The 72,089-nt window shown below is 40.3% G+C and overlaps 2 protein-coding genes, 1 long non-coding RNA gene and 1 other non-coding gene across 5 annotated transcripts; all 4 read right to left on the bottom strand.

Annotated features, from left to right (window-relative positions):
- Positions 1–10,981: 10,981 nt before the first annotated feature.
- On the bottom strand, positions 10,982–19,936 carry LOC131246571 (uncharacterized). Of its 2 annotated transcripts, XR_009171427.1 has the most exons (4): positions 19,797–19,936; positions 11,421–11,607; positions 11,220–11,297; positions 10,982–11,123 (listed from the first exon to the last, which is right to left on the bottom strand). It is a non-coding gene; the product is annotated as an uncharacterized LOC131246571 (long non-coding RNA). The 2 variants fall into 2 exon arrangements; XR_009171426.1 differs by lacking the exon at positions 19,797–19,936 and having other exon boundaries at positions 11,421–11,975.
- Positions 19,937–30,535: 10,599 nt separating this feature from the next.
- Positions 30,536–30,642, bottom strand: LOC131247670 (small nucleolar RNA R71). The gene has a single exon (XR_009171944.1). It is a non-coding gene; the product is annotated as a small nucleolar RNA R71 (small nucleolar RNA).
- Positions 30,643–39,352: 8,710 nt separating this feature from the next.
- On the bottom strand, positions 39,353–39,841 carry LOC131247138 (serine/arginine-rich splicing factor SC35-like). The gene has a single exon (XM_058247573.1). The coding sequence runs from the start codon at positions 39,839–39,841 to the stop codon at positions 39,353–39,355; it is 489 nt and encodes a 162-aa protein (XP_058103556.1).
- A 979-nt stretch (positions 39,842–40,820) lies between these two features.
- LOC131246567 (chalcone synthase 2-like) lies at positions 40,821–43,293 on the bottom strand. Its single transcript, XM_058246832.1, has 2 exons — positions 43,026–43,293; positions 40,821–41,922 (listed from the first exon to the last, which is right to left on the bottom strand). Exons 1-2 carry the CDS (start codon positions 43,207–43,209, stop codon positions 40,904–40,906), a joined length of 1,203 nt encoding a protein of 400 aa, XP_058102815.1. The 5' UTR covers positions 43,210–43,293; the 3' UTR covers positions 40,821–40,903.
- Between the last annotated feature and the right edge of the window lie 28,796 nt (positions 43,294–72,089).

Below are 72,089 nucleotides of genomic sequence, written 5' to 3' on the forward strand. Positions count from 1 at the left end.
AAGTCGAGGAAGAAGTTCAAGGGACTGAAAGACAAAGACGGGTGTTGGCATTGTGGTAAGAAGGGGCACATGAAACGTGATTGTAGGGCGCTTAAGAAACAAGAAGGAAGCTCTTAAGGCGGGAAGGATTCAGTGAATCTATCTGAGGAGAGTGACACAGAAGCGTTGATCTTGTCTCTTGATGTGAGGAATGAGTCTTGGGTCATAGACTCGGGTGCTTCGTTTCATACCTCTTTGTGTAAGAAAGTTCTACGTGATTATGTGTCAGGTGACTTTGGGATAGTCTACCTAGGTGATGATGAGCTTTGCAGTATTGTTGGAAAGGGAGATGTTCATATAAATTAGAAAGACGGAACGACTTTGAAATTGAAAGATGTCAGATATGTACCGAATTTGAAACGTAATTTGATCTCAGTGGGGCAGTTGGCCGATACCCGATATGTGACGACATTCAATAGTGATTTCTGAAAGATCACAAAAGGTACTTTGGTGATATCTCGAGGCAAGAAGAAAGGTACTTTGTATGTGATTTCAGGATTGTATAGTTCACTCGCAGTTGTATCAACTGGAGTGAATGGGCAGTTATGACATTAGAGGTTAGGACATATGAGTGAGATGAAAGTGCTATTGTCAAAAGGGAAGCTACCAGGGTTGAAGTCTATTAACTTGGAATTATATGAGGACTGCGTGTATGACAAGCAGAAGAGGGTAAGTTTTAAGAAGATAGGAAGCGCTCCAAAGACGCATCTATTAGAGCTTGTACATACTGATGTGTGGGGACCAGCACAGGTATTATATCTAGGTGGCTCACGTTTTTTTGTTTTCTTTATTGATGATGCTAGTAGAAAATTGTGGGTTTATTTCTTAAAGCATAAATATGATGTATTTGATATATTTAAGAAGTGAAAAGTAATGGTAGAAAATGAGACAAGTAAAACAGTAAAATGTATTAGATCAGATAATGAGGGAGAATACTGTGATAAGAGGTTTGAGGAGTATTGTGCAGCAAATGGAATTAAATATCAAAAAATAATTCCAGGGATACCTCAATAGAATGGTGTGGCTGAGCGCATTAACAGGACCATCCTTGAGCGTACCAGGAGCATGAGGTTACATGTAGGGTTACCTAAGACATTTTGGGCTGATGCTGTGAATACTGCCACATATCTTATCAATAGAAGTCCCTCAGCACTATTGGATGGTGGGCTACTAGAAGAAACGTGGACTAGGAAAGAAGTGAACCTTACACATCTAAGAGTGTTTGGTTGCACTTCATATGTTCATATTGATGCAGAGCACAGAAATAAGCTAGATGCGAACTCTAGGAGGTGCACGTTTATAGGTTACAGGCAGCATGTTTTGGTTACAGGTTTTGGGATACAGAAAACATAAAAATCATCAGAAGCAAAGACATAATCTTCAATGAAAAGGTGATGCATATAGACAATGAGCAGTGAAATAAGGCCGATGAGAAAGAATTCGTAGAGTTGAAAAAGTTACCGGACATGGGTGTTACAATGCCACAGGATGAACATGCACATGAGCATAGTGAGGCAGAGTCATAGACACCGGTGGTGAGGAGGTCTACTCGGGAGAGGAGACCCATGGTTTGATACTCACCCTCCTTATATTATCTACTGCTGACAGATAATGGTGAGCTAGAGTGTTTTGAAGAGACATTACAATCAGATATACAGGTTAAGTGGGAGCAGGCCATGGATGATGAGATGGACTCTCTTGAGTCTAATCGTACATGAGAGCTAGTCACTCTACGTAAGGGTAAGAAAGTTTTTCATAACAAGTCGGTTTACAGACTGAAGGAGGAGCATGATGTTTCGAAACGGTACAAGGTTAGACTATTTGTGAAAGGGTTCTAATAAAAGATAGGTATCGACTTCACTAAAATATTTTCACTAGCAGTGAAAATGTCTACGATTCGTATGGTCTTGAGTATAGTGGCTACAGAGTACTTGCATCTAGATGTTAAGACAACCTTTCTTCATGGGGACCTTGAAGAAGATATATATATATATATATATATATGCATCAACCGACATGATACGTGACACCAGGAAAGGAGAACAAGGTGTGTAAACTGAAGAAGAGTCTATATGGCCTGAAGCAGGCCTCGAGGCAATGGTACAAGAAGTTCGACAGTTTCATGTCAGGAAATGGTTTTAGGAGATGTCATACAAACCACTGTTTCTATTTGAAGAAGTTTGATATGTCATACATCATCCTTCTTCTATACGTTGAAAATATGCTTGTGGCCGGATCAAGCATGAAGGACATTTTAGATCTCAAAAGACAACTATCTAGAGAATTTGCCATGAAGGATTTAGAAGCTGCAAAAAAAACCCTAGGCATGAGGATAAAGCGTGACAGAGAAAACAAGAAACTATTTTTGTCATAGGTAGAGTACATAGCCAAGGTACTTGATCGATTCAGTATGAGAGGTACTAAGTCGGTTAACACTCCATTAGCCAATCACTTCAAGCTTTCTAAGGAGAAAGGTGCAAAGACGCAGGAGGAATGGGATTACATGGCTAAAGTCCCATACGCATCAGTTATTGAGAGTCTTATGTATGCTATGGTGAGCACAAGGCCAAACATTGCTCAAGCACTGGGAGTTGTTAGAAGGTTCATGAACAACCCTGGGAAGGAACATTGAGAAGCTGTGAAGTGGATCCTCAGATACCAGGTAGGTACTGTAGATGTAGGATCGGAAATCAAGCTACAAGACTACGTAGATTCAAATTTGGTAGGAGATATCGACAGCAGAAGAAGCACTACAGGTTATGTCTTTACTCTAGGTAGTGCTGCAGTTAGTTGGGTCTCTTAGTTACAGAAAATAGTATCTATCAGTACAATGGAAGCAGAATATATTGCAGTTATAGAAGCGTGTAAGGAGATGTTGTGGATGCAAGGTTTCATGGAAGAGTAAGGTAAGAAGCAAGCAGATTGCAAGCTGTACGGTGATAGTCAAAGTGCAATATGCATGGCTGTTCACACCCCAAGTATAGGGTTGTGATGTAGTAATAAACTCGGTAAGACCGAGGTCGAATTCACAAGGACTAAAACCTATACGTAATCTGAAAATAACCAGAACTAGAACTAGAATAAGATGAAATCTAAATTAACTGAATATGAGGGAATAAAGGTGAAATAGTAATCTAAAACTTAGAGAATTCAAAGGTAGGGAACTAGGGTGCCAAGGATCCACTTGTAGCAATTGGAAAGCTACCTTGCATTGATTCAAGGACACAACTAGAACCAGAGTCCTATCCTATTCAATTGGTAGGGAGAGATTTGTCAGATCTCTGAACTTCTCATGGATCTAATCATCAATAGATAAGAATGACAAAGATTTGGAAGTGATTCCGTCACCTAACCATGCCTAGGAGACTATGGCAAACAACAATAATTTAACCAATCTCACAGCCAATCATAAGAGAATTGTGAAAGTTAAGAAGGGTTCCATCACTTAACTATGCCCATGAGACGATGGCGAACAACAGGGCCTCCTAAGTTCACAATCTCATAATGAAAAGAACATACTCAAAGCTATTGCAGATCTACTGTAATTTGAGTCACAATAAACCATTAAAAACTAAAAGTATTCCTTAACAATCAAACTAGAATCGATAAGACTTCAATAATCATGAATCAAAGCAAAGCCACCACAATCACGCTACAAGCTTCACCTCTTAGCCCTAACTAAGAGGTTTAGCCGAGCATAGACATGACAAGGCTAAACATCTTAAACCAAAACATAAAACTAAAAGAAAAACAAATTCTAATCTATCTCTCTTTCTTTGTCGGCCTTCACGGCTGCCTGTCTAAAGATTTGGATCCCCGATCACTTCTCTCTCTCTCTCTCTCTCTCTTATATAGAAACCCAAAAGTGGGAGTGTCGTAAAGAGGTTACGCACTCCCTGTTGCAATAGGAGACAACTGATGTACTCTGATGCTCTCTGGGCCCATCCTTGAGTTCAGACAGGGGATCTACTCCATTCACCGGCTTCTCCTCGAAATTTCATTGGAGACAACTGGTTTTTTGTGTCTGTCCATGTGGCCCAGGGAAGACTTCATTCCACCATCCATCCTTCTTTTGATCACGATTAACATGTGCTCGTGCACATGGGAATAAAAGGACACCTAGGCTTGGACGATAGGGCCCTTGGGCTCCTACTGGTCGATCCGGATCTGACCTTTGCTGCATGATGGTGGCCCACAATGAATGTATGCAGCCTCTGTTTCGAAACAGAGTCGACGCACGTCGACTCTGTGAAGTGCGACAGCCCACTGACTGCTGTCAGATGGAAGATCCACACTGTCCATTGGATTCAGGACGAAAAACCTTTCGGTAAGGACAATTCCGGTTTGATTTCGGTGTGGCGCACAAGCCGTTTCAGTCCACCGTCCATCTTCCATTTGGATGGCTGGATTGTGATCCTCATTGTCTTCTATATTTCTGCCACCTAGGCGAGGGTAACACCCCCTCCCTGGACATCTTGGACGGTCCAGATTCATGATTTTGATGAGGGGTGGGCCCCACTGAACAAAACCGGCGGACGCTTGGAAACCTGTATTCGAGAGGGAGAAGAAGAACGGGTCAAACTTAGTTGACCGACTTCATCAGTTCGGTGCAATGTTAGTGTACATGTGCACTATGCACACTCGTCTCATATGGGGTCCACATGTGATATTTATGAGAAATCCTCTCCGTCCATCTGTCTCATCATCTCATTTGAGACGTTGAGTTCAAAATTGAAGTATATCCAGATATCAGGTGGGCCCCAATTCACTGTTTTATGGACTGATCTATCTGTTGGGATACTTCCACCAAGATCCAATGGCTGATTTTTGACATGTACAGTTAATTTATGGTCTCCAGTCCATGTATGAAGTTTCAAGTCGAACGGATGGTAAGAACCTTGTGATCTTGCATTCTTAACGTCTTTTAAGCCACTTGAGCTTCAATTTCTCGATTTTGTCGGATCTTTGGCTTGTAAATCTATTGATCTCAGTCCCCTGGGGTCCTTCCCTTGCCTTGGTGAATTCTGAGCATTAAATCTATGCTTTTAACATCCTGTTTCAGTCCAAGCTCGTAAATACAACTTGTAGCATAAACACGGTTAAATTGGGCCGTTAAACAGTACCATGTTCGTAAATCTAGAAAATAACTGGGGTCTGATATGCAATATTTGACCCTTAACATTAGTTAAGAATTCAGCCTTTCATTCTAAGACCAAGCATATTGACATCAGATATCACTTCATACGTTCGTTACTAGAAGATGGATCGATTGCCCTGGAAAATATTTATACAAGTGAGAATCCTGTGGATATGCTGACCAAGGCAGTTACACGAGAGAAGCTGAAGCTCTCTTCAGCTTTGATTGGTCTTCAGGCTTAAAGACGGGGAGGTGGTGCATTCCTGATATGGAAGACAAAGGTTTATGGTGATGTGTCTCTAAGTAGGAGATTGTTGAGATGTGGAGCCACATCTGGACAGGGATGCTCGACCAGTCGAGTGCCCTGCTCAACCAGTCGAGTGGCTCACTCGACTAGTCGAGGTCTGACTAGACTCAAAGTTCAGCGAGCATCAGTTTTTTGGTTTCGAGGTGCTCGACCAGTCGAGGCCTATGCTCGACCAGTCGAGGGTCCGCTCGACCAGTCAAGCAGATTGCTCGACCAATCGACGTTATACAGATTCATTTTGCGGATTTGATACGGACTGTGAAAATTTAAGTCGGTTTCGCAAAGGTGCGAAAGGAAAGTTGCCTAAAGTATAAATAAGGGTCCCTAGGGCTTTTCTAGGGTTATGGGAGATATTCTAAAGTGTGGGCAAAGGGTTTTCTCTATATATCTAAAGGAAAAAGGTTAGTATATTGCTTGTAATCTCGTTTTCTTCATAGTGGAAGTTTGCACCTGTAGTTTTTTTTACCCTTGTTTGGGATTTTTCCACAAATATTCTGTCTTATGGTTTGTTTGGAATGCTTTGATTCTTCTTCTAGATTATATTTCTTCTTGTTTATTGTTTATGGGTGAGACTTAAGATTGGATCTCGGTTCACTGCGTTGTTGGCATACTGCGCAATAGGATTTCTTGTTCTCAACTAGCTTCTACAAGCGTGCAGTAACTTGTGTACAATTGCACTAGCATGGTATATCTTGCCACTTTTACAAGTGTGCGAAAACTTGCAGATTGTATGCTCAAAGGTCATTTTTACTTGATTTATGCCAAAACAAATTGCAAGCATCGACAGAGAACATAAGAAACTGTTATGAATGAATTTAGCAAAGTTATAACAGAATTATTTGATACAGAGATTACCTTAATCCACTTCATTCATTTATTGCATATATTATTATTATTATTATTATTATTATTTTAAATCAGTGATAAATTTGTTGCATTTTGAATATGTTGTACCTAATAAAATAAAAAATAATAAAAGAAGTGTGATGAATATGTAATGTGAAGTGCTTATCATTTTGAATCTGCAATGTTAATATAAATCATCAAAATCAATTTATGTCCACCCATTAGGGACTTTATTTAGCTAAAATAATCAATCATGACTCAACAAAAGGCATATTATAAACAACTCTCAAGTTTAATCCAAAGAGCAATAACTATAGAGAATGAAAACTAAATACCCTAATAAATCACTAACATTAATGAATCACCCATCTATTGCAGCGAGCTCGTCCTTCTCCAAATATGACCATTGATCTTGACATCATCCACCATATGATCCTAGCCACATTTGTCGACACTTAACTCAAATTGTCTATGTCTCATTTGCCTCAGTACGATATTGTCAATACATAACGTTAGCTGGCCAGACTAGTGAGTGAACACAACATGGTTCATACATAGCATAATATAAGATAGCACAAACAAAATAGATACGTATGTATGCAGTATGTGCATGGATGTAGGGATGTCATGAGATGCATGTCAAGTGGGATAATCGTTGGCACTTGGCAATCAACATCCACTCCATGAGTAGGAGTAGGAGTAGGCTTCTACTATCGGTGGCATCTGGCAAGGAATCTGACAGGCATAACCATCATGATGGATCATGCATGTAATGCATGCTTCATGTCCATGCATGCATAGTCATATTTAGTCAACAAATACTCTCTCTCTCTCTCTCTAAAATGATCAACAATTTCTCAATATCAATGTTTGGCATGTTTGCATGTTCAATATAAAGCAGAAATCTTTCAGGACATGCATCACAAACCAAAGAGTAGAGTAACACAACAAAAATTATATAATAACCATATCAATAATAATAGTCACAACCATCCAATCATTTATCTTAATTATACAGATATGAGACATGTTGGGATTCACTCATATATTTCTATTAAGGTCAAAACTGTCAAATAGTAGGATGCTTGAGAATCTAGGCTCTGAATCCCTATTAATATGATTTAACACATTCCAAATTCAATTAACCAATATCATTCAGTTGGGCCCATCTTTGATCCAACTAGGATGGCCCACCATTAATCCTTTTAAAGTTTAAAAAGTCAAAACAAGGAATTGTTGATCGATACAGTCGATTAATCGAGACAGTTCGATGACCCTTAATTAATCTTCATATTGATTGACCATAGATCGATGAAATTTGAATTTAATTCCTTAAGTCTTTGGACATTTTTTGCCACCTTCGATTGATCAACCTCTTCTCATCGATCAATCAAGCTTGGTAGGATGTAAATCAGTTTACTCACTGGACACTTTTAGTCACTGTGTCGGTCGATCGAGACCACTCGAGGTCCTCCTCGACTGATCAATCGAAACGGGTTACTAATTGTGGTTTGAGGTCTTTGGACATAAATCGATCCCCTCGATTAATCGATTGAAGTCAATCAGGATTTGTTTTACTACACGATCCAATTTTTTGAAATTGAGGATTTCTCTCACTCTTTCTTAGCCTTTACGATTATAGTTGATCCTAGGGCTTGAGTTTAACCCATCCAATTATTTTTCTCATTATCAAACTCGGATCAACCAAAGAATTGCTTAGATCCGAACATTCAGAATCTACGGTTGTTAATTTAAAACCATTTTACAGAAAAATCCGGCATTATCTACATAACTTGTAGATCGCTCTGGGATATCCATTGGTCGGTATTACTTGAGGATTTGGGGCCTTAATACGATTTGGCCTTAAGATTCTTTGATTTAGTTTTCCTGGACTGAAATGACAGGACTTCTCACAGTTGATCTTCTGTGTTGTAGGAACTTGTGTAAAAACTACATTCTTTCGTCAAAACTTCCATATATATCAAAACAATCAATTATGTCACAACCAAAACACAGGGTAAAGACGACGGCTAAAAACCATCGGTATTGACCTTCTCTGACGGCTTTTAGCTGTTGGACGGATCGTCGGCAAAAGGTGCGTGGCATCCCTCGCCAAAGGATTTAGACCGTCGGTGTTTTCGAAGTCTTCAACGGTCAAAACTAAGACATGGTTCCGACGGCTCCATTCGCCAACGGTTTTTAGCCGTCGGCGTTTGTCATTAAATTAAAAAAAAATAATAATGAAAATGAACTTCCTAATCAATGCACACGTCCATAACTAGCTATACCCATTTCTCCAAAGCCCTAGACTAACCAACTAACCTATTTGAAAAGGCAAGTCTACACAAAAGAAACGGAAGACTAACTACATATACTACTGAAAGGTAGCATCCATATGTACCATGTTAACTCCCCAAGTATAGGGTTGTGATGTAGTAATAGACCAAGGTCGAATCCCAAGGGACTGATACTTGTACGTTATCTGAAACTAAGTAGAATGCGAACTAGATTAAGATGAAATCTAAATTAAATAGTTTTTGAGGAATAATAGTGAAATATTACTCTAAAACTTAAGGAATTCAGAAGAAGGAAATTAGGGATTCAGAGGCGGCTCCACTTGTAGAGATCAGGGAGATCTTATGCTTGCATCAAGAATCATGGAAATTAAACTGAACTTACTTGATCTATATTTCACGAGATGAAAGGTATATGAATTAGAATGGATTCCATCACCAAACCATGCCCAGGAGACAAAGCAAACAACAGAATTAAACTAATTACCAACCAATCAATCAATGTATGAAGGTTCAGAAGGGTATCGTCATCCAACCATGCCCAGGAGACGATGGTGAACAACAGGGCTTCCTGAAGTCATAAACATCAAAAGGAAGGAACATGCTCAAAGCTATCGTAGACCCATTGTAATTTTAGTCATAATAGACCATTAAAAACTAAAACCATTCCCATAATCAGACAAATATCAAGTTCAATTCCATGTAAATAAAAAGCATAAGCACAGAGTTCTTCCCATCATGCTACAAGCTTCACCTCTTAGCCCTAGCTAAGAGGTTTAGCCGATCATGATTAGGCTAAATCCAAAATAAACTAAAAGAAGAAGAAAAAAAACCAGATAACTCTACTCTCTCCCTCTCTGCTCATGTCCAGCTGTTCAAGCACCCAAGCCGAGAGATCCCTGCCCAATCCTCCCTCCTCCTGTTCTCAAGCTCCTTCCTTTTATAATCATAGAAAGGTCACTGGAAGGAGTTCTCTCGCAGCTCGTCCGCAACAGAACCGGACTTCGGAATACGCAGGACTATGCGTAAATCAACTTACGCTGATTTTTGGTAAGACCCTTTCTTGACGCCGAAGAAGAGATCCGCTCCGTCCATTGGCTTCAGGACGAAGAACCATCCAGACTTGCTCAGTTTTGGGTCCAAACCGTGGTGGCCCATGAGATCTTCATTCCGCCATCCCTCTTGCATTTAAACGGTTAAAAACATATCTCTGCTGTCTCTTGAAATTTCATCACCTAGGTTAGGATGATGGGGAGCGTGGGCTTCTTATGGAGGGTCCAGATCAGACCGTTGCTGTCTTATGGAGGCCTATAGAGATCAACCGCGAACTCTGTTTGCGAACAGAGCTTCCGCGTCTGCGCTGTGATGGATGGCGGCCCACCGATTGATGTCAGGACGAAAATCCATTCTGTACATTGGAATATACTCAAAAAAACATTTGGAAGGGATGTTTTTGGAGTGAAATTGGAGTGGCCCACACGATATTTTATTCTGCCGTCCATCCTACGTTTAATGGCTAGGATCTTACAATAGCTTACAAGGTGGTAAAAAGACACCTAGGCGAGGGTCAACCCCAACCTCTCGTCACAATGGACGGTTCAGATCTTCAGAATAGGCGATGAGTGGAGCCCACTGCTGAAAAATGGATGGACAGCGTCCGTCTACTGTTGCTGCGGAAGAAGAAGACGGGTCAGCCCGTCTTTGACCGGCCTGACCATCCGGTGCACGGCCGGTGCGTGTACACTGTGTACACGTACTGTACATGTAGGGTCCACTGTGATGTTCGTGAGACATCTGCTCCGTCCATTTGCCGTGTCACCCTATTTAAGGCGTTGAGAACAAAATTGAAGCATTTTTAGATATCAGGCGGGCCCCAAATCACTGATTTATGAGATGATCTGTCCGTTGGGCCACTTTCAGAGGGATCCAATGGCTGAAATTTGACGTGTACAGTTAATTTTTGGTCCTCAAGCCATGTATAAAGTTTCAAGCCAAACAGATGATGGAAACCCAGTGATCTTGCATTCTGGCTGACTTTCAGGCCGCTTGAGCTTCAGTTTCTCGATTTTCGCAGATCTCTGGCATGCAAATCCGTCGATCTTGGTCCTCTGGAGTTCGTCCCTTTCCTTGGTGACTTCTGAGCGTTAATTTCATGCTTTTAGTACCTTGTTTCAGTTCAAGCTCGTAAACACACCTTGCAGCATAAACACAATTAAATTGGGTCGATAAACAGTACCATGTTCATAAATCTAGACAATAACATATTAGACCCTCAACATACCACTGCTGGTTCAAACAAAAACAACGACATTTCTTTCATTTGATCCTCAAATGATGCATCAAACAAAATAGGAGTGGAACCGTACTCTGATTGGTCACCAACACTTTCAAGAGTACCCCATGGAACACGTGTCATTGCAGCCATTTCAGTATCAAATTTACTTTATAGATCATGAACTAATGCAATCAATGCTTTTGTGATCACCACTAAGAACTTATACTGCAGAATTACCTAGAAATTTCATGCACATGAATTGACGAACTTTTGCAGACCAATGTGAGGTGGCAATCCTCCCATTATGAGATGGTTAATTACCTGCACTTCTGACATATCAACCTTCTCTGCAAACTGTGAATCAATCATTTTTGAAACATTTTCAGCCAACTCACCAGCCTGTTAGGAGAGGAAAAAAAAAGATCATAAACCAAATAACGACCATTAATAGGACTACTTTCAAACACTAATTTTCCGAGGAATAGAAACTCAAGGACTCAATTGGATTCACTGTAAACATACTCAGGGGCACAACATTCTCCAGATGCATGATCTTGCATTTGGAACTACCAATCATGCAGCTAAATTGGTTACAAGCTGTGCTTCTGAAGTCACACACTGCTGAAAGTACCATGCAAGTAGATGGGGAGGTTTTCAGATTATGTTAGTTGCAGAGACTAACTTTCACCCGTTTTGCTGTGGATCCTATCTGCAAGCATGAGGAAATGAACACCACACTTTTATAATCAATAGCAGTTAATATTCAAACTTATTTTATGGTCGATAAAGAAAGAAAGAAACAACCACACTTTTATTAGGAAAAGCGAGCAAGTTTCAGTAATCATTTCTTGAATTAAAATATCTTGGTTCTTTTCTGCCTTCCAATTCAGGGGGTGTCTCTCTCTGTTGGTAGGAGCATTTCTTGTAATGCTTTTATAGCATTTTGTCCCTATGGACCTTCTTAATAAAAGTTTAATTAAAAAAATCTCTAACTTGTTACCTTTATAGAGTTTAATAATAACCATGTCTAAATTAATAGCTCAAGGAGAGTGAGGTGACTCAAGGATGTTAAAATTGCAGAGGTTTTAACTGTGGGGTTGACAGAATTAGGATTCTCAGTTCCTCCTGTAATGTTCAGTTTCGTCATATTTGTAGTGAAGGTAATGGGCCGGCGGACGGCATGGCCAATTTAGGTAGCGGGAAGCAAGAATCCGCCCTTTTCCCCTCCATAGCGGCTCTCCCTCAGGTGGTGAGAGGCCTCCTGTTTCTCAATTAGATGGGGTTAGGGGCTGTCAGAAAGTGATTCAAAACGTAGTGGCCGTTGGTGTGGTTGCGGATTTGGGTTTTGTTTGTAGCGTTCTGTTTTTCTTCTTTTCTTTGTGGCTTCAACGTCAGATTTTAAGGGGGAGTTGTTAGCTTTAGGTGTGCAGATTGGAAATGATAGGCGGCCTATCTAGGTGCTTGTGGCCACCCGAATGTGGCTCCTTAATTTTAAAAAAAAAAAAAAAAAAAAAAAAAACTGTGGGGTTTTCTACAACTAGAATATTGTTAACAGGTGGTTAAGAAAAGCCACAAATCCAAATAATTGCAAATACAAAAACTCACAATCCGAAGTTTAATGGTCGTCCCATCCTGTTCCTTTCTACAAAACAACATGAAATTTTAATTGGTATCCTACAGTATGTCAGAAAATAATGATTAAAGGACAGGTATAGGCACTTATAATGTCAACACCTATGGTGCTGATGTAACTCTCCAGATACGAATCATCCTATATCACACAGATGAAGAAATGGTCAGAGAACATCCACATACTGCTGTATACAATTCACGCTGGTATGCTGGCAATTGTCGTCTATTTAAACAACACCCACTTTAAATTCAAAACGACTTTTTCTTTGGGAAGTGTAAAAACCCATTTCACGTAGAGTGGAATGAAGTTTGTCAAACCAGCTCCAAATGGTGAGTTCATCTCTTAAAATAGAAGAAATTAACACAATGGCCATTTGGGCAAGGGTCTATTCCACCCATGGAAAATACAATCACTTCTAAACACAATAAATTACTTCAAACAATAGAACCATCACATCATATATTTAGCTAGCTTGTATAACTATAAATAAAACATAGCTGAATCCAAGATTATTAGAAACACTATTTAACTTGAGTTTGGTTCAATAATTTAGTCAGGCCTCGATTACCATACATGCTAAAGTAAACTATCAACTATCAAGTATTTGCTATAACCGGATCCAATGGTATAAATTTTTTTTAAAAAAAACCCACAGATGTAGTATATGATGTATAGCAACAAAGTGTATGGTGCCATTTATTCCTAAAAATACAGTTTTATTATCCTATCTTATGTCACCACAATATGTAATTTTTTATTCAGTTAAAGAATTGTTCAGCATAGTGTCATCATGAAGAAAAAATGTAGAGCGAGTAAGGTGGAGTTCCTAATGTTCTGAGTGTCACGCCCCAAACCCGGGGACGGACAGCTTCCGTGATGTCCCGAATTCGGCACTCGACTTCCATACACCAAGTCCCGAGTTTGGCGCACCACAAGGAAGATTTTTTTTACTGATTTTTTTTTTATATACATAGTAATACCTGAGCATGAAGATCCATGATCAAACTACCAAGCAACACTCTCCATCATAAGTCCCGATGGTTATAAGTATAATGCTTTACAAAATATACGCAACGTCAACATTGCCAAATCGAAGAATAAATGCAATGCATCGAGAAAGCTAAGTCTTTCAAGCTACTCCAACCCTGAAAAAAAAAAGGGAAATAGGAGGCTTAGGCCAAAAAGCCTAGTGAGTACACACGTGTGTGCAGTGTGTCCTACAAGCAGGCAAGATAAATGTACTACAAGGAAATCATACCATAGCCATAACCATATTACATGCATCCGTAATCACATCATCATCATCATATTGTCATGCCGTAATTATACAATATCGAAAATACTGACAAGTCCATGAGTCATACAATATCAGAGTACGCAATATAAATCAGCATGTAAATGAGTTATAAAGAGTCAAATATCAGATGTCGAGGATGCAACACAATATGTAGTGCGAATGAAATGACTATGCTGGAGTGAAGTCAGGATGGTGGTACGTAGTATCGCAGACTATGGGGTCTGTCACAAGGGACTTCTATCCAAAATAGTCCCATACCTAATTTGGATAGTCAGACTCAATGTGGTAAACTCTTGATCTCAGGTTAGTCACGCACCCCAACCGAAATCTTGGCTATTGCGAAGGTACACACAACAGATAGTTGCGCACCACCAGCCCGAGTGAATAGTAAATGAATGAATGAATGAGTATGCAACTCCTGCTCAATAAGTCCACATATCAGTACAGTTCATCTCTGGGATCATCACCGGGGTTTAGTACACTCCAAATGACACTGTCTCTCTCCTAGCAGCACAGTCCAAGTGAGCGTAAGAAACCTCACTATCCGCCTGGCCAATAGTCTGCCAATACCTATCCGGCACGTCGATAGCGGACCCATTCACGAGCTGGTCAAACTCAGCCTAGTAATGCCCCTACCCTCGGGCGGGTAAGGCCACACCCCCTCCCAACCGACCACGACACAGTGGGAGACGCGGTCTCCTGGTATTCGGCACTCGGGCGCTCATGTATCCACTCGGTCTCGACGTTGGGGCGTCTCCTGGCCTCGGAGGTTTAGAAATTTTCACCCAGGGACATCTATGGCGCCCGTATGCTAGAACCAAATATTTCCGGTGTCCCATCTGGCCATCCACGATATGCCTGTGGAGGCTACGGCCCTGATGTTGCTAGGGCACACAATGCAAGATGCATGAGTCATACAATACAGTCATGCATCAATCCTGCGCATACCGTGCACTCATGTGAGATAACCTCCACCTATCAGGGAGTCTCATAACAATCTGTCCAACGACATATGCAATGGTCAACCACATCTCATAACAAACATGCAGATGATGCGTATGGGCATGTATGATAATGCTGTGCTGTCACATACTCATAATCAGTATCAATAACCGGCCTCAACAATCGGCTTCGACAATGTGGACATTTAACCAACATTGTCCCCAAGGAATGACCCACATAAATATCAATACATACATCATGGTGAAATCACACCACATCGGTCCTCAGATACATCACTTCGGGTCTCACACAAGGGTCGCACATTCATCGCATTGGGCCTCACTCATGGGCCATGAATACACCACATCAGGCTGTACGACCCATGGGCTTCAAATACTCAAGAGGTGAGCCCTACACACGGGCCTCAAATACATCACAATGAGCCACAACCCATGGGCCTAAAATATATCTCAATTAGCCACGCCCATGAGTCTCAATTACATCACATTGGGCTTCGCTCATGGGCCTCGAATACATTGCAAGTGGCCTCAAATCTATTTCACAGGTAGACCACATACCTGGGCCTAATACACATCACTATGGGCCGCATCACATGGGCCGAAAATACATCACAATGAGCTTCATCATATGGACCGGAAATATATCTCAATGGGCCTTACCCATAGGCCACGAATACATGGCTACACCAATTATGATAAGTCCTATACTACAACCACTTCGCACGTCACATAGATAATGACTCATATTCGGTGTCACCTGGTTAAGGGCCGAGAGACACATTTCATCATACCATCTATAGTTTAAAGATCACATTGTATAAAAATCCAGGATCTTGATAGCATTAGCTTGGGTAATATAACCCTAAATCATATTCGGTTTAGTGTACAACTTGGTCATGTGTGATTCAAGTGGTGGTATCTATGTCGATAAGTACAAATCTACATTGTTGAATGGTCATCAATGCCACTTGATTTCATACGGTTAGGTGGCCTTGTACGTATTTCACATTCATACAATTAGATGACTACGTATACTACATGTACTCCACCATTGCCTATGATTAGGTGGCTATACATACATCAAATACCCACATGATCAATGGGCCAAACAGGTAATATCACACCCTCACACCACTAGAGTTTATATATTTGTTATAATTAAACATGTTTTTAAGAGTTTAAACACAAGTATCATGATCTTATTACTTGGGGCCGCACTCTAACCAAAGTGCCAAGTGATCAAGGGATGTCCACAATCAGCCCATTTAAAGGATTAATCATCATTACTTCAAAAATTACAATACCAGTTCATCATACATTCCACACATGGAAATTACAAACTCTTATCGAAGAGGCCCAATGGTTAGCCCAAACAAGGCTATCACTGATGGGTCCACATGGCGTTCACTCAAAATGGGCCTTAACATTCTTAGGCTCACATATCAATGGAATTCATAATGGGTCCTATGCAGTAGAGTCCATGGGGATTTCCCATGAGGTTGAGTTGTGTGTGACCCACCTACGACTTAGGTCTGCTTTGATTATTTTAGTCCAAGTCCTAAAATGATATGAGGAAGTGGATGGTCTGCATGGATTAAATAGATACACCATGGTGGCCTTAAGTTGAATTCAATAGTTAAGTACTTATCCTCACAGCCTTGTATTGTATGGTCCAATTCAGGTTGGATTGACTGTTCTGTGGGATAATGGCTTAAAGGAAACCCGGTATATGGGTCGATATCTAATACATCGTCAGGATGGCTCATAATGAATTTTCAATGATGAGAGTTTAATTTGCATTATTTCAGAACGTACGACTATCTAATCATTGGATGGGCCTAAGTCTTGGTAACATATCGTCAAAAAGTTGATAAAATAGATAAACGATGAGGATCTTAAATATAAATCATGTCATAACCATGGTGGATTAAGTGGCATAACACCTACATCAAAGTGGGTCATACCACACACAAGTTGAGAGGGTTACCCTCCCTTAAATATTCATAATTATTTGTTGGGCCCACAGAGGTGTGGTTCATAAATCCAGCCCATCCATTATGTGTGTCCCACTTGGTTGAGGGGTCAGACCAAGTTTCAAATACATCCAAATTTCAGGTGGACCTAACAGGTGATTTACATACTCGAGCTTCGAGTTGTACAGACAGTTAAGGAGATCAAGGTTACATGGGTGCAAAGAGATGTATTTATTGCATATACACAATTCACCTATTTTTATTTATTTTTATTATTATTATTTTTTTGAGATCATTTTATAGCATCATCCAAAAATGAATCATATCCGAAGATTATCTGGACCTCACCACAAATAGTAGTGGAGATAATGATTTCACCACTAAACAATTTACAGGGCCCACCATACCGTTTATTTTCCATCCAATCTGTTCATAAGGTCACAAAGACCTGAATTAAGGGGAAAAACAAATTTCATACTGCTCCAAAATTTCTAACCCAAAAGGGTTCCAATGGTTTATGTTCAATCCCCGCCACTTTTGTAGTGTGGCCCACTTGATAGTTAAATCTATCTCTTTTTTTTTTTTTTTTTTTCCAGCCTTAAGACAAACTTGCCAAATGGATGGATGGTTTGGATATAACACATACCTCGGGATCAGATTGATCCAAATCTTTTTTTGTAATTATTATTTATTATTAATATTTATTTTTATGGTGTGGGCCGCCTGAGTTCTGTGTACGGCTGAAATTTGGGGGTGACCCATTTTTAAATGGGACCCATCAAATGCACAGTGCTGATGTTCGACATACATCAAGGTGGGGCCTGTGGTGAGGCCCACATCCTTCCAGCGTCAGACGCTGGCAGCAACAGCGTCACTGCTGTTGTGTTTTTTTATTTTTTTATTTTTTTTTATTTTTCATATATGGGGCCCACAAAAGGATGATCCAGTCCATCTATTGTGTGTGTCCCACTTGATGGAGGGGACGGTCCAAGTTTCAGATGCATCCAAATTTCAGATGGGGCCCAGCAAGTGCTTTTATATGTTTTAGCCATGTCTGCACATTATTTTAGATGGTGTGGGCCACCTAGGTTCTTTGTACGGTTAATTTTTGGCGTGGCCCATTTTTAAGAGGGGACCCATCAAATGCACGGTACTGATGTTCAATATACATCAAGCTAGGGCCTGTGGTGGGGCCCATTTTCTTCCAGCGTAATAGAGACGTTGCAGTATTAGCGTCAGAGTGTTTTTTTTTTTTTTTTGTTTCTCATATATGGGGCCCACAACAGGACGATCCAGTCCATATGTTGTGTGTGTCCCACATGGTGGAGGGTTCAATCCAAGTTTCAGATGCATCCAAATTTCAGGTGGGGCCCAGCAAGTGCTTTTATATGCTTTAGCCATGTCTACACATTAGTTTAGATGGTGTGGGCCACCTAAGATTTGGATTGTCTTCATTTTTCAGCTCCATGGCTAAAATGAGCTGAGAAATTAAATGGACAACGTGGATTAAATACATACATCACGTGTGGGGCCCGTTGGGGACCCACAACCCCTGCCCCTTTAAATCAAATGGCTGGAAGTGTCTCTCTCTTCTTCTTTTTTTATACGTGTAAGTGTGTGTGAGTTTGGCCAGCCCAATGGGCCAATGGATGGGTGATTTGGATGCCATACAAACATTTTGGTGGGGCCCACTATCAATGGGTCCCACATGAACTCTATAATAAATTAATTTTATATGTTTTCTCCTATGCATCCCCACCATTAATAGCATCATCATCATTATTGCAATTATCTTCACCATCAATCATACTATCTTCATCATCCACACCATTAATCACATCATCATTAACATCATCTCTACCATACATAAACACAACAAAATAAAATAAGAATGAGTAGGGTGGGTGTACTCACCTTGATGAATTAGATGGATGGTTGAGATGAAATTAATGGTTGAGATGGATGGAAGGGATGTGATTGATGGCCCACCAAGATCAATCCTCTCTCTCTCTCTCTCTAATTGTAGAAAAATAGTAAAGGGCTAAGGGGTGGAGGTGTATTTATAGAGAAATGGATAAACTTTTGGTTAAGTTAGGCTAATGTGATTAATATTAGCTTAGGCTATAATTTTGATAATTAACTCATGATTTGTAATTAATGGTGGATTAAAGAAGCATGGGATGACATGGTTTGATGATGTCATACATGAGGTGTGGCATGGAGAGATGTTGACTTTGGGGAGCACATGAGAGATGGGAGGTATGGGTATGTGACATCACACACATGGGTAGAGATTCTCTCACCCATGTGTGGCATGTACATGTGTGCTTGACATGTGTTGTGCACATGTGTGGAATGAAATACATGGTGCCATGCGCACATGATACACTTATTATTCTTCACGGCGTATCTCACTAACGAAGTATCATACCGACGCACGGGTGGTACCTCCACGATCGCGGCGATGGGGCGGTCGATATGTGATAGGTTTCAAGGTCTTGGGGTTCTGGTCAGTTGGGTGTGTATTATGAACGGTCAATCTATGTCTAGCTAAGGACATCAATCATCATGTACATATGTATGGAAAATAGTACCGAATGGACCAGGTGTTACACTGAGAACTAAAGCTCGAGGTTACAACTTCTTACTTTGAAATTAAGCTTGAACAGGAAAGCACCAAAAAGACAACAGATTATTAAGGGAATAGAATGAACAACTTTTATCACATATGAATGCAAAGCTGCCAATGCATCTGTGAATATGCATAGCTCTTACTACTAGTATCCAATTATTGTACAAGACGTTGATTACAATTGCATGCATGTTGGAGTATGTATCGGTATGGAATAACACACCAGATGCCTAAAGATTATAAAAACAATTTACCTTTGTTCTTTAGAATCAAAAGAGTAGAAGCAAAGTTGCCTCAATGGATTTCTCTTTTCTTTTTTTTTTCTTTTTTTTTTAAAAAAAAAAAAAAAGAAAAAGAAAAAGAAAAAGAGAGTAGAAGCAAAGAAGAGTATCCTTAGAGACCTTACCGCAAATCTCAAAAGAAGACATGATTTGCCAACACCAGAATCTCCAATAAGCAAGAGCTTGAACAAATAGTCACTGCAATAGAGAAAGCCCATTAGATGCTTTTCTCCATAACTTATAACCAAGTTGCAAGAAAATAAAATATACATACATACACAAATATGTTATCATACACGTGTATATCAAAATTAACTCCTGATTTAAAAATATACCTTTGCCTCACTAAGCCTTATGAAACAAGTGGTATTCCCTATTTTCTTACATGTCTTCTTTTGGTTTGGGTTAGGGATTCAAAGGGAATTGCTCTAGATTTGTGACCCACATTCCAATAGACAAGCGAAAGATTTGGGATATTCATATGGGTGGGGCCAATCATGAGCATGCACTAACCCAAACCATGATGGTCCGCTAATCAGGTGGTATACATGTGTATGAGAAACATGTACTAGAAAGCACAACAATATAAGTATGCCAGTGGTCCGGTTGATGATTTGTCCACCTTAATTTTTGGACTGGAGCATGTTGATAGTGGGTCCAGATGATGGTTACAGAGAGAATGAAAAACATATGTGGCATCCAGGCTTGGACAAATTCACAGTGGCCCCACCAATTGAAATACACCAGCAGATTTGCATATTGAATACATGCATGATCCATGTCATTCATCAAGTGGTACCCACATGAAAATGCCTTGCCAAAACAAGCTGGTGTTCATCAAGTCAGCCACACATCGTTCAAGTATAGATTGCTGGTAATTTACTCATATACATGTAGTCCACATGATGAATGTATCTGCCAGACTTCAGGTTATGACATGTTCACAATGGGCCCCACATAATGAATGGTTCAGACTTTGCGCGTCTATATTGGCATAAACAATGTGAAGTGCTTACAATTTCTCAGTATAAAATATGAGAAAGCTATTTGTAAATGGGCCATCTTCAAGAATAAAAAATAAGCATCATAATTGTTCCATATTATATAATTGTGAATGCTATGGATTTTTTTTTTAAATTTTTTAATTTTTTTTAAAAATAAAAGATGGGCACACGCCACCGATTTTATTGAAGAAAAGAGAATAGATGTACAGCCCTTCAGGCTAGCTCCAAAAAAAAGGCAAGGAGTAGGCCTATCGTATACCACACCTAACTAACTGAGGCACCTACACAAACTAGAACAGAAGGGACGGCCAGGGTCAGCCAGGGGAAAGACCTCTGAAAATAAAAACCACCGAGAGAACACAAGGGGCTGGACGATGCTGGCCTCAGGTTCTCAAGTAACCCAGGCCCGCCATATCAAGAACCAAAAGACTCCTGACCTTTCTTGGCAAGTCCGACCCAGAGCAATAGAACGAATTGCCACATCCTTTGCTTGCCATCCTTGCCAGCGCGTCTGCCACAAAATTACCCTCACGGAATATATGTATGAAAGAAAGGTTGAGGGATCGGGTGAAGAGATGGATTGCTCCCAACCTGTACCAAATGTTCCAAGGGCAACGAGCGTTGGGGTCCGCAGCTGCATCCACCACCATCGAAGAGTCAGATTCCATAACTATGCTAAAAAGACCCAATTTTCTGCAGAGAGTAATACCATCAAGCATAGCCTGGGCCTCCGCTACCGTGTTATATGCAAGGCCATAATACCTATGGAAAGCGAATCTCACCCGACCATGGGCATCCCTAACTATGCCACCACCACTACTCTTACCTGGGTTCCGACGAGAAGAGCCATCGACATTCAGTTTAAACCAGCTCGACGGACGTCTCGTCCATTTAACAATCTCAGGCATGGCACCAGAGAAAACTTTGTGGCAATTAAGATGAAGGGCCTGGAGAATGGCGACATCTCTAAGAGGCGGAAGGCCGCTGTCAGGTAGAGGGTTGCCGATTTCTTGCATCCATCTGGAGATCCTGAAAATAATGTTCTGCACTAACATTGGAATACCATCAAAACACGTTGCGTTGCGGCTCAACCAAATTTCCTAGGAAATAAGAGCAGGGGCAAGACCCAACAGCCACTTGAGGCGAAAAAAAGGAGATGCCTTCGACATCTAGAGACAAATCTTCTGCTGGATGGTCTGATTAGAGATGATAGGGACGTCAAAAATTCTGTGGAAATACGACCAGACCTTTGCAGCTATCAAACTTGAGCATAAGAGATGACCAAGGGGTCTCTTCACCGTGCGCTGAGGGGGAGAGTAGATGCAGTTGATGCGCAACAGCAAGCCTCCCATTGGAGTGTAGCGTTGAAGGATGCTGAGGCAGGTGAGAAGAACAATAATCGGATGGGGAGTGAAGAGATTGAGAGGACAGAACGAGACTAGAAGCATGAACACCTGAGGCCTAGGGAGGATGATTGAGAGGTCTGTGATGGAGGTCCTGATCCTGGAGTAGCAGGCCCTGGCGAGATGCCATAGGGACTGAGGGGTGAGAGTACTGAAGCTAAGGAGAAATGTGCATGGGGGGGCGGGGGGTGGGTTGATCATTGCCTACCGCTGACGAGAGGCTGAACTCAGCACAGCAACATTCACACTTAGATGCCAAACTTACCCCTGAAGTCTTGATCGCAATATCCATAGGAATGACATGATGCAAGATTTTCCACAGGAACATACCAATTTTAGGCGGGAGGGCGTCATTCCAAGCCCGTCGAGCCCAGGGAACCTTAGGCTTCTGCTGCCGGATGCCATGCCAAGCCGATTTCAATGAAAATTTGCCAGACGCTGTCAGATCTCAGGCAAGCACGTCATCCCTGCTGGACAGAGGGACAGGGCAGTCCCTCAGCTGCTGGACGGAAGACGGAAGGAGAGCACCATGAAGATCGAGCCAGTAGATTCTAGAAGGAGACAAGATGAAATCGTTGACCGTGGCATTCCTGAGATGGGTAGGTATATAGCCCGCAGCCTGCAACGCCAGAAAGCCATCCCCCGACCAGTTTTGAGTCCAGAAGTTGATTCTGCCTTCACCAAGGAGCCATTTGGAGTGAAGGAAAGTGAAGGGGAGGGATCTAGATAAGTCCTTCTATACAGTTGAGTTAACATATGAATTTAACCCCCTGGAATGAATGAATTTGCTGATGTATTTTGCAGTCATGAGTCTCGCCCAAAGGGATTTTCCCCTCCAGGAAATTTCTTGCCATCTTGATCCAGCAAGCCGCCATTACATCCGCCATATGCCTAATATCGAGACCTCCCTTTGCTGTAAGGTAGCAAATCTTGGACCACTTCACCCAATGTTTCTTCCTAGTTCCATTTGCATACCCACAAAAGAAATTAGCCATACCTGATTCCAGAATCTTACAAGTCGCTTTGGGGATGTTCACCATTGACATGATGTGAATAGGGATGCTAGATAACACGTGTTTAATGAGCACCAATCTGGCCGCGGGGCTGAGGATTTTAGCTTTCCAACCTTCCATCTTATAGAGAATTTTCTGGGCCAGGGGCATCATGAGAGGGGCACAAATTTTCCCCTTGGTGAGGGGGATACCCAGGTAGGGGCATGGAAGATTGACGAGCTTGAATCTCATTATGTGCATGATGCGCCTTGCCTTGGAGGAGGGAAACTTTTTAAGAAGAATAAAAGAAGATTTGCTTGCATCCATCTTTTGGCCAGAGGTTTTCTCGTAGTGATTGATGAACGTGAGCAAGGTGCACACCATGGATAACCTGGCATTCAAAAACAGAATTGCGTCATCTGCAAAAAACAAATGCGTTAGCATGGGGCTGCTTTGATGCAGTTTGAAGGGCTGGCATGCTTTGGTCGTGAAGAGATTGCGGATCCCCCGGCTGAGGACTTCCACTGCCATAATGAATAATGAAGGAGATAGAGGGTCCCCTTGTCTTAATCCTGTAGAGGAAGGAAAAAATCAAAGGACCTGCCATTAATAAGGACTGAAAACCAGGTCCCTGTCCAGCACTGTTGAGCTTGGAAAATCCAACCATGGTCGAATTTGAATTGTTTCAGCACCAAGGAAAGAAAAGGCCATTCAACACGATCGTAAGCTTTTTCCGTATCCAACTTAAGAATCATGTTTCCGCCGACCACTTTTCGGTCCAAATCATGAACCATTTCCCTTGCAATGGAAATGTTTTCATCAATAGATCTGCCCTTAACAAAGGCGCCTTATTCTTCAGAGATGATGGATGGAAGGATCAGAGCTAATCTGGATGCAATAATCTTGGAGAAGATCTTCATAATACCGTTGCAAAGACTGATGGGCTGGTAGTTTGTGATTGACGCTGGGTTGTCCTTCTTGGGGATAAGACAAATGTGGGTGCATTGAAAGGCTCTGGGCAAAGGGCCACCTGCAAAAAAATCCTTGGCCACCTCAAAGATATCCAAACCGATAAGGTTCCAACAAGAAGAAAGAAAGCACCTCCAAACCCATCCGGACCGGGAGTGCTATCGATCGGAATGGAGAGAGTCACAACTTTCACTTCGTCGAACGAGATAGGCCTCATCAGGTTGGAATCATCTGCTCGGTGACCATAGTTGAGACGCAAGATAGTATTGTCTCACTGTCTGATCTCTCTTGGGCTGAAAAAAGGGACTTAAAATAGTCCTCTGCCACCTTGCCAATGTCCTCACTATTGTGAAGGGTCTCACCAGATGGGGATTTGATGCAAGCAATCCCTAATATTTTATGCTTGTCCATAACTGAATCATGGAAGAATTTGGTATTCCTATCGCCCTCATGTAGCCAGCGGATCCTTGATTTTTGCTTCCAAAAAACTTTCTGCTGCAGTTGGGAAACTCTTAGGCTTTCCTGGGTTGATTTCAGTCTCTCCAAGTTGACAACGGAAGAGGAGGCAAGGAGTGCAAATTTGGCTCTGGCAATTTCATCCTCAGCCCTTTGAACATTACTGTGAACATTACCAAAAGTAATCTTGTTCCAGTCTTTGAGAGCCCTCTTTAGATACTTCATCTTGAGCAACACTTTGTACATGGGAGAGGTTGCAACTTCAGTTTCCCTTGCTGCCTTGACAACCCATTTAAAGTCCTCATGGGAGGTCCACAAACGTTGGAAATGGAAGGGACGGGGGAAATCAACAGAATCGTCCTTAAAGCTCATAACGATAGGGGAATAGTCGGAGAAGACCCTCGAAAGGTGAACAACTTTAAATGTTGGGAGCGCGCTTGACCACATCGCATTAACTAGCTTCCTATCGAGTCTAGCCCATTTGCGGCTCCTACCCGATCTGTTGTTAAACCATGTGAAAATGGACCCATGATAGGCAGCATCAATCAGGCTAGTGTCATTAATAGTGTCAATAAAGTCAGTCATAGACACTAACAAAGAAGAAGCTCCCCCAAGCCTTTCCTCCATGCTCACTGTGAAGTTAAAATCCCCTGCTACCAACCACGGAACCAGTTGAATGAGGGTGGACATCCTCTTGAGTTCATCCCATAAAACCTTCCGGCAATCCTTGTTGCAGCTAGCATACACTACCGAAATCGAAAGGGGAGGAAACGAGTCATGTGAAACCGAGTAAGTAACGCACTGTCTAGTATCTGAAACCATGCTGATTTGAAATCCATGTTTAACTAGGACCCAAATGCGGCCCTCGGGCTCATCTGCCATAAAGTGAGACTGAAAACCCAATTTGGCGACTACAACGTCCTGCTTATTCACTTTGAGCATCGGTTCCTGCAGCAAAAGGATCGAGACTTTGTTCTTCTTAACCAGCTATTTCAGGTGGCGAGTAGTTTGAGCATTACCTACCCCTCTCACGTTCCAGGAGAGGATGTTAAACATCAGACACCCATCCTTTGCCCTCGGCCCTTCCACAAATGGGTCTTAATCTCTGGCTCTTCCTTTTGAATAATGAGACAGTAGCCCTTCCTTTCCTTCTAGTTGCCTTGACAGAAAAGGCAGATTCCATCCTTGCTGTAGTCCCCACTTCTAAAAGATCTGAATCGTTGGTGGCCTCCTCTGTAGCAATGTCCACCCAAAGAGCAATTCTATTTTCGTCATTGATAGCCACATGCTGGGCCACATCCTCAACAAGATTGCTTCGAGGCAAAAAGTTTGCATGCATTTCAGGATGCCTATCTGTGGCAACATCAGAGATAAGTCCAAAGCCCTCTTGGTTGGCCAGTCCCAGACTCATGTCTTCCACTTTCTCTTGGCAGTCCTCTGCTCTGTTTTCCTAGGCTGTGAGGATCTGATCTTCTTTAACATTCATTACAGCAATACCAACTAGGCCTGTAGGAGGGGATCACTTGGAATTCTGAACGAGGGAACTCTCATGGAATAGGTTTTGAACCCCTGATAGCCAGCCCTCCCAATCATCTATGACAGTTCTGTTAATGGTGATTCTAGGGCAGGGGGGTAGATATGGGGGATGAAAGAAAAGGGTTGGTCAATATGCAGATATTAGGGGGTGCAGGCCGAGCGACTGAGGGGTCTGATTAAGGGGCCGGGCAAGAGATAGGAATTGGGAATTAAGACGGGGAAAGGGAGGGCTGTAGGTTCTGCAGGGTTAAGCTTGGGGTGGGGTTTGCGGAGATGCGGGTTGGGGAGATGCAAGGGCCAGGTAGGTGGACAGGAGAGACGTGCAGTTGCTGAGCTGGGGGTCCGTCTGTTCGTTGGAGAGTGTTGGGTCGGGGTAGGCCAAGGGAGGGAACAATCGGATCCCCGACTTATTGGCCTGACAAGTTGTGAGGCATCATGCATGGGGGCAGGACGGGAAGAATTTGAGGATCAGATGGTGGGTCATTTGATCAAACAAAAGGTATGCACTCCCCTTCATGAGCATTCACAACTCCTGAATCCATCGGGATTGAATCTCTCACCTTCTCAGTGGGTATGGACTCTTGTTGGTTTTTAAAGGATCTAATTACCTACTGTTTAATACCTCTTGGTGGCCTATCACTATTCTCCCCCCTACAACGGTCAGGTTCGATCGGCACTACGACCTCTAGCTACACGAAAATCTGAAACCATCTGCCTTCAACGATGAGGTTAAGCATTTTGTAGGGAACTAGGTCGATTAGGGGTTTGATTTTGGCTCTGGCAAACCATCTATTTTTACCATTGAGCGATTTGGGATCGAGCTCCAACACCTCCCCAACTTGCTCAGCAATTTAACCGATAGTCTGATCACACCATGCGTGCAACGGTATGTTGAGGGTCAAATATTACATATCAGACCCCAGTTATTGCCTGATTTTACATACATAATAATGCTTAATGTCATATCTTAATTGTGTTTTTATTGCAGGATGTAATCAGGAGCGTGGACTGAAAAATAGTATCAAAAGTGTGGATTTGACACTCCGAAGTCACCAGAGCAAGGGACGCACTCCAGAGAACCAAGACTGAAGAAATTACATGTCAGGGATCCGAGAAAATCAAGCCATTCACATTAAAGAGGCCCGAAATTGGTGAAGAATGCAAGATCACATAGTTCCCGCCATCTGATTGGCTCAAAAATTCATACATGGCCTGGGAGATATAAATAAACCGTACATATTAAATTTCAACCATTGGAGATCTCGGGAAATGGGCCAACGGATAGATCAGCACATTAATCTCCAGTTTGGGGCCCACCTAGTTTCTGGATATGCTTCAATTTTGGACTCAACGCCTTAAATGAGGCGAAAAAAATAGATGGACGGCACAGATTTCTCTCGAACAACACGATGAAACCATATGTACATTGCATGTACATAGGGTACATGTGCATGAGAAGTGCACCAGACAGAGAGTCCGGTCAAACAAAGGGCTGACCGACCCTTCCTCTTAAATTTGCGAGAAAAGAACAGCGGACGGACAACGTCCGACCATTTTTGAGTAGTGGGGCTCACCCATCATCCAAATCAGTGATCTGGACCGTCCATCATATTCCCATGGTCCGTATTATCCGAGCCTAGGTGGTGGAATTAAAGAAGTCAACGTCGATCGTTTTTCAACCGTCCAAACAGACGACCGACGGTGCAATAAAATAAACCGTGGGCCACCACGGTTTTGATCCAAAACTGATCAAATATGAACAGTTTTTTGAGAGTCATTCAATGGACGGAGTGGATTTTCCATTGGAATTCTATTGTGGGCCCACGGACACTACCGACTCAAATAGCATCCGCGTCTCTGTTTCTGTCTGCGAAACAGAGGCTGTGGATGATCTCAGTGGGCCATCATCATGGACCAAATAATCAATCCGAGTCGTCCATAATGCAGAGGGGTGCGATCTGGTCAAACCCATGTTGATTTTGTGTACTCATGCATGCACACGTGCTGGTTTCAACAGTCATAAACGGATAGCCCTGCACCAATTGCAGCGTGATTATTACCTTTGGCCGCATCAAAAGCATTCTAAAACCAGTCATCTCTGGTCAAAATTTCGAGGAGAAGCTGGTGAATGGAGTGGATCTCCTGTCCGAACTTAAGAATGGGCCCCATTGGAAAATTTGCGTAAGAAATCTCTTGCTGCTGCGCAAGTAAAGGTGCGGAAGCTTCAACCGACCCAGCCTCCGTCCTCACCATCCAACCGAGACTTCTGCATGAAGTCTCCACATACCCAGCCGACCGGAGGAGACAATATAAGCAAGAGAGAGAGAGAACCAAAGGGGGGAATCTGATCGGAAGCTGGAAGTTAGGACATGAAGACGCAGGGCTGGACGCAGGGCTGGACGTAGGGCTGGACGTGGAGCTGTTTAACAGTTCTTTTTCTTCTCCTTGTCCTGACTTTATGCATTGAGAGGTGAGTTAAATCATAGACATGATTAGCTAAACCTCTTAGCTAGGGCTAAGAGGTGAAGCCTATAGCGTGATGGGAGACTTTTGCTATGCCTTTTGTTTAGACTGAATTGACGTTGATTTTGGTTTTAATTAAGGGAACGTTTTTTTAGTTTTTAATGGTCTGTTGTGACTAAAATTACAATGGGTCTGCGATGACTTTGAGCATGTTCCTTTCCTTTTATGTGTATGACGTCAGGAAGCCCTTTTGTTCACCATCGTCTCCTGGGCATGGTTGGATGACGATAATCTTCCTAACTTTCATACATTGATTGATTGGTTAGTAATTAGTTTAATTCTGTTGTTTGCTTTGTCTCCTGGGCATGGTTTGGTGATGAAATCCATTCTAATTCATATACCTTTCATCTCGTGAAAACTAGATCAAGTAAGCTCAGTTTAATTTCCATGATTCTTGATGCAGGCATAAGATCTCCCTGATCTCTACAAGTGGATCCTCTGAATCCCTAGTTTCCTTCCTCTGAATTCCTTAAGTTTTAGATTAATTTCTCACCATTATTCATCACTTTATATTGGATTTAGATTTCATCTTAGGCTAGTCCTATTTCTACCTAGTTTCAGGTAACGTACAAGTATCATTCCCTTGGGATTTGACCTCGGTCTCACCGAGTTTATTACTACATTACAACCCTATACTTGGGGAGTGAACAAGTTTTTGGCGCCGTTGCCGGGGACTGACGGCTACGATTTTCTGAAATTAATTAGTTTTAGAATTAGTTTAAGATTAGGATTTTTCTAACTATAGGTCTAGGTTTTTCTGATTTCTAGAAACTAACCTGTTTTCCTGTTTTGTAGGATCCTGACATGAGTTTCTAAATTGGTAATTCCTTCCTAATTTCTCTACTTTTTCTACTTTTAAAATTAGGGTTTGAATTTTAGAAATTTTCTAATTCTAGTATTTTCCTATTTGTAGGAAATAGTTTATTTTTAGAAACTTTCCTCTTTTGTTCTTGGAAACTAGGTTAGTTATTTCCCTTTTTAGAAATTAACTTTCTATTTTTGTCTTTTAGTAACTTTCTAATTCTAACTCTTTTAGAATCTAATTTTGTTTCCTAATTTTCTACTTATAAAATTTTTGTTTAGAATCTAACTTTCCTATTCTGTAGGCCTTTAAGATAGAAATTTCTAATTCGGTGAGTTCTTTCTCTCTACTTTCTATTTTTCAGATCTCTTTTAGTAATTTAATTTCTAGTTTAGGACTTTCATCTTTTAGAAACTAGTTTACTTCTATCTTTCTTTTTAAAGATTTTCTAATTCTAGACCTTCTCTTTAGAACTGACTTGTTTGTTTTCTTTTGCAGGTCTTTAACTTAGGGACTTCAATTTGGTAATTTCTTTCCAACTCTCTCTTTCTTTCTAGATTTTCTTTTCCTTTCTTAGAATTATGTTTCAAATTTGATTAAGGGCTGTGAGTGTTTCATGCCCAAGTGGGCCTATGACAACACTCGACATCTCCTGACTGAAGGAGGATTGGTTGAGGGGTTAACTATCCATCGCAGGACTAGACACCACTCGAAATCTCCTAAGTTAATTGAAGTGATGGCTGAAAACCAACCTCTTCTACCCCAACCTAGGGTAGAGGACATTCAGGATGAAAATGAGGTGTATCAAGCACCCCCGCCACGTACTTTATGAGATTATTTACAACCAGCGGGGGTGAGTACGCCCTCATGCATGATTTTTCTTGAAAATATAGGACATATGAACATCAAGCCAGGGGTTATCCAACTCCTTCTTTAGTTCCATGGGCTTGAATTTGAAGAACCATACCTACATTTGAAAGAGTTTGATGAGATCAGAGCCACTTTATATTTTCAAAATGTGTCTGAGGACACAGTCAGGCTGAGACTCTTTTCTTTTTCCTTAAAAGAGAAGGCTAAGACGTGGTTATATTCACTGCGTCCTAGATCCATTGGCACATGGAATGATATGCAAAGGGAATTTATAAAGAAATTCTTTCCACATCATAAAACAATTACTCTTAGAAAAGCAATCATGAACTTCACCCAAAAGGAGGATGAAACATTTTACCAATGTTGGGAAAGGTTCAAGTATTTGGTCAGTTCATGCCCACAACACGGTTTTGAAACGTGGCGCATTACAAATTTTTTCTATGATGGACTGACATCTTCCATGCTCCAAATGGTCGAGACAATGTGTAATGGAGAATTCATTAATAAAAATGTTGACGAGGTATGGGATTACCTCGATAGTCTTGCTAAAAAAACACAATCATGGGACTACCCAAAGTCGAACACCACGTCTAGGCCGACTCAATTAAAGGAGAAAGGTGGATTGTATCTCTTGAAAGAAGAGGATGATCTCAAGTGTAAAGTGACTACGCTCATAAGGAAAGTTGAGGCCATGGAAGGAAAGAAGGATAATGTTAATGAAAGTGTTTGTGGCATCTGTGATTGCAACATTCATACAACTGAAAATTGCCCTACAATACCCGCTTTTCGAGAAGTGTTGAATGAACAATCCAATGCTGTAAATAATTATCAAAGACCTTTCAATGGACCAACCTCTAATACGTACAATCCTGGTTGGAAAAATCATCCAAACTTTAGTTGGAGAAATGGACAAACTGCTATCCCTCAAAGTTTCTTCAATCAAAATCCAAATCAGGGGAAACCTCAAGAAGAACCGGTTCAAAATTCCATGCAAGAGCTGACCCATGCAATGCGAGACTTTATGCAAAAGACAGATTCACATATGACGGTTATAGAAAAGGGGATGCTTCCTGCACAACCGCTCCCCAATCCTAAACCGCAATACGAGACAAGCGATCCCAGCTCTTCAAATCAAATGGGGCACGCTAAATCCATCATCACTCTTAGGAGTGGGAAGATCATTGATAAAACCCTTCCGGTTAGGCCCAAAAAGCCTCAAGAACCAAAAGAAGACAACAATAATGGATCTAGTGAGATCCCACAAAAATTAGAATCGGAACTTCTAGAAAAGCCAGTTAATCCATTTCCCCAACGGTTGGTCGCACCAAAACCTCTCTCTAACTCTCAGGATATCCTAGAGGTGTTGAAACAAGTGAAAGTCAACATTCCTCTACTTGATGTCGTAAAACAGATACCTTCATATGCCAAATTCTTGAAAGACTTATGCACGACCAAACGACGACAGAATATTCAAAAGAAGATCTTCTTGACCGAGAAAGTGAGTGCCATCCTAAAGCAAGATGTGCCACAGAAATTCAAAGATCCCGGTAGCCCAACCATATCATGTGTAATCGGGGACCATCGAATTGATCATGCACTTCTTGACTTAGGAGCGAGCGTCAATCTGATTCCCTACTCGGTATACAAACAGTTAGGTTTGGGCGAATTAAAACTCACCCTAACCACCCTACAACTTACTGATCATTCTGTTCGTGTACCAAGAGGGATAATTGAGGATGTGTTCATCCAAGTTGATAGATTTTATTACCCTGTAGATTTTATCATCCTGGACACCGAACCCATCAATAACATGAGCACTCAGATCCCTGTCATTCTTGGTCACCCATTCCTTGCCACTTAAACACAATTATCAATTGCAGGAATGGTGTCATGACTATGTCTTTTGGGAATATGACATTGGAGTCAAACATTTTTTTTAATAACGACAGAAATTCAGAGGATGATGACGATTTCCACGACATTAACATGATAGACTCTTTAGTGGAAGATACGACATCTCTGACCTTATCCTCTGACCCTCTAGAGACGTGCCTGGCCCACTCCCTTGATTTTGATGATGATATGATTAGGGAGACGTGTGCCTTACTTGATACTGCACCAGTACTTGAAGTTAATTGGTGGAGGCCACAATTTGAAGAGTTGCCCCAAACTGATGTAGTGCCTCTACCGTCTAACCTCAAGCCACCAAAGCTTGACCTAAAACCTTTGCCCTCTGATTTGAAATATGTCTATTTAGGTCAAGATGAGACATACCCGGTGGTGATCTCTGCCCACCTGGAGAAAGAACAGGAGAGTATGCTCATATCTACTCTCATTGAGCATAAGGGAGCCCTTGGATGGATGATAGCGGACCTCAAGGGAATCAACCCCTCGATTTGTACTCACCACATCTATCTTGAGGATAATGCTAAGACCGCTCGGCAATCACAACGTAGACTAAATCCAAACATGAGGGAAGTGGTTAAGGCCGAGGTTCTTAAACTATTACATGTGGGTATCATATACCCCATATCCGATAGTCAATGGGTGAGTCCAACTCAGGTGGTTCCTAAGAAGTCTGGGATCACCATCGTAGCCAATGCTAATAATGAACTCGTGCCAACTAGAGTTACTACGGGTTGGAGAATGTGCATTGACTACAGGAAGCTGAATACCGTCGCGAGGAAGGACCACTTTCCTTTGCCCTTCATTGATCAAATCTTGGAAAGGCTAGCTGGTCATTCCTATTACTGTTTTCATGACGGGTATTCAGGCTACAATCAGATTGAAATCGCCCCTGAGGACCAGGAAAAGACTACATTTACATGTCCCTACGACACCTTTGCCTACAGAAGGATGCCATTCGGATTATGTAATGCCCCTGCCACCTTTCAGCGATGTATGATGAGTATCTTTTCTGATATGGTGGGGAAATATCTAGAGGTCTTTATGAACGATTTCTCTATTTTTGGTTCATCTTTCAGCGAGTGCTTAGAGAGTCTCAAATGTGTGCTGAAAAGATGTGAAGAGAAGAACTTGGTACTTAATTAGGAGAAGTGCCATTTCATGGTTCATAAGGGAATTGTCCTTGGACATATTATCTCATCCAAAGGAATCGAGGTGGATAAGGCAAAAATCGATCTTATCTCTAACCTACCTCCACCCAAGAACATCAGAGATGTGCGATCCTTCTTAGGACACGCAGGGTTTTACAGACAATTCATAAAGGACTTTAGTCTCCTCTCTCGTCCCTTATGTAATCTTCTGCAAAAGGATGCACCATACGAGTGGACTGAGCAATGCCAGGAAGCTTTCACCAAGCTTAAGGGTATGCTAACCACTGCACCTATCATGCAGCCACCCGATTGGAGCCGTCCTTTTGAGCTTATGTGCGACGCTTCTGATTATGCTCTTGGAGCGGTTCTAGGCTAGAGAAAAGATAAGAGGCCCTACGTCATTCATTACGCAAGTAGAACTTTAAATTCTGCCCAAGTGAACTACTCGACTACGGAAAAGGAACTCCTAGCCGTAGTGTTCACTTTGGATAAATTTAGGTCCTACTTGATCGGATTCAAGATCATTATCTACACAGATCACGTGGCACTTAAGTATCTTCTTTCTAAGAATGATTCTAAGCCCCACCTGGTACGATGGATCCTTCTACTCTAAGAGTTTGACTTGGAGATTAAAGATAAAAAGGGAGTAGAGAACGTAGTGGCCGACCACCTTTCTCGCCTTAATACCTCTGATTCCCTTGAGGCGACCTATATTAATGACATGTTCCCTAATGAATAGCTGTTTCGAGTCTCTCATTCACCTTGGTTCATTGATATTGTTAATTATCTTGCCACAGGTTCCATACCGACACAGTGGACTGCACAAGATAAGAAGAAATTCTTTACCAAGATGTGCAACTTTTTCTGGAACGATCCATATTTGTTTAAATATTACCCAGGCCAGATCCTAAGGAGATGTGTGCCAGACGATGAGCATCAGAGTGTCATCTCCTTCTATCACTCACAGGCCTATGGTGGTCACTTTTCTACTAAAAAGACCACGGCCAAGATTTTACAGTGTAGCTTTTATTGGCCTACTATGTTCAGGGATACTCATGAGTTTTGCAAGGCTTGTGAGCGTTGTCAAAAATTGGGAGCATTGTCCCGTCGAAATATGATGCCTTTGAATCCCATCCTTATCATAGAAGCATTTGACTGCTGAGGCATTGATTTCGTGGGACCATTCCCCCAATCATTTGAAAATTTGTATATTTTGCTCGCCGTAGATTATGTCACTAAATGGGTCGAAGCAATTCCGTGCCGAAATAATGACCATAGCACAGTTATTAAATTCTTAAAGGAGAACATCCTTCCGTGGTTTGGGATGCCTCGAGCCATCATTAGTGATGGGGGCTCACACTTTTGTAATAGACCATTCAAGAGCTTAATGAAGAAATACGGTATCTCTCATAAGGTGAGCACCCCATACCATCCACAGACAAGTGGACAAGCTGAGATTTCCAATAAGGAGATAAAACATATCCTAGAGAAAATGGTTAACCCTGATCGTAAGGATTGGTCAATCTGATTGACCGATGCCTTATGGGCATATCGTACTACTTTTAAAACCCCTATTGGAACGTCTCCCTTTAGACTTGTCTATGGGAAAGCTTGTCACTTGCCTGTGGAGTTGGAACATAGAGTGTACTGGGCGGTCAAAAATCTGAATTTCAATCTGGACAACGCTGGCTCGCTACGTAAACTTCAATTAAATGAACTTGAGGAAATTCGGAACGATGCGTACGAGAACTCGAGAATTTACAAAGACAGAATGAAGGCATTTCATGACCAACATATCCTACGAAAATCATTCACACCTGGTCAGAAAGTCCTTTTATATAATTCTCGATTACATCTCTTTCCAGGTAAGCTTCGATCTCGTTGGACTTTACATTGTGGTCACTGCGTATCCTTATGGGGCCGTTGAGATAAGAGACCCCGACAATGGCAATGAGTTTAAAGTAAATGGACATCGATTAAAACCATTTGTCGAGAAATTTGATTCAGAGGACATGTCCATGCCTCTGACTGCTCGTATTTACCAGGATTGATCTCCTAGTCTGATGGAGGTATAGGTAGGTTTATCGCTTTCATAGGACTAGAGTAGTTTGCTTTATTTGTCTGACTGAAGACGGTAAACTTAGCGCTCCTAGGAGGCAACCCATCTTTTCATTCCATTTCATTTTCCTAGTTAGTTAGTTCAATATTTGTGGGTAACATTACTACAAACCCTCACGAGACTACAACTCGTCCACTAGGGGCAACCTAGGGGTTTAAAGGCTTGTTGCATACGCTAAATGCAATCGAGAGCACCTGCGAAAGTGGTATAGGTAGGATCTTCTTTTATTGATTTCTCTCGTGTGCTGAATCGCTTTTACGTTGATATTGCTGGGAAGCATCTTGATTCTCTCGTTCAGGTACTATCTTTCCATCACTCTTCTTTTACTGTCATTGTTCCATATGCATGGCATGCTTATTTCTTTTACATTGAGGACAATGTAGATTTTAGGTTGGGGGTGGGAGATTAGGTTTCCTAATCAGGTTTTCTTGGTCTTGAGCGAAAAATTGTGAAAATTTTAAATTTTTCTGAAATTTCGTATGAATTCAAAGTGATTTTGATGGCCATCTGGGACACTTGGAATTGCAAAATACATTATGTTGGTAATTTATGACTCTTGGATTCAGTTATCTATTAGATTTCACAGCTAAGTTTGAATTGTTAATCCATAATTAGAAGTTGTAAACATTGATTGAGTCATGAATTCTCAGGACACATCTCGCTTGCACATTAAGGTTTCAGTTCGATATTGAATTGTAACTTGGTGATCATTAAGCATGGAAGGAACCAACCTGGGGACTTGTCCATCTTGTTCAATACAAAGAAAAAAAAAAGAGACGAATGAATGAATGAAAGAAAGAAAAAGAATACCCAGGAATACCCAATTAAAAAAAAAAAAAAACAGTTATCATCAGGAAAGGGTTGGGTGTACGATCTTCAACATAGGTTTGCTCCTTATAGGTGTGGATGCGATTCCCTTTCCCCTCGATGGAAAAATCAAAAGCTGGAAGAATTTTTAAAAAAAAAAAAGAAAAAAAAAAGAATTGTAAGGCAATTTCTGGTTTAGGTTTTGGTTGTCTTGAATGCTCATTCGATCATTAATGTATCATAGGAATTGATAATTGGATCTCTTATTGATGGTAAGCCGTGGTTACACTATACACCCATGGAACTCGATGTTTAGAATTGTTCTAATTAATGGATTAATATTTGAACTTGATTATGAAGTTTACCGGGAGATTGATTTCAGGAGAGAGTAATGCCCAACATTCATGAATCTTAAAAATCTAGTATTTGATTTGTTTTTCAAAAATCACTCGAGTTCATATAAATTGTCCTGTAATTCTCACCTTATTTTCGCATACTTTGCTTGGGACTAGCAAAATGCTGGTTGGGGGTTGTGTTGAGGGTCAAATATTACATATCAGACCCCAGTTATTGCCTGATTTTACGTACATGATAATGCTTAATGTCATATCTTAATTGTGTTTTTATCGCATCGAAAGTGTGGATTTGATACTCCGAAGTCACCAAAGCAAGGGACATACTCCAGAGAACCAAGATTGAAGAATTTACATGCCAGGGATCTGAGAAAATCAAGCCATTCACGTTAAAGAGGCCCAAAATTGGTGAAGAATGCAAGATCACATAGTTCCCGCCATCTGATTGGCTCGAAAATTCATACATGGCCTGGGAGATATAAATAAACCGTACATATTAAATTTCAACCATTGGAGATCTCGGAAAATGGGCCAACGGACAGATCAGCCCATTAATCTCCAGTTTGGGGCCCACCTAGTTTCTGGATATGCTTTAATTTTGGACTCAACAACTTAAATGAGGCGAAAAAATGGATGGATGGCACAGATTTCTCTCGAACATCACGATGAACCCATATGTACATTGCATGTACATAGGGTACATGTGCACGAGAAGTGCACCGGACAGAGAGTCCGGTCAAACAAAGGGTTGACCGACCCTTCCTCTTAAATTTGCGAGAAAAGAACAGCGGACGGACAGCGTTCGACCGTTTTTGAGTAGTGGGGCTCACCCATCATCCAAATCAGTGATCTGGACCGTCCATCATATTCCCATGGTCCGTATTATCCGAGCCTAGGTGGTGGAATTAAAGAAGTCAACGTCGATCGTTTTTCAACCGTCCAAACAGACGACTGACGGTGTAATAAAATAAACCGTGGGCCACCACGATTTTGATCCAAAACTGATCAAATATGAACGGTTTTTTGAGAGTCATTCAATGGACGGAGTAGATTTTCCATTGGAATTCTATTGTGGGCCCCCACAGACACTACCGACTCAAATAGCGTCCGCGTCTCTGTTTCTGTCTGCGAAACAGAGGCTGTGGATGATCTCAATGGGCCATCATCATGGACCAAATAATTAATCCGAGTCGTCCATAATGCAGAGGCGTGCGATCTGGTCAAACCCATGTTGATTTTGTGTACTTATGCATACACACGTGCTGGTTTCAACAGTCATAAACGGATAGCCCTGCGCCGATTGCAGCGTGATTATTACCTTTGGCCGCGTCAAAAGCATTCCAAAACCAGTCATCTCCGGTCGAAATTTTGAGGAGAAGCTGGTGAACGGACTGGATCTCCTGTCCGAACTTAAGAATGGGCCCCATCGGAAAATTTGCGTAAGAAATCTCTTGCTGCTGCGCAAGTAAAGGTGCAGAAGCTTCAACCGACCCAGCCTCCATCCTCACCATCCAACCGAGACTTCTGCATGAAGTCTCCACATACCCAGCTGACCGGAGGAGACAATATAAGCAAGAGAGAGAGAGAACCAAAGGGGGGAATCCGATCGGAAGCTGGAAGTTGGGACGTGAAGACGCAGGGCTGGACGTAGGGCTGGACGTGGAGCTGTTTAACAGTTCTTTTTCTTCTCCTTGTCATGAATTTATGCATTGAGAGGTGAGTTAAATCATGGACATGATTAGCTAAACCTCTTAGCTAGGGCTAAGAGGTGAAGCCTGTAGCGTGATAGGAGACTTTTGCTATGCCTTTTGTTTAGACTGAATTGACGTTGATTTTGGTTTTAATTAAGGGAATATTTTTTTAGTTTTTAATGGTCTATTGTGACTAAAATTACAATGGGTCTACGATGACTTTGAGCATGTTCCTTTCTTTTTATGTGTATGACGTCAGGAAGCCCTGTTGTTCACCATCATTTCCTGGGCATGGTTGGATGACGATACCCTTCCTAACTTTCATACATTGATTGATTGGTTAGTAATTAGTTTAATTCTGTTGTTTGCATTGTCTCCTGGGCATAGTTTGGTGATGGAATCCATTCTAATTCATATACCTTTCATCTCGTGAAAACTAGATCAAGTAAGTTCAGCTTAATTTCCATGATTCTTGATGCAGGCATAAGATCTTCCTGATCTCTACAAGTGGATCTTTTGAATCCCTAGTTTTCTTCCTCTGAATTCCTTAAGTTTTAGATTAATTTCTCACCATTATTCATCACTTTATATTGGATTTAGATTTCATCTTAGGCTAGTCCTATTTCTACCTAGTTTCAGGTAACGTACAAGTATCAGTCCCTTGGGATTCGACCTCGGTCTCACCGAGTTTATTACTACATCAACCCTATACTTGGGGAGTGAACACGGTATACCCTCAATCCGGATCCAAACACCACTGTCTGGGACACGCATTGCTGGGCCCCACAGTCTGACATTGTATAAACCGAGCTTGGAATGGAGGATTTTGTCCAGTGAGAATGCCAATACAGCTTCCCTGGTTGAGAATTGAAGAGTAAAAACATGTTCGAATATTTGAAATACCTCAACCTGGGTCGATTTGAAGTTGGAGGAGCGAATGCTATCATGCAAGGAATCGGCGGACTGACCTGCCGTTTCGCCAACCAGAGCATTTGCCATGTCCTGTCTGCCTTTGTCTGAAATCCATTTTGGGACAATGAGCTTGCTGGAGGTAGAAGGCAGAGGGGATGGGAGGGACGTGGCTTCGGTATAGGATCAGCTCCCTTGTCTGTTGGTAATGCTACTGCCATTGACGAGGATTTCATTAACCCTTATGGTGGGTTGCAGAATAGGGGCATGGGTCTGAATTGTTGAGCCGTTTGCCTTCGGATTGGAATTTCTTTGCCTGTCCTTTGTTTCCGGAGGTCCATTGGACAGACATTGGATGGCCGCCGAGATCTGCATGCTTCTACAGCCCAAGAACCGATTATTGAGAAGATTCAATGCCTGCAATGCATCATCTCGTTTTGAAAAGGAGACAAACGCAAAGCGTTTGCTTCTCCCGATTGTGGAGAAAACAGGAATGTACACATCAGCCAAATCCCCAAATTGGCCAAAGCGTGCTCGAAGATCATCTGAGGAAGTGGAGAATGGAATGTTCCCTACAAATAGTCGGTTTGAATCATACTTGGATTTCTTTCGCCGCACAGTCGTCCAGGTTTGAGTTGTCCCAGCAGCAGCTGGGACGGCGATGGCTTTCCCCATCCGGGGGTTAGGGCATCACGCGGTAGTGGTTTAGCATCCGTGAATACTATGGATTGAGTATCAACAAAAGATGTCAAAATAAGTGGGTGTATGGATGTTAATGTAGTGATAACTTAGAATACATTTAATTGTGCCTCGAAGCAACTACTTAATGAGTCGATTTATGTACACTTAGTGTATGAGTCATGAGCCGTAACTTGGGTCTGATGGTGAACACTCTGTATACGAAGTGCGAGACGTGATATTATATGGTATTAAATTGCATTTGGTGGGAAACAAATTCCATCCTTCATTTGGAATCGATGGGAAGGATTGGATTAATCCATGTATAATACATTTTGGTCACAATAGAAGATACATCAGGATTTCTCGTGGATTTCAAAATTCACTACATCTATGGTTGCATGCTGATGCATATATTTTATTTACACTGTCCGTCCTCATGCACCCTTTACATATGACATTGGAGTTGCAAATGAATTTTGGTGACCGAAAAAAAAAAAAAAAAAAGGTGACCGACATTATTTGTGAAATTTAGTTTGTTGATTAGAATTCCATCATCCACCAAACTATATTTTAATGTAATTCAAAGTTTTTCCTAAAGGAAAATTTTGATCCCAAACATGGGATTGGAAACGCTAGTTTCACATAATTCAAAGTTTTTTCTCAAAGGAAGAATACAATCCCAAACGTGGGATTGAATGGTCAAAATACCAGTATTTCCAGACATAATATTGTATATATAATAATCGTGTTAATTCCATATCATGCAATTAAAATGTAATGCAATGCATCCTTCCAAACAAGCCTTAAATGAATAGAGAGTGCCCTCTTCGAAGATCCCACAACACATTTATATAAATGGAATTGTGTACGTAATTCTAAAGAAATGTCTTTTATTTCCACACTTTGATTTACTACATTCGGCAAACATTACACAAAATAACAGGCCTTAGCTGAACCTCACAGTAATGCAACAATCACATTTCCCATTTCAACCTATTTGTAAGAAAATATCTTTAATTTTCAATGCTTCACCCAACAAAATCAGACCCCTTCAACTTAGGCCAGAAATCCCACCTTAGTGGGCCCAGTTATAGGAAGGCTATGCAAGACCACAGTCTCAACGGTCAGACCAGGCCCGAACCCGAACAGCACACCCCAATCCAGTCCTTCTCCAGTCGTCCCCTTCCCTTCCTCTGCAGACTTCTTTCTCATCTCATCCAAAATAAACAGAACACACGCGCTCGACATATTCCCATACTCGCTTAACACGTGCCTCGTGGCCCGCATCTTCTCTGCCTTCAGATTCAGCTTCGCCTCGACTTGATCAAGGATCGCTGGCCCACCTGGGTGCGCGATCCAAAAGATTGAATTCCAGTCGTTGATTCCGAGTGGCTCAAACGCCTCCACTAGGCTCTTCTCGATGTTCTTTGAGATGAGCCCGGGGACATCCTTGAGCAGGTGGAATGTGAGGCCCACCTCACGTAAGTGCCCATCAATTGCACCATCTGAATCAGGTAGTATGGTTTGTGCGGTCGATACAAGTTGGAAGAGCGGTCGCTCGGAGGAGTTAGGATCGGCTCCAACGATCACTGCAGCTGCACCATCTCCAAACAGTGCCTGACCTACAAGGCTATCAAGGTGTGTGTCAGATGGGCCACGGAAAGTGACGGCTGTGATCTCAGAGCACACAACAAGAACGCGTGCACCGGCATTGTTCTCAGCGAGGTCCTTTGCAAGACGGAGAACCGTACCACCAGCAAAGCAACCTTGTTGATACATCATGTAGCGTTTGACAGATGGACGGAGACCGAGTAGCTTGGTGAGCTGGTAGTCAGCACCAGGCATGTCGACGCCACTCGTGGTGCAGAAGATTAGGTGGGTGATCTTAGATTTGGGGTGGCCCCACTCCTTCATGGCCTTTGTCGCAGCCTCCTTTCCCAGCTTTGGAACTTCGACGACGACCATGTCCTGACGGGCATCGAGGGAGGGGGCCATGTAGGCACACATGTCGGGATTCTCCTTGAGAAGTTCCTCAGTCAGGTGCATGTAACGTTTTCGGATCATTGATTTATCACCTGCATGAGTCATTGTATAGTGAAAATTAGCAGCCGCAGACCCCATTATATAGAATCTTGCATACGACGACCCATGATTCCACTATATCAGTAGGGTCCATCAAATCGCCAATATAAGATAGGGCCCACTTAAATGCAATAATCACGGGCGGTATAGGTAGTCTCGTACAGTCAGTTCCAATTAAAGTTATGCGATGGTGATGACGACGTCCCAAAAAGTCCAGGCCCATGTAAAGGAAGGTTGATGTTCAAGGAATAATCGACCATAGACTTTTCCTAAGATGATGGTGATGGTGATGATAATTCTTGAATAATAAAAACATTGAAAAAACAAGGTGTGCTCATATGATACTGGTACCGGGCTGCTGTAGGCCCCACCTCATTCATGCATTTGATCCATCATGTCCAACATGCTCTCACCTTCATCTTCACCGTAGAAACCAAAAATCAGGCCATTTTTCGTTACTTCAAAATGTCACAATCTAGGGAACAATGGGCAATTATGCCCAAGACGTCTAAATTTACATGGTATTTGAAATGGTCTGATTTTGGACATGAATTTGTGTAATACTATATAGCTTTGGGATGTGGTGGGATGTAATTGGCCACATGCCGCTGTAAAAAATGGGCCGTGCAAAAGCATGTTTGATAATGATTATTGGTCAAGTTTGTACTCATGCACAATTCTAACAGTGATATATGGCCCAATCAAATCCTGCCACATCACAACACCAGTGAGCTACGTGGTGTTGGGTTCACCACACAATCCACATACCCGATCTTTGGTGTGTCCTTTCACAGTGAGGTGCGTCAGATGAATGGACTAGTAGCGTATAAACAAGAAGATGGACCCACAAACAGGAGGGAAGGTTCTATTGGTTGGAGGTCTCCTCTCTACTGTTCCTTATGGTGTGGCCCACCTGAGTTTCTATCGTGCTGAGTTTTGGTCCCATGGCCTAATATTGAAGGGCCTAGATCGGATGTACAATTGAGGTGGGCCACGGCTGCCATGCAACCCCACAAGTTGTGATGATACCCCTACCATATGATCACACGACAATTAAAAAATAAAGGTTAACAAAAGTAAGGAACTCATCACTTACACATTCGCTTGAACTTCTCCTTGAGCTCGGTCATGTGCTCGCTCTTTGTGACCCTGAAATAGTAGTCCGGGTAGTCAGCTTGGATCACCTCATTCGATGGCGTAGCTGTGCCGATGGCCAGTACCGTTGCAGGGCCCTCTGCTCGCTGGGCCTTCCTGATTGCGTCGATCGACACCGTAGACATGGCTCTCGATTGCACGCCTTGTTGTACACTGGTTTACACCAAAATATAAGAATTCTCTGCCCAAGAAGCTTGGACGGTGATGCTTTGGTGAAGGGAGTGAGCATTTGGGTTAGTTATATACAGGCGGGTAGGTTGGATGGACGGGTAGATGGGGAGCCTCGTGGGTTTGGAGATTTGTTAGCGAATGGACGGTTAAAGGAGCTGCTATGTGTTGCAGCTGATATTCTTCTTTGAATTTTCTCTCGCTGCCGTTGTTTACGACTTCTCTTTTTTCGGTCATCTGGAGTTAGGTTTGAGGTTATAGCAGTTTTTTTCCTGAACGAGGGGAAGGGCTTCCAGGGCACAGGAACAGTCTGCAACACCTGCCCCATGCAGTGCATAAAACAGCCAAGCTCCGCGGGGTCCACCATATTGTACATCTAAAATCCACTCCGTTCATCAGATGAGAAAACTTCTTGTAAGCGTACATTAAAAAATTTATCCTGATAGAAGGCTTAGACATGCTACATCAGTGGGAAAAACGTAAAATTACTCTTAAAACCTCTAAGTTTATTGAGAATGGCCCACCTAAGTTTTGGATCTGGCTGATTTTTGTATCTTTACTTCATATTGGTGAGTTACACATGATCAAGAAGTTTAAAGAAAAATACACACCATCGTGGCTCCAAGCACAAACCCACGGTTGGGATTCCATCCCCAGTCTCCCTTCGGTACGGCACGCATGTTGAGGATCTATCTCAATGTTTTCGCTAGTGGCTAGATTTGAGGATGGAACCTGATGGACGGAGTGGATTTTACATGTACAGTATAGTAGACCCCACGGAGCTTCGGTGTTTTACGCAGCGGCTTAAACAGGTGTTGCAAACGATCACGTTTCACTTTTAGGTGCGCGGCTGAGAGTGATCGTTGGTGGTCATATGTCCATCTTTGACTTTTTGGTCGTTTGTGAAGTTAGCCCCACTTTGATGTAGAGCGGGTTGTCGGGGGCATTGCCCGAAACCTTAGAATCTAGCCTCCCAAAATAAACTAGAATTATGAGATAATAAAGCAATGAAAAAAATCCAAGCATAAACCATACGACACTAGAGAATTTTACGTGGAAAAACCTCAAAGAGGTAAAAACCACGGGACCTTGTTCAGATCAACAATCCACTGTAAAGCAGAACATTACAACTGATTACAAGCACACACCGCTTAGATCAAACCTTCTTGACTCACGCAAGAGTGGATGAACAATAAGAGAATAATGAAAAAACAGAGGGATCTCACCGATCACGAGGACTTACAACCGCTGAGACGTGGACTGCGAAGTGGATCACCTCTATGACCAGAATCTCCCTTCCACAAGCTTCCTCTCTCTCTTTCTCTCTCTCTCTCTCTCTCTCTCTCTCTCTCACACCTTTGATAGCCCTAAGCCCTCCTAAAAAACCTTTAGGAAACCTTAGAATACCCTGGAATACACCCCAATCCAGCATACACCCCTTTATATAAGAATAGAAAGAGGTAGAATCCAAATAGGAAACAAAAATCGCAGAATCCGCGTTTTCGCAATTGTATCTGCGTAACTTTTCGATGATATCGAAGGTCCTTCGATAACAACCTTCGATTTCATCTAAGGTCCTTCGATGATATCGAAAACGGACCAAAACTGTCAAGCAACCAGGGGTGAAAAATTTTGAAAATATTTGATGATATCAAAGCTAGTTCGATTTCATCGAACCCAGCAACGAGGAGAAAATCCCCATCACGGGTAGCAGACATTTTCATCACCAGAGAAGGCCCGATTAGAGGTAGAAACGATTTGGGCCGTCGAAACCTTAAAACAGTCTTATCTCACAAATTACAATGAGCTTTTGGACGTATTATATATGATTTTGAAGTAGGAGAAGCTATTTAAGCCAACCAACCCTGCTACACTTGGTTGCCCATGCTGGATTTATGAGATTGTACCTGATCCACAGTCAAATCTCATTTAATTTCATTTTTACTATAAATAGTAAATTTTAATTCAAGTATAACTTTGATCCTTTGACTGGTAAGAGTCATGCCCAACATCTAAAGGGCTTTAAAAAGTTAGGAGAAGAATGTAGTTAGACCAAATTGGACACTTTTTATTTTTGGCCGAAAACCATGAAGTCTAGTAAGAATGGAGACCATATAAATAGTAAGTTTACTATTTATAGTAAATCACTTTTTTAGGGTGTTTGAGTTGGAGTTTGGGTCTAAAACTACATCCTAGGTTTAAGCTCATTATTTAGAGGGTTGTAATTTCAATTTTTTTAATCATCAATCAAGTTATTTAGAATTTTTAAGAAATTATTTTTACTTTTATCCTTTATGGATTTGAGGAAGCTTTATAAGGAGTCCAAAGAACTCCATGGATTTGGAGTAGATACTTCCCCTCCTCCCTTTTTCTAAATATATATAGTTAAGATAAAAGATTTTACAACAAAGACACATTTAGGCAGGGATCTAACAAACAAAACAGCACGGCCCACTTATCATAAACCTACTATCCACATTAACCGCCCATTCTTTCCCTCAAACTACTCATTCTCTCTCTGTTAATAAGGATATTCCCTCTAATTTGAGGAGGTAAGTCAGCCTACGACTGGATGATGATTAACTTGCAAGTTACTGCCCTATCTCGCCGGTCCATCCACCACCATATTAACCTCTATCGGAACTGCACCACACTATTGATTATGTCTACCACCAGAGAAGAATCACTTTCCACGTCTACTTTGGAGTAGCCCCTGGTCATGCAAATAGATAGCCCCTCTACCGACGCTTTGATTTATGCCTAAGTTTAGAGCCGAACCCACACCATGAAGAAAATGCAAACCGATATCTTCCCTCATGATCCCTACAAACACCCCCACCCCCTGAGAGCCCCGAGTTACCCCGAGATGAGCCATCAACATTCATCTTAACCTAGCCCTTCGTGGGCCTCTTCCACTTGACTATCATTAAGGAGTGTTTCGTTTGATGGCCTTTTGTAATCCCTATTGCCTGAAGGGTAATATGACTTGCCCCTTTGACATGATTTGAAGTTAGGAGGAAAGCTCCAATCTTCCTCATCTAGGTATAAAATCTCGATATAATGCTAGCCACATTTATCTAATTCCCCTGATGCCAGTTTTCGTTTCGCTTGGCCCAAACCTCCCAAATGATCAGACAAGGGGCGAGCCCCTATAAAATCATGAAACTGTCTGTATTGGAGGCTTCATCCACCATTAATGGGCCTTTTCCGCTACTCCATGGCCAGCCCCCATAGGAATTTTAAACAGAGTATGAAAATGGACCCACACTTTTGTGCGTAATTAGAAACAAAACCCGTACTTATGCAAAACTTGTGTGCATAGTTGATCGAATCGATAGGACTTGACAAACCATCGATCAAATCGCCACAATTGTCAATTGAATCAACAACGTCCAAAAATGTCCAATGAGCAAACATAAATTTCTAGGATTATTTCAATTGAACCGATGACATTGACGATCAAATAAAAAACTGTACCTTTTAGCACTAGATTGAAGGCACTCGATCAACAAATAGTTTTATAAAAGTATGGCCATATGATTGATAAAAGAGAAAACTGTAGTCAAACACCTATATTTATTTACAATTATCCACTCATATCATCTAATGGCAAAAGAAATATCATTTAATAGTTATACCTTAAAAATTTACTTAGATTGTGTATTATAGAACATAGCACCAAGTCAGTGCTCGGTTGATGTGCTAAAGTTCTGTGGGCCCCACCATGATGTATGTGTTATATCCACATTGTCAATCCATTTTGCTAGGTCATTTTAGGACATGAGCCAAAAAATGATGTAGATCCAAAGCTCAAGTGGACCACGCCTAAGAAAGCAGTGGAGACAATGACACCCACTATTGAAACCTTCCTACAGCTAACCATGATATTTATTTGCCATCCAACCTGTTCATGAGGTTAATCAGACCTGGATGAAAGGAAAATACAAATTTCACCTTATCCGAAACTTCTGTAGCCCCTAAGAAGTTTTTAACAGTGGGCACATTATTGTCCTCATTACACTCTATGGTGTGGTTGACTTTAGCTTTGGATCTGCCTCATTTTTAGGCTTGTGCACTAAAATGATCTGGCAAAATGGATGTACAGTGTTGATATAACACATACATCATAGTAGGGCCCACAAACTTTGTCACATCAACACAATAACGACCTCCAGTATTGGGATCCTCACTACGTGAAAAATGAGAAAAAATGACTGATTTAGAGACGGTTTTAGACCGTCTCTAAAATTGCTTAGTTTAAAGATGCTTTAGAGACGGCCGTAAACTGTCTCTAAATTTTTAGACGGCCCTTCACCGTTCTTATTATTGTATTAAAAATTTAAACGTCCGCAAATAATTTAAGACGGCCAAAAACCGTCGTTAACTGCAGATAAAAGACGGCCATTGACCGTCTGGAATAAGAGACGGTCGCTGACCGTCTTATATGCCAAAATTTGAGACGGTCAAAGACCGTCCCTATTAGAGACGGTCATTGGCCGTCTCTTACTGGTGGTTTGAGACTGTCGAGGACCGTCTCAATTAGAGACGGTCGTTGGCCGTCTTTTCCTGGTGTATGGGACTGCCACGCTGTGGACTGTATTATGGACGGTTTTTAGCTGTCTCTGTTTGAGACTGTCAAGGACCGTCTCTATTAGGGACGGTCATTAACCGTCTCGTATGGGTAATCAGAGACTGTCATTGACCGTCTCAATTATAGACGGCCGATGGCCGTCCTTCTCACCCAGTCACATTACCCACTGCCAGCGTCTAATAGAGACGGTCCTAAACCGTCTCTAATGCTCCAGTAAACCTTTACCCATAAAAAATTTATGAATTACGAAAAAAAAAAAAGTTTAAAAACTCAGAAAAATAACTAACAAAGTTTAAGAAAAAAATTTAGATTTTGAAAAAAAATGTAATTTTATAAAAATCTAGATTTTGAAATAAAAATTAAGAACTTTTAATAATGTTGATAATTTTGAAAAAAAGAAAAAATTGATAAGAAAATGATATTTTGAAAAAGAAAATTTTAAAAATTAAACAAAATTGTAAAAAAAATTGTCAAATTGCAAAAAATATATATTTTAAAAAAGAAAACTAGATTTTGTATTTTGAAAAGAAAAATTAAAAAGTTGTATAACAAAAGTGATATTTAAAAAATGATATTTTGAAAAAGAAAATTTAAAAAATTAAACAAAATTGTGAAAAAATTGACAAATTGTAAAAAAATATATTTTTTAAAAAAAGAAAACTAGATTTTGTATTTTGAAAAGAAAAATTAAAAAGTTATATAACAAAAATAATATTTAAAAAATGATATTTTGAAAAAGAAAATTTAAAAAATTAAACAAAATTGTGAAAAAATTGACAAATTGTAAAAAAATATATATTTTAAAAAAAGAAAAGTAGATTTTGTATTTTGATAAGAAAAATTAAAAAGTTATATAACAAAAGTGATATTTAAAAAATGATATTTTGAAAAAGAAAATTTTAAAAATTAAACAAAATTGTGAAAAAATTGACAAATTGTAATATATATATATATATATATATATATATATATATATATATATATAAATAAAATTAGATTTTGTATTTTTAAAATAAAAATAAAAAAGTTATATAAAAAGATTTAGATAAAAAATGATATTTTAAAAAAGAAAATATAAAAAATTAAATGAAATTGTGAAAAAATTGACAAATTCTAAATAATATATATATATATATATATATATATATATATATATATATATATATATATATATATATATATATATATATATATATATATATATATATATATATTTTAAAAAAGAAAACTAGATTTTGTATTTTGACAACAAAAATTAATAAGTTTTATAACAAAACTGAGATTAAAAATTGATATTTTGAAAAAAAAAACTAAATTAAACAAAATTATGAAAAAATTAAAAAAATGTAAAAATATATATTTTTAAAAAAAGAAAAATAGATTTTTTATTTTGACAAAAAAATTGAAAAGTTAGAGGATCTATACCAAATTGAATGGATGTGGCCTACAATACACAAGGTGGTATTAAAAACATGTAAACGTGAAAAGAAAAAGAAAAAGAAGAAGAAGAAGAGTGTTAACTCGAGGTTAAGAAAATATATACATGTTTAAGAAACAGAAGTGCGAATCAAAGTTCCTCAATACCTTGGTAAAAAAGAAAATGGTCTAAATTCAATGGTAATATCAGATGGTTGAGATTACCCAATCATCGTGATATTAAAATAAGTGTTCTACCCAACAGAATAGATGTGCCTTTCAACAAGTGCAGACCAAAGGAGATTGAAGCATATAGATGTTTAAAAAGAATAATACAAGTCAATATTATTCATCAAGATAGGCAAAAAGAAAATGGTCCAAATTAATCCAACGGCAATTTCAGACAGTTAAGATCATCCAATCAGTGTGACCTTTGGAGAGGTACAGGTATGCCAGGTGTTGCCAACATTAAGAATTGGTACCAAATGCATACATTAATATGGGTCATTCTCATGTTATCATTTTTCGGCTATTAACTTATCTCAAAAGCAACGAGATGTAAACTTGCACAGCTTAGATATAGTTTAAGCTGCTTGTTAATTAAAAAGGAACTGGAATATAGTTTAAGCCAAATGGAATCTCAAAAAAAAAAAAAAAGACGACCGACATCCATCTAATCGTACTAAGTCCACCAATCAGGTGGCAGAGATTGTTCCATGAAAGGCATTCCCTGCTCTCCACCCATCCACAATCGGCCCCTACATATTAGCTCCAAGGACTCCAAAATAGTAAAACACAATACATAAGTCTCACTAAAAATCCTAGAACTTGCAGAAACACAAGACAATGACACAAACAGAATTTTTCCCAAATGGAATTAAATTAATATCAGAGGTTAGTTTCCAAACACCACTAGTAGAATCAAACAATCTTTAACAAGAAAATAAAATCAAACCCTACAACACCTAAAATTCAACATACAGCCTCATCAAAACAGCAAAATCCAAAGGTGAAAAAATTATCATAAGAGTGATTTCATGACCCACCTGAGATTATTGAGTTCTTATGATTCGAAATCACATCCTAAATATATGATGGAAAAATATATGGACGATGTCGATATACATAAAATATATCAAGGTGGGCCATACACGGTTAGAGTAACACCCATGAAGGAGTTATCTAAATAGTGAAATGGTACTATAAGGTCACCTCTTGGGAACTTCCCATGAGGTTAATTTGTGTGCGCCCCACCACGATGTATGTAGAACATCAACACCATGCATTTGATGTGTCCCATTTAAGTCCAAAAATCAGTTGTATACAAAACTCAGGTGAGCCATAGCATCTAAAACTATGTGAAGACATCACTAAAACATATAAAAGTATTCAATTGGTGGGGCCCACATGAGTTTTCGATGTTTGTGAAACTTGGGTTGACTCCTCTCAACTATAGTGAATGGGCTGGATCTATGAACCACAACTAGGTGGGCCCAATAAATGATTGTGAATGTTTTAATGGGAGGGTAACCCTCTCAACTATAATATGTGGGTGTGGCCCATCCAAGTCATGGATTGACTTTATTTTTAAGCTTGTGGCCCAAAGTCACGGTTTATGATATCCATATCGTCAATCCATTTTTCCAGATCATTTTAGGGCCCGTTTGGACAAGTAGATTGGAAGGGATTGGAAGTTAAATCCCTATAGATTGGCCGAGCATGCCAAACAAACTGGGTGATCTGATCCTGGGATATACAATCCCATGGATCTTAAGACAATCTACTGACAACACCATCATTACCTTTAAATCCCATCCAATCCACCCTAATCCGGTCAAATTTGCCTGGGACATGTTTGGTTCGAGGGATTGGAAGGGATGGGAAGGTTTAATCCTGGGATTGGGCGAGTGTGCCAAACAGACTTAATATATAGCAATCTGGGGGAATATAGTAATTCCATGGATCTTAAGACAATCCATTGACAACGCCATCGTTACCTTGAAATCCATGCCATCCACCCTAAAACCATTCAATCCCTTCCAATCCACCCATCCAAACAGGCCCTTAGTGGTTGAGTCCACAATCAAAGTATATCTAAAGCTCAAGTGGACCATACCACATAAACAGTGGGAATAATGATTTCCACCGTTGAAATCTTCCTATGGCCGACAGTGATTTTGATTTGTCATCCAACTTGTTCAATAGATCACAAATACATGGATGAAGGGAAAACTAAAATATCAACTTGATCTAAAACTTCAGTGGCCTCCCAAAAAATTTCAATGGTAGACGTTCAATTTATATTGTTTCCTATGATGTGGTCCACTTCAAATTTTTATAGGCTTCAATTTTGACCTTACGTAATAAAATTATATGTTAAAATGGATGGATGGAGTGGATAAATTGAATAAATCATAGTGGGCCCCACAGGATGCTTAGGGTATGAGGGCCCTATAGGGCCTAAAAATGTCTTATCTAAGCCGTCTATATATTTTAAAATATTATTATAGGGCATGAAACCAAAAATCATCTAGATTAAAGGCTAAAGTGGACCATACGGTAGGAAACATGGAGATTAAATCACATGTATTTGCTATGGTGGGGAACAGATTGGCTACTCCACCCGACACCGGCCAATGGCTGGTGGTCGGTGCTCTATGGGGCCCACCATGATGTATGTGTATCATCCATGCCGTCCATCTATTTGTTATATATATCATTTTATGAGATGATAAAAAAATGACTTATATCTCAATCTCAAGTGGACCACATTACAGGAAATAGTGTTGAATGAATTTTGACCATTAAAAATGTTTTGGGGGCCATAACAGTTTTGGATCAAGTTAATATTTTTTTCCCTTCATCTGGGTCTTTATGACCAACTAAACAGATTGGATGTCAAATAAACAGTACAATGGGCCTTAGGAGGATTTTAATTGTGAATATCCATTCATTAATTTTGTCCTGTGGTGTGGCCCACCTAGGATTTACATCCCTATCATTTTTTGCATCAAGCACTAAAATGATCTATAAAAATGGATGAACCGAATGGATGAAACATTTACATCATGGTGGGGCCCACAAAGCATCGACCACCAGCCACCGTCCCATCCCCAAATTTGGGCGCGCGCTCAAAACAGAGTCGCGCGCCCAACCCCCTCCCCATTTCAGTAACCAGCGTGCCCAGCGCCTCTCTCTCTCTCTCTCTCTCTCTCTCTCTCTCTCTCTCTGTTTCTCTCGCCGTCCCGGTCTCTCTCTCTCTCGCCGGACGGCCTCTCTCTCTCTCTCTCGCCATCCCGGTCTCTCTCTATCTCTCTCGCCGTCCCGGTCTCTCTCTCTCTCTCGCCGGACGGCCTCTCTCTCTCTCTCTCTCTCTCTCTCTCTCTCTCTCTCTTCCTCACTGGCATCATCTCCGGATCTCGTCCGGCCAGCAACCCCTGCCCTTCATCTCTTCCCCGGCCAGGTACTCATTTGTTGTTAATGTTTAAGGTATGCACAACATGTGTTTGATGAAATGTCTCTGCGGGAGAAGGTGGATTGCATACTTTGCAACTCAAGCATCCGAGTAAACTCTATGGGGCCACCGTGATGTGTGTGTCTTATCCATGCAATGCTATCTATTTTTCAACTCATTTTATGGCATGAGCCAAGGGCCCGTTTGGCCGGGGGTGGATTGGAAGGGTTTGAATGGTATTAGGGTGGATGGCATGGATTTCAGGTAATAATGGTGTTGTCTGGATTGTTTGGAGATCCATGGGATTGATATATCCTGGATTGCTATATCCAATCTGTTTTGCCCGGCCAATCCCGTATTAAACTTTCTCATCCCATCTAATCCCTCAAACCAAACACGCCCCTTTAAGGATTAGGGTGGATTTGATGGGATTTAAATGTAATGATGGTGTTGTCCGCGGATTGTCTTGAGATACATTGGGATCAGATCACCGACTGTTTGGCACGCCAGCCAATCCCGGATTTGACTTCCAATCCCTTTTAATACCATCCAATCCCTTCCAATCCGACGCCAAACGGGCCCTAAATGGAAGCATATCCGGTGCTCAAGTGGGCCCACCACAGGAAAAAGTGGATTGAACACCTAACGTTGAAAACTTCTTAGGGGCGGAAGTTTTGAATCGGGCTAATATTTGTGTTTTCCCCTTGCCTATGAACAAGTTGGGTGATAAATAAACATTGCTGTTGTGGGCCCTACGAAAGTCTCAACGGTGGATGTCATAATCCCCACTCTTTCCTGTGTGTGGTCCAGCTGAGCTTTGGATAAAATGAGGATTGCTGGTCTCTGCTGGTCTCTGCCATCTATTTTTCAACTCATTTTATGGCATGAGCCTAAATGGAAGCATATCCAGTGCTCAAGTGGACCCACCACAGGAAACAGTGGGAAACAGTGGGAAATAGTGGGAATTGAACACATGTGTGACATGTTCTGCCATCTATACTTCATGTTAGACCTTAGGAAGGTTCCAACAGTGTGCAAACTGTCCATCTCATGGGACAAAATGACATCTGATGGTTGAAAAAAATCAAACTGATAGGACAATCCTAGCTGCCTAACATTTTCCCACTGAATGTGATCCAATGCCATTTTATTTAACTGCTCGTTTTAAGGCCATTAATCTGACGAATAGGAATAACCACATCTATTTTTCTCATACATGTGGGTCCCACCTGATAGTAGACCATCGTTCTTCATTTTTTTTTCCAATGCATGTTCTCAGCAGGTTACACCTGATGAATAGGCCAAATACTTTCAAGTTGTAGAGACAGAGGATGACAGAAGGATTGAGAAAAACCAAAGAAACTAAAGTATCTAATGCATCTTAAATATTTAGAATTAAGAAGTCTCAAGTCCAACTAGTTGGACTGCAATTTATTGCATCCTAAACATTTTTACAGATCATTTTATAAATCATTTACATCTTTGCTATCAATTGTATTATCAAATGAAATTCAAACTCTTTGTTGGGGTTAACTGTAAATCATTTACAGTTGTTTATAATAATATGAAAAAAATCTGTTTTTGTTTATAATAATATTAAAAAAATCTGTTTGTAAAAAAATAATTTCATTTGATTTTTTTTTTATGGATGCATCATGTATGGTTTTATGATAAAACATATGTATGTATGTGTGTATATGCATGCATGTGCACATGGATGGATGAAACGTATGCATGCATGCATGGATGGACAGATTATGCATGTGTGTATGCATGCATACATGCATGGATGGATTTATGTGTGTGTATATGTATGTATGTATGTATGTATGCATGCATGGATGGAAGACTGGATGGATGGGTCATCATGCATGTGTTTATGTATGTATGCATGCATGGATGGATGAATGTATCATCATGTATGTTTGTATGCATTTATGTATGTATGCATGATCCCAAACCTAAACCCAACCCCAAACCCGAACCCGATTTCCTAAACCTAAACCTTAACTTATCCTCAGTTCCCTAAAGCTATAACCTATAACCTATAACCTAAAACCTAAAACCTACACTTAATCATGTGCATATATTTGTGGATATATATAGATTTATATTTTTTTGTGATTGGTGACTTTCATGTGTGACATGTTTTGACAGTTTATGAAAAGTCTCTTTTTTATTGTATCTCACTTTTTATATGCTACATGCACGTGATATCAGAAATGGATTTGATGCCCCCGAGCAAGAATTGGATGACGAAAGATATATTGAGTGATGAGTACATTAAAGGCGTTGAATCGTTTATTATTTTTGCGAAAAGGAATTCGGGAGGTGTTGATTGGTATAGTTGTCCTTGTGCTAGATGTCGTAATGTGCGTGGGAAGAAAATACTAAGTACAGTTTCTGAGCATTTGATTATGAATGGTATAGATCAGACATACACAACTTGATTTTTTCATGGAGAACAACTTCCCAATATGGGTGTCAATGCCAATGCTCCTAGTACATCTGCCACTGATTATAATGAAGAGCTATTGCCCAGAATGGTTGATTTGGTTAATGATACTTTTGGTCGTGTTCAACCCGATGACTTAGATGCATGTATGAATGAGGTCAATGAGGAACATGGTAGTCAGCCTCAAGATGACATAGACAATGATACTCAGTACAATAAATTAAGGGAGGATGCGGTACAACCCCTATATCCATCGTGTAAACGTGAGTATACAAAGTTGTCAGTGACAGTTGAGTTGATGAGCATGAAGGCTAGATATCAGTGGTCAGATAATAGCTTTACGAGTTTGCTGCAACTGCTCAAGAAGATTTTGCCAAGCGAGAACTCTTTGCCAGATAGTACCTATAATGCAAAGAGATTGATCAGTTCGTTGGGTATGAACTATGAGGTAATACATGCATGTCGTAACGATTGTATTCTGTACTGGAAGGAGCATGCTAATAAGGAAAGTTGTCCTACATGTAAAGCAAGCAGATGGAAAGTGAATAGTGTTGTAAGATTAAGAGTCTCACATGTACCATGGAAGGTGTTAAGATACTTCCCATTAACACCAAGGTTAAAAAGACTTTATAGCATATCATGGATTGCAGAGAATATGTTGTGGCATTCAAAGGGGGCTAAAAATGACTCGTACATGCATCATCCTGTGGATTCTTCTATGTGGAAGTTTGTAGATAGAAAATTTAGTGATTTTGCTGCGGATCCACGTAACGTTCCGTTGGGACTTGCAACAGACGGATTCAACTCCTTTGGGCATATGAGCATCTCATATAGTTGCTGGCCTGTTATGGTTGTTCCATACAATCTTCCACCTCATTTATGCATGCGAAAGCAATTTATTATGTTAACACTTTTAATTCCCGGAAAAAATGGTCCAGGGCATGACATCGACGTATATTTACAACCATTAATCGAAGAATTAAATGAATTGTGGAAAGGGTCGATAACATATGACTCGTTCGGGAAGAACAGGTTTACAATGAAGGCGATTTTATTATGGGCAATACATGATTTTCCAGCCTATGGACATTTTTCTGGGTGTAGGACAGGAGGAAAGTATGCATGTCCTGTTTGTAGTGAGGAGACTGACTCTGTTTGGCTAAAACATGGAAAGAAGTTTGCTTATATGGGGCACAGAAGATTCCTTCCAAGAGCTCATATCTTTAGGAGACAAGGATCTCGATTCAATGGGAATGATGAAAATCGGCAGGCTCCAAAGCGTTTGTCTGGAGAACAGGTATTGGTTAAAATGAATAATATACAAACCAAGTTTGGAAAGTATATAGGAAATAAGAGGAAGAAGACCACAGATGAGGATTCTAACCTTACTGCTTGGTCGAAGAGATCAATCTTCTTTACATTGCCGTATTGGGAGCATATGCCCATTCGCCATAATTTGGATGTGATGCATGTCAAGAAAAATGTTACTGAGAACCTTATTGCAACAATCATGGACATGAAGGATAAGTCTAAGGATGGTTTACAAGCCCGTCAGGATCTTATGGCTATGAAGATAAGACTAAAATATTGGCCAGAGGAAAAGAATGGTAAGTTGTTATTGCCTAAGGCTCCTTTCACATTATCCAGATCTGAAAGAGAACTCATTTGTCGAACCTTGAGTGATTTAAAAGTTCCAAGAGGGTATAGTGCAAACTGGAAACATCATATCAGTATAGATGACTATCATCTCAAGGGCCTTAAGTCACATGATTATCACATTCTAATGTGGCAGTTACTACTTGTATTATTGATGCATTTATTCAAGAAAGAAAAGTCATTGCGCACTGCCATTATACAATTGTCAAGATTCTTTAACGTCATATGTTCTAAAGAAATTCATCATATGGAGCTTCAAGAAATGAAAAATAAAATAGTGGAAACATTATGTGTTTTCAAAAAGTATTTTCCACCATCGTTTTTCGTTTCTATGACACACCTTGTTGTGCACTTGGCGGAGGAGGCACAAGTTTGCGGACCTGTCAGATATCGATGGATGTATCCTTTTGAGAGGTAACTTTAATTGTTTTAATTTATTAACCTTTTCAAAATACCATATATTTTTTCATCAATACCTGATTTTAATATTTAGCAGGATGATGAGAACATACAAGAAGTATGTGATGAATCAAGCTTACCCAGAGGGGTGTATTGCGGAACGCTACATTATAGAGGAATCTATGATGTACTGCATGGAATATTATCCTGATAATACAATAGGAGGTCATAAGCAAGGACTAAAGATATTCAATGATGATGAAAATGCTGGTGATTCCCAGAATGATAAGAAAGGAAAAGTTCATGATCTTACTACAGTGCAATACCAACAAGCACGTAGATGGGTTTTGCAACATCACGTTGAAAATCATCAATGGGAGGAGTAAGTTAATGAAGTATATTATTCTTTTTTTATATTTTTAAACGGCTTATGGTAATAAATATTGTTATATATATATATATAATTAATTGTTATGATATGGAATTTGTAGGAAGTACCAAACATACATTCAGGGCCAAACACGTACGGGACAAAATCGAAAGGGTAATCTGTCAGCAGGAAAGCCAATGGAATACATTCCTTGGTTAAGACATCAACTATATAATCAAGAAATGTCTCCATTTAAGAGAATTGTCGATGGTCCTGACTTCAAATGCATATCATATAATACTTACTCAGTAAATGGATATGTTTTTAGCACTGCGAATTCTGAAATGAACAGAACAACACAAAACAGTGGAGTCTCAATGAAAGCCCTAACTAGCTTTAGGGCAAGCGCCAGGGATAAGAATCCTATAGAAGAAGAAGTCACCTATTATGGCATCATTAGGCAAATTCTTGAGTTGAACTACTTCGACTTCAGAGTAGTACTCTTCTATTGTGATTGGGTGCATATTGAAGATAAAATGAATGGATGTTTCATAGATCCCGAAACAAATTTGATATTTGTCAATCTAGGAAGGTTTAGACGGAACTTAAAGGAAGACGATGAGCCGTTCATTCTTGCATCTCAGGCAGCTCAGGTCTTCTATTGTAAGGATCCAACTAGAGATGATTGGCATGTTGTACTGGATGCTCCTAAGAGATTGACGAAAGATGCATATGCATTTGAAGATCCACTTGAGTTTGAGGCCAGAAGGAATGTAGGTTCTTCAACACTTTCATTAATCGATGATTTAAATGAAGAAGAAGATGTACAGGAAAAATCATGGGTAGAGAGTGAGCCGAGTACCTCAGGTCATAGGAAACGGAAAAGAAACTAAAAAGATTCAAATCAGTTTGAAAGTGAGTTGAATTCTATTTAGTAATGATTGTTACAATTTTTTAGTTATCAAAATATTAATAGAATGCCAATTACATAATAATGAGATATTGTTTTGTTTTATAAAATTGCAGGAATCATGTCGGATTTTGGTGGTTCATCAGCTTCAGCCCAAGGAAGCAATACAAGGAAGAGACTTGAATTAAATGAATATAAACAACCAGTTGGAGAAACATCAGCGCCTTTTAACACATTTTTAGGGCAACTTGGCAGGACACATTGTCCAATTTCATTTGCTGATTGGCGCAAAGTGCCTGGTGCAATTAAAGACAATATCTGGTCTATGGTTTTGGTGAGCATGTTTGTTCTTTATTTTATTTCTAATTCTTACTCGATAACATTGTTTGATTATTAATTTAATGAAATAGGCCACGTATGACATCAATGATGAGTTAAAAGAATATGCATTTTCAAAAGTAAGCAAAGCTTGGAAGGTATGGAAATACAATCTGCGAAAGGAATATGATAAATTTGATAATGATGTAGAAAGAAGAAGAAATTGTCCCATTGGTGTGAAGCAAGAGGATTGGGACATTTTCATTAATCTACAATCCACAGAATTATTAATCAATCTTCGTAAGAAGGGAAAGACTTCCAGAGCACAGGTGAAATGCCCTCACATGACTGGAAGACGAGGTGCTGCTAGGACATTAGAGAAAATGGTAATTTATACTACATTTTTTGACAATTTAATTGATGAATATAAATTATTGTTGACTAATTTGCTTATATAATTACAACGAAAAGAAAATCCAAATACTATCATCACGAGGACTGATTTGTTTGTCGCCACTCATAGCAGATCTGATGGGTCTTACCCAACACAAACACATCTTGAAACAACGGTGAGAATACTTTTTCAATTTTTAATCATTTTTTTATTTAAGTACAATGAAGGATTTATTTTAACAATTATCTTCTAATAGGAAAGAATATTATCGATAGCTGGCAGTGATCCTTCTAGTAAGCACAAGGATTTAGACCACGACCCAGTTTCACAGGTTTTCCATCAATTCTACTCACTTTACAAACATTGTCGTTGGTTTTTTTTAATAATAATATACACACATCACTAAACTAAAAAATTATTGGTTAGGTTTGTGGTCGTGATAGCAGAGGCCGGGTTAGGGGCATGGGTTTGGGTATTTCTAAGACTACTATGAAGGTTGCCACCCCTTATATCATAGAAGCTCGGTCGGAGAGGAATGCACGTATGTCCATTGAGGCTAAATTTGAAGCATCAATGACTCAAATGCAAGAATTCCGTATGATTGTTGAGCAACAATTTGCTGAACTTAGGCAACAAATTACTTATCAAAGCCAACTGCTTCACCGCTCCCCTGATACAGCTGCATCTCAGGTGCTGCATTTGCCGTGATCAAATGATATAATTATTATTTTTAAAGATAAAAGTAGCATTATTATTTACATGAAACCATTATTTTATTTATAGGCCCACCGTCGATCTGGTGAGCCCTCAAGTATTCGAGAAGACTCTACAACAACTCCATCAATGGAACAAATTTGCCAATTGAGAGATATCCGTGGTCGGACTGTTGCTAGTGGGCGGATGGTGTCAGATACTACAGGCATCCCTCCAGAATGCATCAGAGTTGTAATAGATGATATTAATGTTCGCACAGCAGAGTTGTTTAATGATGACAGGACATTTGAAGATATTCAATTGGGTGAAATTGTTGTCTGGCCCAAGTTCCTGATGAAAATTTGAATATTCAGTAGTTTTGTTTTACTTTTTGAACTTTAGGACATATTGTATGACGAAAACTTGATTATTCACTGAAATCCTTTTTTGATCAAGTTGTCTTTTTTATTTATTTAATCGTTAGCATCCTTTTTATTAATTATGGCTTGTTGTCATTTGTTTTTTATTAACCAAGTCACTAAAGGATTTCAATTTCAAATGTAACTGAAGTATTGATAGAACGTTATCTCTTGTTGCAGTAGGAGATGTAACAAGAATATACATTGATTGTGTATTTGAATTTTTTTAAATGCACCAACCAGAAACGATTTGAGACGACGTTCAATGATACTTTGTTAGATATGAAATTTATGACCTTTAGTTACTTGGTTAATTAAAAAGAACTACGTAGTGGCTTGATCCCAATCTGACTTTTTGGGTACGTAGGCAGCCGTTCATAATGTACTAGAATATCGGTGCAGCCACAAATCTTTTTTCTCCTTTGAATTGTAACAGACTGTATCGGTTGCATTTTTCTCTGTCATACAGGTTGTGGCTATCAAAGATATAATATCATCTTCTTATAGGGAAACATTTAATGATGTGCGCAGGTAAATTCATTTTTTTATTATTCCTTATATTGTTTCCCAGTTATATTTGTGTTGGTTTCAGAGTACAGGTAGCAATAGAAAGTGTTGGTCGATTGTGGCTTGTGGACAAATGGATGAGTAACCAACAATACGAATATGGGAGGCCTTCCCCAGGTATCCAAATGCTTTTAGATATAATTATGTTGTTTTTAAATGTATTAGATCGAAATTGATCGAGCAGACCCGGATGTGCGTCGGAGCTATCCGGATGTTGAGCGGGGGTCTCTGGAAGGTGGGAACCGCTGTTATGACTATGATGAAGCTGTCCATTTCCTATGGACGATTGGAGTGGTATGACCATTTGGACAAAGGCCATGTTTATGTATTAACTCGAAATTGATGGAGCAACCGGATGTGCGTCGGAGCTATCCGGATGTTGAGCGGGCCTGGCCATTTGGACATGCCGTGTTTATGTATTTGATCGAAATTAATGGAGCACACCCAGTGCGTCGGAGCTATTCGGAAGAGCGGGGTTCCCTGGAAAGAGGGAACCGCTATTATGACCATGATGAAGCTGTCCATTTTTTATAGACAGCATTGGAGGGGCCTGGCATTTGTGTCGGATGGCCGTCTTTATATTTGTATTTGCTTTGCAGGGACCATACCCTTAACCTAAACCAAAACCTAAACTTGAACCTACACCTAATCCTAATCTTAACTCCCTAACCTAAACCTATACCTAAACTTGAAAACCCAAACATAAACCCCATCCCGAACCCAAACCCGATATCCTAAACCTACACCTTAACCTATTCTCAATTCCCTAAACATATATCTTATAACCTAAACTTAATCAAATCCCAAAACCTAAACCTCAACCTTAACTTAAACCTAAACCTTAACCTAAACATATAACCTTAACCTAAAACCTAAAACCTAAACCTAAACCTATAACCTAAATGTATTCTCAATTCCCTAAACTTAAACCTACACCTAATCCTAATCTTAACTCCCTAACCTAAACCTATACCTAAACTTGAAAACCCAAACATAAACCCGATCCCGAACCCAAACCCGATTTCCTAAACCTAAACCTTAACCTATTCTCAATTCCCTAAACCTATGTCTTATAACCTAAACCTAAACCTAAACCTAAACCTTAACTTATACCTATATCTTATAACCTAAACCTAAACCTAAACCTTAACCTATACCTATAACCTTAACCTAAACCTAAACCTTAACCTAAACCTATAACCTTAACCTAAAACCTAAACCTAAATCAAAACATATAACCAAAACCAAAACCTATATCCTAAACCCGAACGCATTCTCAATTCCTATAACCCATAATCTAAACCTAAACCTAAACCTATAACCTATAACCTAAACCAAAACCTATAACCTAAACCAAAGCCAAAACCTATAGCCTAAACCCGAACCCATTCTCAAATCCAAAAACCTATAACCTAAACCGTTAACCTATAACCTAAATCAAAACCTATAACCTAAACCAAACCTAAACCTAAAACCAAAACCTAAAACCTAAACCTAAAATCTATAACCTAAATCAAAACATATAATCAAAACCAAATCCCAAAACCCAAACTTAAACCTAAACCTAAACCTAAAACATAAACCTAAACCTATAACCTAAACTCAAATCCCTAAACCTAATCCTATTACCTAAACTCAAATCCCTAAACCCTAACTTATAACCTAATCTAAACCTATACTTATAACCTAAAACTATTCTCAAATCCCAAAACCTATAACCTAAACCTAACCCTTCCCTAAACCTATAACCTAAACTCAATCCCCTAAACCTAAACCTAGACCTAAACCTAAATCTATAGCCTAAACTCAAATCCCTAAACCTTAACCTATAACCTAACCCAAACCTTAACCTAAACCTTAACCTATAGCCTTAACCTAAACTCGTAACCTATAACCTAAACCTAAACCTATAACCTAAATGTATTCTCAAATCCCTAAACCGAAACCTAACCTTAATCTTAATCTAAACTTGTTAACCTAAACCTAAACCCGATCCCGAACCCGAACCCAATTTCCTAAACCTTAACCTATTCTCAATTCCCTAAACCTATAGCTTAAAACCTAAACTTAAACCTAAACATTAACCTAAACCTATAACCTATAGCAAACCTAAACCTAAACCTGTAACCTATAACCTAAACCTAAACCCAAAACCTAAATGTATTCTCAAATCCTTAAACATAAATCTAAACCTTAACCTAAACCTATAACCTATAGCCTTAACCTAAACCTGTAACCTATAACCTAAATATAAACCTAAAACCTAAATGTATTCTCAAATCCCTAAACTTAAACCTACACCTAATCCTAATCTCAACTCCCTAATCTAAACCTAAACCTAAACTTAAAAAACAAAACCTAAACCTGATCCCGAACCCGAACCTGATTTCCTAAACCTAAACCTTAACCTATTCTCAATTCCCTAAACCTATAGCTTATAACCTAAACTTAAACCTAAACATAAACCTTAACCTAAACCTATAACCTATAGCCTTAACCTAAACCTGTAACCTATAACCTAAATATAAACCTAAAACGTAAATGTATTCTCAAATCCCTAAACTTAAACCTACACCTAATCCTAATCTCAACTCCCTAACCTAAACCTAAACCTAAACTTAAAAACTCAAACCTAAACGTGATCCCGAACCCGAACCCGATTTTCTAAACCTAAACCTTAACCTATTCTCAATTCCCTAAACCTATAGCTTAAAACCTAAACTTAAACCTAAACCTTAACCTAAACCTTAACCTAAACCTATAACCTATACCATAAACCTAAACCTAAACCTAAAACTGTAACCTATAACCAAAACCTAAACCCAAAACCTAAATGTATTCTCAAATCCTTAAACCTAAATCTAAACCTTAACCTAAACCTATAACCTATAGCCTTAACCTAAACCTGTAACCTATAACCTAAATATAAACCTAAAACCTAAATGTATTCTCAAATCCCTAAACCTAAACCTACACCTAATCCTAATCTCAACTCCCTAATCTAAACCTAAAACTAAACTTAAAAAACAAAACCTAAACCTGATCCCTTAACCTGTTCTCAATTCCTTAAACCTAAACCTTAACCTATTCTCAATTCCCTAAACCTATAGCTTATAACCTAAACTTAAACCTAAACATAAACCTTAACCTAAACCTATGACCTATAGCCTTAACTTAAACCTGTAACCTATAACCTAAATATAAACCTAAAACCTAAATGTATTCTCAAATCCTTAAACTTAAACCTACACCTAATCCTAATCTCAACTCCCTAACCTAAACCTAAACCTAAACTTGAAAACTAAATCCTAAACCCGATCCCGAACCCGAACCCGATTTCCTAAACATAAACCTTAACCTAAACCTATAACCTATAGCATAAACCTAAACCTAGACCTAAACCTGTAACCTATAACCTAAACCTAAAACCTAAATGTATTCTCAAATCCTTAAACCTAAACCTAAACCTTAACCTAAACCTATAACCTATAGCCTTAACCTAAACCTATAACCTAAAACCTAAACCTAAACCTAAACCTAAAACCTAAATGTATTCTCAAATCCCTAAACCTAAACCTATACCTAATCCTAATCTCAACTCCCTAACCTAAACCTAAACCTAAACTTGAAAATTCAAACCTAAACCCGATCCTGAATCCGAACCCGATTTCCTAAACGTAAACCTTATACTATTCTCAATTCCCTAAACCTATTGCTTATAACCTAAACCGAAACCTAAACTTATACCTAAACCTAAACCTATAACCTATAACCTAAACATAAACCTAAAACCTAAAAATGTATTCTCAAATCCCTAAACCTAAACCTACACCTAATCCTAATCTAAACTCCCTAACCTAAACCTAAACCTAAACTTGATAACCCAAACCTAAACCCGATCCCGAACCCGAACCCGATTTTCTAAACCTAAACCTTAACCTATTCTCAATTCCCTAAACCTATTGCTTATAACCTAAACCGAAACCTAAACCTATACCTAAACCTAAACTTAAACCTATACCTATAACCTATAACCTAAACCTAAACCTAAAACCTAAATGTATTCTCAAATCCCTAAACCCAAACCTACACCTAATCCTAATCTCAACTCCCTAACCTAAACCTAAACCTAAACCTAAACTTGAAAACTCAAACCTAAACCCGATCCCGAACCCAAAACCGATTTCCTAAACCTAAACATTAATGTATTCTCAAATCTCTAAACTTAAACCTACACCTAATCCTAATCTCAACTCACTAACCTAAATCTAAACCTAAACATGAAAACCAAAACCTAAACCCTATCCTGAACCCGAACCCGATTTCCTAAACCTAAACCTTAACCTATTCTCAATTCCCTAAACCTATTACTTATAACCTAAACCTATACCTTAACCTAAACCTAAAACCTAAATGTATTCTCAAATTCCTAAACCTAAACCTACACCTAATCCTAATCTCAACTCCCTAACCTAAACCTAAACCCGATCCCGAACCTATTGGAAGGGTTGAATGTACCATGCATGTGATAGAATAGAAGATATTTGTCCGGTAAACCAAGTATTTTAGTCTAAGTCCGTCTCTGTTGAGAGACAGAGAAGCATGCCCACCTGTCCACCTTTGCACATGTGTTATGGGCCTAAACTCTAAATGGTCGATGGGATGCAACACTCCATGATAACTCTTAGGGACCAATTTTCATCTTGATCCAAAACTTTGGTGGGCCATAGCAAAGAGAAATGCAAATTAAGGGAAGAAATTATTTTCTTTGGCCATGGCCACCAAAGTTTTGGATCAAGGTAAAAGTTAGGCCGTAAGAGGTTTCATAGGGTGCTGAATTACATGGACCATTCAGATTTTGGGATGACAATCACATGTGATGAATTGGGCTATATATATAGTTTAGCTAGCAAATAACTTCTATTTTATCATGTGCATGTGATATCCAACCCTTCTAATACTTATATATGGTGTTGAATTTTTTTTTTTCAGGTGAAAGACAAAAAGAAAATTGTTGCTGATTTTTTTTCTTTTTTAATTTATGATGTTAAACTTATATGTATTTATGTGTGGATGAATGCAATGTGGATAAGATTGCTTGTGTTTGGATGGATGTAGTTTATGTTTGGATGAATGTAGTTTATGTTGGATTTACGTAGTTTGGGTTTAGATGGATGTAGTATTTGTTTGGATGAATGTAGTTTATGCTGGATTTACATAGTTTAGGTTTAGATGGATGTGAATGTGAATATGATGAAATATATTATATAACAGGTGTATATCAGGAAGAATATGATGATGTAACAGGTGTATATTGACCCTCTTATAAGGGACGGTCCATGACAGTCCTTTTTAAGGACGGTCTGTGGCCGTCCTTTAAAGGCCCATAAGAGACGGACCATGACAATCCTTTTTAAGGATGGTCTATGGCCGTCCTTTGAAGGCCCATAAGAGATGGACCATGACAGTCCTTTTTAAGGACGGTCTATCGCTGTCCTTTGAAGGCTCATTACAGACGGTCTACGACAGTCTTTTTTAAGGACGGTCCATGACCGTCTATAAAGGTTCCAAGACCGTCCTTTTTAAGGACGGTTTACGACCGTCCTTTTTTAGGACGGTCCATGACCGTCCTTTTTTCGTCAATAAAAATGACGGTTTTCAACCGTCCTTTAAGTAATACGACACGTCAAAATTTGATGGCCCTTGCGACGGTCCATGACCGTCCTTTTTGGTCATTTGAGACGGTTTTGGACCGTCCTTTTTTCGCAGTTTTGGCGTAGTGCCTTACGGGTCTAACCCCCTCCGTAATCATTGTGGAAATCTAGACCTCGAGAAACAATAAACGGTTTGATGATTCCCCTATCTTGGTGGCCCAATCAATCCGTAGGGTCAAAGGTTGGTTCAACCGTATAACATCATCCTCCCCTTTGCCTTGTTCCATTGATTGATCCAGCAGAGAGGTGATCAGTGACCTTTGTATCCAAATAGTCCTAGATAGAGATCCCATGATCTCCATTGTAAAGTGGAAGAGGCCCATGAATGGATGGTCTAAACTAAATGTCGACGGTTCTTCTCACGGGAATCTGGAGTTATCGGGAAGTAGAGGAGTTTGTAGAGACGATAGAGGGAATCTCATATTTGCATTTACAAGAGGCTATGGTGTAGGATCCAACTTTCAAGCAGAGGCCAGGGTGGTCGTGGACCTATTCTAAAAAATAAACGTTGCCCCATGGAAGGCCTTTTATTGGAAAAGGCGCTTCGATGATTTCAAGAACTTAACCTCTATCTCAATTGTCCACACCCCTAAAGAGGCTAACAAAGTAGCGGATGGTCTTGCCCGCACTGGTAGCGCTAACCAGCTAGCAAAACAAGGGATTTTTTGACACATCTCTTCTTCCCCCTATCACTAGAGGGGAACTTGTCCTAGACAAAACAAGATTAGGTGCAGTGAGAATTAGCCTCAATCAGAACCCCACTTCTTAGTCTTATTTTAGGAAGATCTTATTTGCTAAGGGAGCCCCGTATACAATATGTGTATCAATGTTGTACAGTTCTCTCATCTAATATACAAAATAATAATAATAATAATAATAATAATAATAATAAACCTCAATGCTTTGCATGTTCCATGCATACCAAGTCCCTTATTAATGTTATAATATTTTATTTTATACACTTGTTCAAAGAGTCAATAAAGAAATAACATTTAAATGATAAAAATATCATTTCTAATAAAACCCAACCAATTACAGTTGAACCTAACAGGTAAAGCAACGATTATCGTAGGGGCCTCCATAAGCAAGACCCACCTTTAACATATCCTAGCCCAAAAAATAAACTTGGTCTGCTCATTAAGTAGACCACATACGTACCAAAAAATAAAAATAAAAATACAAGGACCTAAGGTATACAAATATTCAAAATACACATGTGGTGCAGTTGATGAGTGGATCATCACAGACCCACCTGGAGAATTCTCCAGATCTCACACATATTTTAGAGAATTCATACTAGCAATCCTTACCATATATAGATGGGCTATTGCCGAAATGATATATAGTACACTTTTATCAGGGATTTCTTATTGTGTATGCACCAAGACCGCCTCCCATCAGGTTCCTTTCTTCACTCAATTTCAGACATAGGAGCAGAAGCCATCAAGTATTTTTCTCAACTCTTCACATCCGATAACCACCCCCTCCCCCCCTCCCCCCCCCCCCAATTTCATCCCCAATCTTATATCCAATCATATGAATGCTATGCTATTGCGTCCTCCAACCTTAGAGGAGGTAAAAGCTGCAACTTTCTCTATCCCTGCCGACAGCGCTCTTGGCCCAGATGACTTCTCAGGAGGCTTCTTCATATCATGTTGGGATATAATATAAAACGATCTCCTTTTGGCAACCATTGATTTTTTTTCAGGGAGGTCATATACCCAGATCTTTCAGTTGTACCTCGATCTTCCTCATTCCTAAAAAAGCAAATCCAACCAGTATCCCAGACTTCAGGCCCATTAGTCTCTGCAATTGTGTGCAAAAGATTTTCTCCAAGATCATTGCTTCCAGGCTATCCAATATCCTTCCAACAATCATATTTAAGGAACAAAGTGCCTTTACCAAGGATAGATCCATTGTAAAAAGCATATCCATAGCATCAGAAATGGCTTTTGACATAGATAGGAAAACTGTTGGGGGCAACATTATATTCAAGCTGGACATGGAGAAGGCATACGATAGGATGGAATGGGTTTTCATCGAGAAGGTTCTCCTATTCTTCAGTTTTAGCACAGGGTGGGTTCACTTAGAACAATGATGTTGGGAGGGCCGTTGGTTCTCCATAATCATCAACAGAAAACCTTTTGGCTTCTTCCAATCATCTAGGGGCCTCTGCCAAGGAGATGCCCTATCCCCGACCATATTCATTATAGCGGCGGAGGTCCTAAGCCGAGGTTTGAAGTTCCTTTTCCAATCTGGAGCCAACCTTCATTACAAACTCCCCAGGGACAACCCGCCAATTTCTCATTTGCTTTTTGCTGATGATATAATCTCCTTTCTTAATGGCAGGATGTCTTCGATTAGTGCCTTCCTTTCCTTCATTCATTCCTATGAGAAAGGGTCAGGGCAGAAAGTCAACGCCTCAAAAAACTGCTTCATCCTCCCTAAAAAGGCCCTAATTGGAAGGGTGAGACAGATTGCACAAGTCACTAGCCTCCAACCATCCACTTTTCCACTCACCTACCTGAGAGCTCCGCTAGTCAAAGGAAAGGTCCAATATCAGCATCTTCTGCCTCTCATACACAAGATCGGACATCGGATAGCAGGTTGGAAGGATAAGCTTCTCAACTAGGCTGTTAAATTGGAGTTTTTTTTTAAAAAAAAGAAGAAAGAGGAATTTTATATCAGATCAGCCAAAGATGAACAAACTTTCAGGCGGGAACCAACAAAAAGGATCGGGCCTCGCCTATCATATACCAGAAACAACTAAGGCTATGGACAAAAGGACAAACAACCTATCAACAGGAAGACAGCTCGACCGGGCCCAGGAGTGGGGCCGGCTAAGAAGATCTGAGGATGCCAATCCCCACATTATCGAGAACCAAGGATCCCCTGATGGATCTCGGGAGGTCAGCACGGGAAGTATGGAGGCAATTGGGTCACCCCTCGCTAGCCAGTCTGGCCAAAGCATCCGCCACCGAATTATCTTCATGGAAGATGTCCTGAATAGCATCCCTATACATATCCTCGCAGCCCTCCATATCCCAAAAAAATCCTGCCATCAGATTGGAAAAATGCTAGCATCCTTCTTTTGGGGTAGCTCGGACCATCGACATTAGGTTAAATGGAGTGAATTATGTTATCCTATAAGCAAAGGAGGGCTAGGCATAAGAAGACTTGAGGATGTAATGTTTGCCTTACGTTGCAAGATGGCTTGGAGACTTCTTAAGGAAAATTCTATATGGGTCAAACTATTCCATGCGAAATACTTCGCCAAATTCATCAATGCAAGAAATCAGACCACCATTGGAGGATCAAGCATTTGGGTACAAGTCAGAGACACACTCCTATTCTGCATTCTCAATTCGAGATGGCTGATTGGCAAAGGTAACATTAAATTCTGGTTTCAGAATTGGACTGGTAACAGGTTGCTTATTAGAGCGGCTCTCGCCCCCCCTCTTAGCCCCTCCAAAGAGGCTTTAGTGAAGGATTTTTGGAATCACGCAAATGACTGGAACCTCTCATCCATACAAACCATTCTCCTTGCATCTTCTACCCGGATAATCAAAGATAGCGGCATCTCTCTATCAGATAGACAAGACAAGCTTATCTGGAAACTCTCGCCACCAGGGAAATTCACCTCTAAATCAGCTTGGAATGTCACCTGAGCTTCCCACCCCAAGCAGCCCTAAACCTTTTGGGCCTGGAACAAATTCCTCCCTCCAAAAATTGGCATTTTCATGTGGAAAGTGATGCATGGAGCTACCCTAATTGATTCTACAGTCCAAAAAATAAGCATCATCTCACACAGGCATCCATCAGCCCCATCCTGCCCCATTTCCACCCTCACACGCTCATGCCATCATCCCTACCTTCACCCTCCCACCACAGCTATTCCAGCTCACATCCCACATCCATCCTCCACAGTCTCAAGCCAGATAGCCCAGGTCTAGCCATGTTGCCAGACTAACAATCAGCCACATCCTCCCTCCTCCCACAACGTTAAAGATCTCGATCACCTTCTCTGCAATGGTCTGGTAGCGTCCCAAGTCTAGAGCTTCTTCACTCAACTCCTAAAAATCCGTCTCATATAGGGACAGTCCATATCCAACCAAATCCATTAATGGACAATGGCTGCCAAAAAATCCTCATCTTGGAAGATCCTTCATGGCCTCACTCCCCCTCTCATCATTTGGGAGCTTTGGCTTGGTAGAAATGCCGCCAGATTTGATAACTGCTCTTTTATAGTAGCTGCATCCATCACCAATATCTCAAAATGGATCAGAGATATTCACCCTCAACTGCCTCAGTTGGACATCTCCTCAGATCAAGGTTTGAAGATTGGATGAGCTTTGGGTATGAACACTCTATCCCTCCCTATTTCACGTAGGACTCATATCATCACTTGGTGCAAGCCTCCATCTGGATGGGTCAAGATGAATGTGGACGGTTTAGCTAGGGGAAACCCGGGCGAAGGGGGTGGAGGTGGCATCGGCAAAGATCACCTGGGTAACTTTATATTTGCTTTCCACAACAGATATGGCCCTATTTCTAACACAGTTGCAGAGGCCCGTGCGCTTGCTGATGGGCTGACCCATTGCAGAGATAGAAGCCTGTCTCAAATTATGGTAGAAACAGACTCTCAAGTGATTTTTGAAGCGATGTCTGATCCTGACAAGTCAAGTAGCTGGAACATCTGGTATCATTTGGGTATCATTCATCAATTTTCCCAGGCCCTTAACATCCACTTTTGCTTCACATTTAGAGAAGGTAATTCTATAGCCAATGGTCTGGCTAAATTGGCAAGTGGGGGTGCTCCGAACAAGCTCTTCCTTCATCAGAATGATCTCCCAAGGCCCATTAGAGGTTCCATTCTTCTGGACAGACCAAATCTAGGCCATATCAGATTATCCAAACTGAAAACAGGGGTTGGCTGACTCATCCATCCCCCATCGCCCATTGCAGCGTGCGGCTCACTCCATAGTCCTGTCATCTTATTCCTTGCTACATCTCCTGGGAACCTCTCTCTCCTCTGGACAGGTTCCTATGTCTGGTAGCTTTCTCATTACAACTTTCTTTTGCTCCATCTTCATCCGATTCCCCTGTTCTGTTGTATTTTATTTTATTTTTTTCATTTTTTCTCTTTTTTACTCATCATACGATATAGGAGTGGCCTCCTTTCTGTGAGGTCCACCTGAATCCCCATCATGTATAGATATATATATATATATATATATATCAATACGTAGCCGACTTTCCCAAAAAAGAAAAAATAAAAAAGAGAGAGAGATGGGCTCCTTTTAGGGTTGTCTTGGGTCGGACATCCTTTCATCGGCTTTGTCAATGTTCATTTTTCTATTCAACGAAGCTCCCAAGAGATAGATTTAGGTCTATCGAGGCACTCCTTGGGATTGCGAAATCCTCGTCGTCGTTCTCGTATCTCGGTATGCCTATGGTGCAAGGAAGGCTTAAATCTTCTGA

The sequence above is a fragment of the Magnolia sinica genome, chromosome 5 (genome assembly GCF_029962835.1).
Source record: "Magnolia sinica isolate HGM2019 chromosome 5, MsV1, whole genome shotgun sequence".
Lineage (NCBI taxonomy): Eukaryota > Viridiplantae > Streptophyta > Magnoliopsida > Magnoliales > Magnoliaceae > Magnolia > Magnolia sinica.

Coding starts and splice junctions, on each gene's coding strand:
- LOC131247138 (XM_058247573.1), bottom strand. CDS start 39,841: ATGGGGAAAGCCATCGCCGTCCCAGCTGCTGCTGGGACAACTCAAACC.
- LOC131246567 (XM_058246832.1), bottom strand. CDS start 43,209: ATGTCTACGGTGTCGATCGACGCAATCAGGAAGGCCCAGCGAGCAGAG. Junction 41,923..43,025: donor GGAGAAGTTCAAGCGAATGT/GTAAGTGATGAG, acceptor TGACTCATGCAG/GTGATAAATCAATGATCCGA.